Source organism: Taudactylus pleione, unplaced genomic scaffold, assembly GCF_031769625.1.
Source record: "Taudactylus pleione unplaced genomic scaffold, aTauple2 ptg000040l, whole genome shotgun sequence".
NCBI classification, from domain to species: Eukaryota; Metazoa; Chordata; class Amphibia; order Anura; family Myobatrachidae; genus Taudactylus; species Taudactylus pleione.
In genome coordinates this window covers 20,179,437-20,251,525 of record NW_028284442.1, presented here as the reverse complement: position 1 = coordinate 20,251,525, position 72,089 = coordinate 20,179,437, and the positions used below count along the sequence as shown (strand labels likewise).

Here is a 72,089-nt window from a genome sequence, read left to right as displayed (position 1 = left end):
CTGTGAACGACGTCGTTCACAGACATATCGCATTGGTTCTGCTGCACAGCCGTACACTTGCTGCAGAGGCTGCAGGGAGGGAGGTGCGTGGCGAGAAGACAGCTGATGGTTGTTCAGTATGTATGAACAACCATCATCTGCAGATATATCTGTCAAGTGTGTACCCAATTTCAGTGACAAGACAGAACAGAGCAATTATTAAAAGGATTTTGTTGGCTGAACCTTTTAATATATGAATTAGCAAAAAATCTAAACTATAATAAAGGACTAGGACCTACGTAAAATAAAATGTAATCACTATTAAGAACCACACATATTACTACCACACAGCTAGAAATGACAGCTGGCTCCTGACAGGAGTATTACCATGGTAAAATATTCTGAAACCCTAAAGCAAGTGGAAGTGTCAGGCTTTCTATAGTGGGCAAATTGTATCCTCACAGTAGGCCTGTTTTCTAATGACCATATAGTAGATCAGAGTAAGGCAATGTTTATCTCTTTTGGTACCAGACGTTCAACATTACAAGCCAAAGAAATTTCCCGACATATACAAACATTTACAAAAGTAACGGATGGGTACTAAACCTGTTATTGTCTTCCATGTTCCCCCCATTTTGATGCTAGTTTGCTCAGGTTAAGTTAATCATTCATAGACAAACTACAATTTAAATGAATGCACTCATTTTATTTTATGCTCATTTCTGCTGCCTCAATTTAATTGCTACTATTTTTTAAACTAGATAACCCACTGCAATTATTGAGGTGGCCCTTTTTTATTTGCCAAAAACTTGGGGAAGTCTTGGTTTTAGATCCCTGAACAGCTGTGAAAACTGTTATTTATTGTGTACAGAATTAGTCACTGTCTGGTGATCACCAGACAATAATTACTAATAGGGCACATTACTGAGAAGTAGGGGTGTGCACCGGCCACTTTTCGTGTTTTGTGTTTTGGTTTTGGATCTTTCTTCGTGTTTTCGATCTGGATTGGTTTAGCCAAAACCACCCTTCCGTGTTTTGGGTTCTGGGTTTTGTATCTGTATTTTTTTGAAAAAAAGCATAAAAACAGCTAAAATCACAGAATTTGTGGGTTTTTCTGCTCCTATGCTATTATTAACCTCAATAACCTTAATTTCCACTCATTTCCAGTCTATTCTGAACACCTCACAATAGTGTTTTTATGTCCAAAAGGTTGCACCGAGGTAGCTGGATGACTATGCTAAGAGATACGAGTGGGCGGCACAAACACGTGGTCCATCTAGGAGTGGCACTGCAGTGGCAGACAGGATGGCAGTTTGAAAAACTAGGCCCCAAACTATACATAATGCAAAGAAAAAAAAGAGGTGCAAGATGGAATTGTCCTTGGGCCCTCCCACCCACCCTTATGTTGTATAAACAGGACATGCACACTTTAACAAACCAAACATTTCAGCGCCAGGGTCTGCCACACGACTGTGGCTGAAATGATTGGTTCGTTTGGGCCCCCACAAAACAAGCTGGCAATTAATCTGTCCCTGCACAAACTGGCTCTACGGAGGCATGATGTCGTCCACATCCACCGTTTCCTCACCCTCTTCAGTGTTGTGTACATCCTCATCCTCACAGAGTATTAATTCGTCCCCGTTGGAATCCACAACCACAGGTCCCTCTGTACGTTCTGGAGGCTGGTCTCCCTGGAAGAGTTGATAATTCATTTTATGAACATCATCTTCTCCACATTTTGTGGAAGCAACCTCCTACGCCTTTCGCTGACAAGGTTCCCGGCTGCACTAAACACTCTATCGGAGTACACACTGGAGGGGGGGCAACTCAGGTAAAATAGAGCCAGTTTGTACAGGGACCTCCAAATTGCTTCTTTTTCCAGCCAGTACAGGTACGGACTGTCTGACATGCCTACTTGGATGCTGTCACCGATGTAATCCTTTAACAGACAGACGCACGCTTGTCGCTGCTGCTTTGAGGATGCAAGTGCGGCTACAGCCCACATAATTCACAAAGACAGAAAAAAGAAGAATATTTTTATTGTTTGTGTAGCACACTTTGAGGGTGTCACCACACTTTAACAGACAGACGCACGCTTGTCGCTGCTGCTTTGAGGATGCAAGTGCAGCTACAGCCCACACAATTCACAAAGACAGAAAAAAAAAGAAGAATATTTTTATTGTTTGTGTAGCACACTTTGAGGGTGTCACCACCCTTTAACAGACAGACGCACGCTTGTCGCTGCTGCTTTAAGGATGCAGGTGCGGCTACAGCCCACACATTTCACAAAGACAGAAAAAAAAAATATGAGATATGGTAAGAACTTACCCTTGTTATCTCTATTTCTACGAAGTCCATAGGGTTCCACAGGATACCTTGGGGTATAGGTGTGACGTCAGTCGCAGGGCACCAAAGAGTTAAGCTTTCAGCCTCCCAGGATGCACTAGGTCCCCCTCCTATACCCCGCCCCCGGGCCAAGGCACCTCAGTTAGTTACCAAGCCATAGGCCGGAGGAGGAGAAGGAAGAGAGAGAACAAAGATCTGGACACATACAAGAATCACATTCTCACCAGAGGGAGACGGAAAACCGGTGACCAGAGCAAAGCCCATCTGCAGCACAGGTGCGACAGGGCGGGAGTCCTGTGGAACCCTATGGACTTCGTAGAAATAGAGATAACTAGGGTAAGTTCTTACCATATCTCATATTTTCTACTTCAGGGTCCATAGGGTATCCACAGGATACCTTGGGGATGTCCCAAAGCAGTATCCTTTAAGGGTGGGGACGCTCCTGTGCAGAAAGGAGAATCCGCCGCCCGAAGGAAGCATCCTGAGAGGCGAAGGTGTCAAACCTGTAATACCTCACGAAGGTATGGACAGAAGACCACGTAGCAGCCTTGCAGATCTGAACTGCCGAGGCACCACGTCGAGCTGCCCACGAAGGACCCACAGACCTAGTGGAATGAGCCTTCAGAGAAGGAGGGACCGGTAGGCCTTCATGAAGATAAGCTTCAGAAATAGCCATACGGATCCAGGCTGCCAAAGTTGCTTTGAAGCAGGCCAACCCTTTTTACAGAAGCCATAGAGGACAACAAAGCGTCCGACTTCCTAAACGAAGAAGTGCGGTCAACATAAGTCCTTAAGGCCCGCACAACATCCAAAGAGGCCTCACCCACGGAAAGACCCGGTGAGTTAAAGGCCGGAACAACTATTTCCTCGTTAACATGAAACTGGGAAACAACTTTGGGAAGAAACTCGGGCCGAGTGCGGAGCACTGCCCTGTTCCCATGAAAAACCAAGAAAGGGGGTCTACAAGAAAGAGCCCCTAACTCAGAAACACGTCTGGCCGAAGCAACGGCCAGAAGGAAAACAGTCTTAGCTGTTAGCCATTTAATATCCACTGAGCCCAGTGGTTCAAACGGCGGTCCTTGGAGAGCCCTCAGGACCACAGCCAAATCCCAAGGCGCCACAGGTGGAACAAAGGGCGGCTGAATACGGAGAACACCTTGCATAAAGGTGCGCACATCCGGGATTGTAGCAATCCTACGGTGAAACCAGACAGATAGGGCCGAAACCTGTACCTTCAAAGAAGCAAGGCGAAGCCCATGATCTAGTCCCGCTTGCAGGAAGGCGAGAATCCGAGACAGACGAAACTCCCGCGGTGCATAACCTCTCGGTCGACACCACTGGAAGAACGTATGCCACACGCGATGGTATATCCTCGCGGAAGACGGTTTCCGAGCTCGTAACATGGTACGCACCACAGAGCTGGAAAACCCCCGGGACCTCAGCATGGCCGTCTCAACAGCCACGCCGCCAAAGACAGCCGAGTCAGGTCCGGGTGAAGACAAGGACCCTGAGACAGAAGGTCCGGTCGTAGTGGCAACCGCAGAGGGCTGTCCACGGACAGACCCTGAAGGTCTGAGAACCAGTGCCGTCTGGGCCACGCGGGAGCTATCAACAGGAGCGTCCCTCCTTCCTGTTTGAATTTCCGGATTACCCGTGGAAGAAGGGAGACCGGAGGGAACAGGTATGCGAACCTGAACGTCCACCGGACGGACAGAGCATCCACCAGAGACGCCCCTTCGTCTCTTGTGCGAGACCTGTACACCGGCAACTTGTTGTTGTGCCGGGACGCCATGAGGTCGATTTCTGGAAGACCCCACCTGTCTACCAGTAGTTGAAAAATGTCCGGGTACAGGGACCATTCCCCTGGATGAACGTCCTGGCGACTTAGAAAGTCCGCCTCCCAATTTAGCACTCCCGGGATGAAGACCGCTGATATGGCCGGAAGATTGCGCTCCGCCCAAATCAGGATCCGAGAGACCTCTACGAGAGCCGCCCGACTGCGAGTTCCTCCTTGCCTGTTTATGTAGGCCACGGTGGTAGCATTGTCCGACTGGACCTGCACCGGGTGACCCTGGAGAAACCGCTGTGCCTGCAGGAGAGCATTGAAGACCGCACGGAGTTCCAAGATATTTATTGGAAGCTCCGCTTCTGTCGGCGTCCACCTGCCCTGGAACAAGTGTGGATCCGAAACTGCTCCCCAGCCCCGAAGACTGGCGTCCGTTGTCAACAGGACCCAATTTGGAACCCAGAACGGACGTCCCTTGTTGAGGTGGGTCGTCTTTAACCACCACGCAAGGGACAGGCGAACCTCCGGGGTGAGCACAATCGTCTGGAACTTCAGAGACTGAGGCAGCCCGTTCCACTTGGACAGGATCAGGTGCTGCAGAGGTCTGGAGTGAAACTGGGCGTATTCCACCATGTCGAACACCGACACCATGGAGCCCAGTAACCTCATCGCCGAGTGTAAGGACACCCGGCGGCTGTGCAGACAACTGCGCACCCTTGACTGTAAAGCAGAGATCTTGTCCTCCGTCACGAAGATCCTTTGCTGTCCCGAGTCCAATAAGGCTCCAAGATGCAGAATCCTCCGAGACGGGATTAGAGTGGACTTCTGCCAGTTGATTAGCCAGCCGTGCCGTTGCAGCAGTGCAATGGTCAGGTCCAAGTGGTGTAACAGGAGCTCTGGAGACCCTGCCACCAATAACAGGTTGTCCAAGTACGGCAACATGCGGACTCCTTGCAGCCGCAGAGAAGCCGCCATGACCGCCATCACCTTGGTGAAAACACGTGGTGCTGTCGCCAGGCCAAAAGGTAACGCCCGAAACTGGAAGTGGTCGCTGCGGATTGCAAACCGAAGGAACTCTTGATGGCGCAAAATAATAGGGACATGCAGGTAAGCGTCCTGTATGTCCAATGACACCATGTAGTCCCCAGGTTCCAGCGCCAGAATGATGGACCGTAGGGTCTCCATCCGAAACTTCGGGACCCGCAAAGACTTGTTGAGTGCTTTGAGGTTGAGAATCGGACGATATGACCCATTGGGTTTCTGTACCAAAAATAGATTTGAATAGAAACCCTGGCCCCTCTGGGAGAATGGAACAGGCACTATAACTCCAGCCTGGAGCATAGTGTGCAATACCTTCCGCAGCCTTGTTCCGGTCTGATGGTAGACCCGTGGTGAAGAATCAAGCCGGGGGTCTGTGCCGGAAGGAGAGGGCGTACCCGTGGGAGACCACCTCCAGAACCCAAGTGTCTGTCGTAGTGAACGACCAACACCGGGAGAACTGCAGCAGGCGGCCTCCCACCCTGGGATCCCCCAAGGGGAGACCCGGACCGTCAGGCCGCAGGCTTGTCATCTGGCTTGGGGGCCGGACGTCTGGAACTCCATGCCTGTTTCCGGGGCTTGACCGATTTCTTAGGGCCAGCCTGTCGAGGAAACGACTGTGGTTTGGGCCTGCCCTGGGCCCTAGATGACCGAAAGGACGATGGTCCAGAACCAGAAGGAGCAGCAGCCGACGGGAGACAAGCAGATTTGGCTGCCGCCAGCGTGGCCACAATCTTATCCAGATCCGGACCGAAGAGAACTTCTCCGGTAAACGGCAACGCTTCCAGACCTTTCTTGGAATCTGCGTCCGCCTTCCAGGATCGCAGCCACAAGGTGCGACGAGCAGCTACCGCTGCTGAAGAAATTCTAGACACCAGAGTACTAATGTCTAGAGCCGCCTCGTTGATGTAGGTGGCCGAATCACGGAGATTGCCAATCAACTCCGCCTGTTCGGCCGGACAGTCGGATTCAAAAGAAGCCTCTAATGAATCCGCCCAGCGCTCCATCGCTCTGGCAACCCAGCAAATGGCCATAGCCGGCCGTGCTGTCCCCCCTGCAAGGGAATAAGCGGACTTCAGGCAGATTTCTACCTTGCAGTCCGTAGCATCCTTAAGGGAGGACATGGATGGCATCGGCAATGTGGCACTACGGACAAGACGGGTCACGTGAGAATCCACCTGTGCACAGTCACATACAATGCAGAGAAATAACAATTCCTGCACTAACAGCGCTGATCACTCAACTACACAGACACAGGGCCTGGTAGGACACAGCGCTGCATACACAGACCTGAGCCACAGCGGAGGAGAGGTATGCGGGGGGACCCAGACCACGATGCTTCCTTCCAGACTTCCAGCAGCGTTCACCATGCGTTGCAGAGAAGATGGCCGCCGAGGAGCAGAGAGAAGCTGGCCTGGGGGAGGAGCGCTGACACAGGACCAGTCAGCACAGTGCAGAGAGGGCTGTGTGCAGCGGGGGAGTCGCCGGCTGTGAGACAGGGAAGGCGCGCTCCCCTGGCATGCATTTAACCCCTGGGATGCCGCAGCGCTACCGCTCTGCTGCGGTCCGCTGTCCCAGGGGGTAGTGGAAGCGCAGGTTGGTCGCCTGGCTCCACGCTGCAGCCAGTCCCCAGGGAGCCCCCTGCCTGGGGACTTAGGACCATGTGATCAGCGGGGACCCACCGCGGGACCCCTCTGCTTACCTCTGTCCCCCTTGAATCCGGCCATGGTCCGGAGCATCTGGGGTCACCGCTAGCTGTGACCCCAGACGCCCACCAGCATCCCCGGATCAGTACCGGCGTTCTGGTACCGGCGGGGTGTAGGGAAGACAGCATGGACGTCAGGACTGACTGTCCATGCTGTTCATCCAGATGTGCAGCCACAGCTGCATGAAGAAAAAGCTTCAGGGGCTCTTCTAGCCCCCACTCCAACAGGTGCACCCGACTCCGGCCGGGCACCAAACTAAACTGAGGTGCCTTGGCCCGGGGGCGGGGTATAGGAGGGGGACCTAGTGCATCCTGGGAGGCTGAAAGCTTAACTCTTTGGTGCCCTGCGACTGACGTCACACCTATACCCCAAGGTATCCTGTGGATACCCTATGGACCCTGAAGTAGAAAGAAGAATATTTTTATTGTTTGTGTAGCACATTTTGAGGGTGTCACCACCCTTTAACAGACAGACGCACGCTTGTTGCTGCTACTTTGAGGATGCAAGTGCAGCTACAGCCCACACAATTCACAAAGACAGAAAAAAAAAGAAGATTTTTATTGTTTGTGTAGCACACTTTGAGGGTGTCACCACCCTTTAACAGAAAGACGCACGCTTGTCGCTGCTGCTTTGAGGATGCAAGTGCAGCTACAGCCCACACAATTCACAAAGACAGAAAAAAAAAGAATATTTTTATTGTTTGTGTAGCACACTTTGAGGGTGTCACCACCCTTTAACAGACAGACGCACGCTTGTCGCTGCTGCTTTGAGGATGCAAGTGCGGCTACAGCCCACACAATTCACAAAGACAGAAAAAAAAAGAACAATATTTTTATTGTTTGTGTAGCACACTTTGAGGGTGTCACCACCCTTTAAAAGACAGACACACGCTTGTCGCTGCTGCTTTAAGGATGCAGGTGCGGCTACAGCCCACACATTTCACAAAGACAGAAAAAAAAAGAACAATATTTTTATTGTTTGTGTAGCACACTTTGAGGGTGTCACCACCCTTTAACAGACAGACGCACGCTTGTCGCTGCTGCTTTGAGGATGCAAGTGCGGCTACAGCCCACACAATTCACAAAGACAGAAAAAAAAAGAACAATATTTTTATTGTTTGTGTAGCACACTTTGAGGGTGTCACCACACTTTAACAGACAGACGCACGCTTGTCGCTGCTGCTTTAAGGATGCAGGTGCGGCTACAGCCCACACATTTCACAAAGACAGAAAAAAAAAGAACAATATTTTTATTGTTTGTGTAGCACACTTTGAGGGTGTCACCACCCTTTAACAGACAGACGCACGCTTGTCGCTGCTGCTTTGAGGATGCAAGTGCGGCTACAGCCCACACATTTCACAAAGACAGAAAAAAAAGAACAATATTTTTATTGTTTGTGTAGCACACTTTGAGGGTGTCACCACCCTTTAACAGACAGACGCACGCTTGTCGCTGCTGCTTTAAGGATGCAGGTGCGGCTACAGCCCACACATTTCACAAAGACAGAAAAAAAAAGAACAATATTTTTATTGTTTGTGTAGCACACTTTGAGGGTGTCACCACCTTTAACAGACAGACGCACGCTTGTCGCTGCTGCTTTAAGGATGCAGGTGCGGCTACAGCCCACACATTTCACAAAGACAGAAAAAAAAAGAACAATATTTTTATTGTTTGTGTAGCACACTTTGAGGGTGTCACCACCCTTTAACAGACAGACGCACGCTTGTCGCTGCTGCTTTAAGGATGCAGGTGCGGCTACAGCCCACACATTTCACAAAGACAGAAAAAAAAGAACAATATTTTTATTGTTTGTGTAGCACACTTTGAGGGTGTCACCACCCTTTAACAGACAGACGCACGCTTGTCGCTGCTGCTTTAAGGATGCAGGTGCGGCTACAGCCCACACATTTCACAAAGACAGAAAAAAAAAGAACAATATTTTTATTGTTTGTGTAGCACACTTTGAGGGTGTCACCACCCTTTAACAGACAGACGCACGCTTGTCGCTGCTGCTTTAAGGATGCAGGTGCGGCTACAGCCCACACATTTCACAAAGACAGAAAAAAAAAGAACAATATTTTTATTGTTTGTGTAGTGCACTTTGAGGGTTACACCATCCTTTAACAGACAGACGCACGCTTGTCGCTGCTGCTTTGAGGATGCAGGTGGAATCTAGACAGGATTTGGAACCTGGGACACACTACCTCCATCAATTGTCTAAATCCCACTGCACTAATGGCGGATACCGGTCGCACGTCTAACACCAGCATAGCAGTCAAGGCCTCAGTTATACGTTTTGCTTCAGGATGACTGCTGTCGTACTTCATCCTCCTCGCTAAGGACTGTTGGAGGGTCAATTGTTTAGTAAAAGTAGTGGTGTTCCTACTTCCTCTCTGGGATGATGAACGACTCCCAGCAGCAGCGGCAGCAGGAGGCGTAGCAATGCAGGATCCTCCGGAGGAATCCGGGATAGGAGAGTCAGTCATGCCAGTGACATGGCCTGCAGGATTACTTCCGATCCTGACTAAGGAGGAAATTGACGAGGAGGGAGTTGACGGTGTGGTTTGCAGGCGCTTGGATACAACAGGACAACGGGATTTAGGTGTCCCTGGACTGCTTACGGTCTTAGCCAAAGTTTCTGAACTTGACAGTAACTTATTATGAACGCGCTGCAGGTGCCGTATAAGGGAGGATGTTCCTAGGTGGTTAACGTCCCTACCCCTACTTATTCCACCTTTACATAAGGTACATATGGCAAGACAGTTGCTGTCCGGATTTGGATAGAAATATTGCCAGACCAAAGAGGTGGAATGTTTGGTCTTCTGCCCAGCCATGACCGTGATGGGCTTTTTCATCCCACGGACAACAACTGTCTCCCCCGGAGCCTGATTTAAACAAACCACATCACCATCAGAATCCTCCTCACCAACTTCCTCCTCAGCGCCAGCTACACCAGTATCCTCATCCTGTTGTACTTCAACAGTGACATCTTCAATTTGCATATCAGCAAGTGGACTGTGGGTGCTCCTTTCAGCACTTGCAGGGGGCGTGCAAATGGTGGAAAGAGCCACCTCTTCCCGTCCAGTGCTGGGAAGGTCAGGCATCGCAACCACCACCACACTTGGACTCTCCTTGGGGATTTGTGATATCTTCTTAGAAAGCACAGTTCTTCGCTGTGCTTTTGCCAGCTTAACTCTTTTGATTTTTTTAGTGGGAGGAGGGCTTCCATCGTCATGTGAAGCTGAACCACTAGTCATGAACATACTAGGGATCGACCTTAGCCGTTCCTTGCCACTCCGTGTCGTAAATGGCATATTGGCAAGTTTACGTTTCTCTTCAGCTGATTTAAATGTTTTTTTCAAGGTCATTTTCCTGAACTTTGTCATTTGGGATTGTATGTGCCCTCTATTATGACATTGGGCATCGGCCTTGGCAGACGACGTTGATGGCATGTTATCGTCTATGTCATGACTAGTGGCAGCAGCTTCAGCACTAGGAGGAAGTGGTTCTTGATCTTTCTCTATTTTATTTTTATCGGAGAAAGTTTGGTCCTCCATTTATGTTATATCGATTTGATATATACGTGCGGCTAAACACAGAAAATATTTTTTTTTTGGTTTGAACTGGAGTGTACTTTGGGGGTTACAGCACCCTTTAACGGTCAAGCCAGCCGGCCCTTTACTTATGACACAGGCGCACGCTTGGCACTACTTTGTTGATGCACGTGCGGCTACTGCGCACACAATTCACAAACACAGAAAATAATTTTTTTTTTGGTTTGGACTGGAGTGTACTTTGGGGGTTACAGCACCCTTTAACGGTCAAGCCAGCCGGCCCTTTACTTATGACACAGGCGCACGCTTGGCACTACTTTGTTGATGCACGTGTGGCTACTGCGCACACAATTCACAAACACAGAAAATATATTTTTTTTGGTTTGGAGTGTACTTTGGGGTTTACAGCACCCTTTAACGGTCAAGCCAGCCGGCCCTTTACTTATGACACAGGCGCACGCTTGGCACTACTTTGTTGATGCACGTGCGGCTACTGCGCACACAATTCACAAACACAGAAAATAATTTTTTTTTTGGTTTGGACTGGAGTGTACTTTGGGGGTTACAGCACCCTTTAACGGTCAAGCCAGCTGGCCCTTTACTTATGACACAGGCGCACGCTTGGCACTACTTTGTTGATGCACGTGCGGCTACTGCGCACACAATTCACAAATACAGAAAATATATATTTTTTTGGTTTAGGACTGGAGTGTACTTTGGGGGTTACAGCACCCTTTAACGGTCAAGCCAGCCGGCCCTTTACTTATGACACAGGCGCACGCTTGGCACTACTTTGTTGATGCACGTGCGGCTACTGCGCACACAATTCACAAACACAGAAAATAATTTTTTTTTTGGTTTGGACTGGAGTGTACTTTGGGGGTTACAGCACCCTTTAACGGTCAAGCCAGCCGGCCCTTTACTTATGACACAGGCGCACGCTTGGCACTACTTTGTTGATGCACGTGCGGCTACTGCGCACACAATTCACAAACACAGAAAATATTTTTTTTTTGGTTTGGAGTGTACTTTGGGGGTTACAGCACCCTTTAACGGTCGAGCCAGCCGGCCTTTTACTTATGACGCAGGCGCACGCTTGGCACTACTTTGTTGATGCACGTGCGGCTACTGCGCACACAATTCACAAACACAGAAAATAATTTTTTTTTGGGTTTGGACTGGAGTGTACTTTGGGGGTTACAGCACCCTTTAACGGTCAAGCCAGCCGGCCCTTTACTTATGACACAGGCGCACGCTTGGCACTACTTTGTTGATGCACGTGCGGCTACTGCGCACACAATTCACAAACACACAAAAAATATTATATTTTTAGCACTTGGGGGGAGTACCCCTGATGGACAGAACACCCCCTGGACAACACTACAGCACCCCTTTAGGACTGGGACACTGCACAGGACTTTGGAGTGGACACAGCCCCTATGGAGAACTGACTGCACAACACAGTCCAGCCAGCCCCTATGGACTTTGAAGTAGTGGACACAGCCCCTATTAACAACAGCAGCACAGCACAACACAGCCAGCCCCTATGGACTTTGAAGTAGTGGACAACAGCAGCACAGCGCAGCACTACTCTGCACTACACTACACTACACAGCCCAGCCAGCCCTAACTCCCACCCTCCCTCTTCACTGTCCACAGCCGAGTGAGAAAATGGCGCCGACGCGGGTACCTTATATAGGTTCCAAAACCCGCGAGACTCGGAAGGTGGGATGATGACGTTTTGCCTCGATTTCAGATCCGAGTCAGGCGGGAAAAGTCGAGCCTGACTCGGATCGGCCTCGGATCGGGGGGGCTCGGGGGGGGTTCGGATTTCAGAAATCCGAACCCGCTCACCCCTACTGAGAAGGGACTCTCGTGTAATCAGGCCAGTATGGGGGAGATATGGGACCAATACGCACTCCCCCATCTATGGGAAATTACAGGGAGATATTGGGCCTGATTCAGAGATGAACACAATGCTGATGTGCACACAAAGATGGTCCTTTTCATGGGCGTATTATGGGAGTGTCACAGGCAGCTACGTACACAGATGCACAGTGATAGACATAGGAGGCTGTGGTCAGACGGTACATCTGCATCTACCATTGGCATGGTGTAAGTTTTGATGGTGCGACCAATGGAATTGCAGCATGCAGAGATGCTCGCAGTCCTTGCACATTGAAATGCAGGCTTTCACGCCAGTGGGAGAGCTAACATTAGCATTTGCATAAAGTTGCAGACGCAACTACAACAACAGAAGTAAAAGCGGTTGCAGTAGTGTCTACCTCAGAATCAGGCACACTGTCTGATAGGTAGGTTTCAGTTGATTACCGTGGTATGTACTTAGAAATGCGGGTGTATCGCAAAGCACTGCTGATAAGAGGTGTGCTTTGCAATACACCCGGATATAGGGACTTCCGGGTTTAACACACAGAAGTCTCTCTGGTGTCCTTCAGTACATGCGCAGAAGGACACAAGTGCCGCGGGGAGAGATAGAAGGGATCCAATCGGAATCCTCTCAGGAGCCCATAAGCTTCTATTGGGTAACGCCACCTGAAGATGGTGTTACCCCCCAAGACAAAGCACCGGAATGCATCGCATTACCAGTGCTTAGTACATATAGAAAATGCGGTAAAACCTCCGAAAACGTAATTTTTTCACTTTAGTACATCCCGCTAAGTGTAAGGTAACCTTATTTTAACCTTAATCTTAGATAGATTAATAGATAAAATCTGTATGAAATGCAGGCAGGGTGTAATATATCACCCCGGTAAGATGATCATATGACTTACATCATAAATAGGCTTACTAGAATATTCCTTTAATCTGGGACACCTATGAATTACATAGATTCTGTGTGTGGACAAATTCAAGCCTGGATTTCAGCTGGTTTTAATCAGCCACTGAAGCGGTGTAAATCATAGGTGTCCCGGATTAAAGGGATATAATGGCAAGCCTAATCATAAACAGCCTAAAGCCGCATACACACTAGACGATTCTTATGAATGATATGGATAACAATATCGTTCAACAATATATCGTACATATCCTTCAGTGTGTATGCAGTGAACGACCAACAATGCGCGCTCCCGCGGGTCAAACGATGTCTATTGTCGTCCGTATATGCAAGCCAATCTGATGATATCGTCAAGAATTGCCTATTCAGAGATGTGGCAGGATGACTTCACTGAAAGATATCTTTAAATATATACTTCAGTGTGTACATTCAATATCATTTATCTTGCACTACAGAAAGTTCAAGGGAAATCATTCACCAATATCGTTCATACAGCCCATCGTCCCGTGTGCATGAGCCTATAGAGATTGATTAACAATGTGCCTGATTCTGAGTCACATACAATGACGATATTCCTGTAAATGGACAATGTTTTTCAACTGCGCATACGTCTAAATCATGGAAAAGTCACACAGCGCATGCATCACATGGTGTGTACACACAGAGGCGCAGCAGCTATTAAAAAGCACACTCTCAGTAATGTATTGGGTGGTGACTATTCAGACGCATGGTGATGTACTGTCTTATGGGCATGTTATGGAAGTGTCGCGGGCATGTCACATAACTGGTTGCAAATACAGACGCTTAATCATTTACATTGGAGGCCATAATACTCTGATACAAGTGCAAGTTTCCATGGTGTGACTGATGGTTGAGTCCAAAGATGCACAAAGTGGGCGTCTCCCCTCCTTGCATATTCAGACATACATGAGACATACATGTGTACACCAGGGGAAGGGCTGATACTAGTATTAGCATAAAGTCTCAGGCACAACTATGGCAAAAGACATTAAAGCAGTCACAGCAGCATGTGATTCTGAATCAGACTCGATGTATGTATATCATACATGCCTACTCTCCCGATTTGGTCGGGAGCCTCCCGAAAATTGGGTGCTGCTCCCGGCCCCCCGGAAAAGTAGGCATGTCTCCCGGCCCCTCCAGCCGCCCCCGCAATACTTACCCAAACACCCGCAGCGGGGGGGGGGGCTGATGACGCGATTCTCACTGAATCGCGTCATGACCGTGCCCCACAATACCGGAAATCTCGGCATTTTGTAGCGGGGGACGGGGCCAAAATGATGTAAGTGACTCCGCCCCTAGCCCTGCCCCCAAATGGTACGTCTTGTCCCAGCCCCGCCCCCCTGCTAAGTTGACCTGGCTGCTCCCTCCCAGAAGGGGCAGCCAGGATATCGGCAGGTATGATGTATATACAAGCCCAATGTATGTATATACCCGTCAGCATTAAAATATCAATGATCATTTGTAATTACTAGTAGAACACGTTTTGTTTTTCTACTGAAAAGACATGTTCCACTTTAAGGCTATTGCGCCCAACAAAAAAGAAAATATATACGTTGGATGTGTTCCAGGCCAGGGTTTTGGATCTCCACAAACAAAACCCTTAGTTAAAAGCGTAAAGGTGCGTACACACACGATTTTTTGAACGATTTAACTATGACGACGTCGTTATCGTTCAAAAAAAATCGTATTTTTTTGCCTAAACGATGAAAGATTATCGTTCATGCACGTTCACGTTTGTAGTTTGTTGTTCATCGTCCATTCTGACTGAACAACTTAACGATTTTCATTAAGGGAAAGTTACAGAAATCGTTTGTAGTTCAAAAAAATCGTTCATTACATTTAGTAAATGAATGATTTTAGTAAACGATTTTCGTTCATTTTTCCTTTGAAAAAATGAACGAAAATCGTTTACTAAAATCGTTCATTTACTAAATCATTGTGTGTGTATGCAGTTTAAGAGTTCTGTTTTTATCAATATTAGCGTTGCTACAGCGATAATCATCATCCCTTATCTCTGCATATATATGAATTGAAATGTTTATTACTCCGGCCGGGACTTCTATTGTAGCCCCGACATAAACCCCGCTCCCTTAGTGCTGGTTTTCTCTGTCTCACCGGTTGCTTAACACTGCTGGAAAATGTGTATGTGCGACCACCGGGCAACGCATATCAATCATAGAATACTGGAAAGAGATTCTAAGGATCCCTCTCTGAATATAGATGCAAAAATGTAGTGTATAGGCCAGGAACATGCAGACTCCCTCTCCTATCATACTTTGTCATGCTCCCGTGTTTTGATATAAAAAATGTGTTTTTATACATGTGTGCTTCCCTAGCCTTTGACCTCTCCGCACGTCACAGGTATAGTTTAGGCACCAAAAAGCTAAGTTCTTCACAGCATGGTAAACTGCTTCAGCAAGTAATAGTGACTGCAGTATCCTTTGCTAGTCTGCCAAATGCAGAATTGTGGTGATACTTAAATCATATGGAAACTGAAGGAAATACTTTAAGAAATAGACCCCTCAATTCCTTTACAGTATAAGCTGATAGGGCTTCCAGTGTTTTTGTACAGGTCACATTGGATAAGCAAAAGGAAAGACATAAGAGCGCTCACTCAGTGGTTTAGGATGTGTTAGGAGCAGCTGCTAACTCAGGGGTCCACCAACACACCTAAAGCATAAAGCCCTAAACCAACAATGAAAACATGAAGTGTCTATTGCAGATGGGGCACAACTACAGGGGGCATTGCATAAGGGGCACAACTACAGGGGGCATTGCATAATGGGCATAACAACAGGGAGCATTGCATAAGGGGCACAACCACAGGGGGCATTGCAGAGGGGGCTCTACTACAGGGGAACTGAATAATGGGCACACCTACTGGGGGCATTGCATAAGGGGCACTACTGTATATCAACACTATGTACTAACAGCCTAATCGCAGTGCCGATCATTATCAATGGGGACTTTGATCTGGCCCTTATGTACAAAACTCCAAAAAGCTAGGCTTTTTGGAGTTTGGCCCTGCTGTTTGCCCCCATATAGCTCTCACTGGCAGTCCATTCCTTATCACACCCCCTCACTGACCCATCCCCCCTCAGCACACTGACCTCCATCCCAGCTCACTCATTGCCCCCCATATCATACTGACCCCCTCACAGCAATCAGTTACTCAACACACTGACCTCCATCCCAGCTTTCATTGCTCCTCCATAACACACAAGCCCCTCATAGCAGACACACTGACCCAGTTACTTCCCACCTCACAGAACTCACTGACTCTCTTTGCAGAACCACATACTGCCCCGACTCACAGCACCCCTCTCTGAACAGCACCCCCTCCCCTCACAGTACCCTCTTTCCCCTCCCCGCCAGCTTCAGCAAACATACTTGCCGGAGACATTGGTGTATTTGCGCTGCGAACTTGCATGGCTCCTCGGGTGTCTCCACCTCCCAGTCAGCATGATTCACATAGCCCTTACAAGCCCCTGGGTGGCGGAGCAGTGCCAAGCCTCCTGAACACCAGGTGACGTAGTGACAGTGAATCACTGTCATCAACTACGGGTGTGGTGGCACCCTCCTCACTGTGGCATTCTACTCAGCCGCGTACCCTGCCTAATAGTAGGACTGACCTTGTGTATAATCTACAGTAGCAATAAGTTGGGGTGAGAATGTGTCTCATTGCAAGTCAATCAGGGAATGGTGACATAGGCTGCATGGACTTTACTAGACATAGAATCATAGTAAGCTTTTTAGCTGACTTACACCCCTCATCTGATCTATCTTTGGTCTCCTGATGACAAAGGCTAACTACATTCTACTTAGTTTGTCTTGTCCTCCAAACTTTTTTTTTATTAATAGGGCTGACCAATTTGTTTATTATCATGGGCCAAGGAAAGCTAGTGCAAACACTGAAATAATGTTACCTCATACAACTACAGGGGGCATTGCAGCCCCTTCGGTGGCTGTTATTTTATTTTAATCAACTCTTCCAATCCACTACCATTCTACTTTATTTTGACTATAAGCTTACCTCATTACATATGGCCAACCCAATACTTGGAAGCCACATGAGATACCCTCCTTGACCTTTATCCACTTTCCAGGCACTTTACTTTCCTCCTATTTGGCGGGGGCCGGCATCGGGCCTTCTGTCCCATTCTGGTATCTGTGCACCGAGATGTCACAATTGATTACATTTATTTACTCGACGGTGTCTGCGTCCTACTTTCACTAAGGGTCCTCCTTCTTTCTTCCACCTCAGGACTGGATCAGAAGTATTGCCACTCCTACTTCCTCTTGCTAAGGTTATAGGGCCTCATTCAGACCCGGTCGCAAGCACTGAGCGCTCGCAACCGGGTCGTTGTTTCCCCAATGGGCATGTGCACGTCGGAGCCGGCTCCGACGTGCGCATGCGCGAGGCCTGGCTAGCGACGGCCGCTCCATCGCTCCGGGTCTCGCACCAAAGGGGGCGAGCGGTCGATGTTGATTGACAGCTCGCCCTGTTTGGAAGGCGGGCCGTGGGGGTGGCCGGCCATACTGAGGCGTTCCCGAAGGAACGCTTGCCGTTTGGGGGCGGCCCCACTGACATCAGCAATGATGTCAGTGGGGAGCTTCCTGCTCGATCAGAGCAGGAAGCTCCCTGGGGCTTGCGAGTGCCGAGACCCAACCTTAGGGTCTCGTCGCAAGCCCCGATGGTCGTAATGGTCCTGACCATCGCGACCATCACCCTGGTCAGTCGCTAAGCTGTGGGTGGTAACCCACAGCTTAGCTAGCGACCAGGAGGCCGCACTTCAAGATGCAAGCGGCCGTCCTCAATCATAGCGACCGCTTGCATCTAACGACCGGGTCTGAATGCTGCTCACCTTTTCATCTTCCTCATTCCTCACATACTTGTTATGGTCACCAGATGTCAATATATTTATTGTTTACCATTCCATACAATTCCCACTATTCCTCACCTACCTGAAATATTCAGCAGTGTGGCAGGCTCCCTGCTTATGTGGTCATCACTCACTGGCTGATTTCTTGCTGGGGATTTGTGTGGTACAGTGGCAATGAAGATGTACGGTAATATTACAGATGACATACCCCAGATCATCATCAGGCACAGTGGTAATTTGCACTAACATGATGAAAACAGACATCTGCTATTAGTCTAGGTGTGCAATGCAATCATGTTCTGGGAAGCAAGCTTCTCTGTCCTCAGTCATGTCTGGGAAAATTAATATATTAACGTGACATGAAGTCATACCCTTTATAATTTTTATTTGGGAGCCAAAGACAGTAAAACAACAACAAGTTCTTACAACTTTATTCTGCAGCTTAGGCTCTTACCAATACTAGCCCTAAAATGTTCTTACTAGCTGACTGCCAGATGGGCAAAGTGGAAATACTCACCAGCCTTTCTCTCTTACATTCTCCCACACTTGTTTGCAGTATTTTGTAACCAAATACAAAATATTAAGGTCCAGATGTTCAGCCTCATCATGAGTATTTGGGTTGCCTGATCTGGGATCATGCTAAATTCCTTTGGGGCTCATTGGTGCTATAGATATAAGAAAAGCCCAATTATCGACCAAATGCATTTTCAGCAAGGAATGATAAAATCCAATTTTCAGTTGTTCTCCTACTTGGTCATTAAGTGATAAAATTGCCCCATGTGGCCAGTGTTAGAGGCAAGGGCCTCTTAGGTCTCTCAAAAACCATATGCTACTTTCTATGAACAAACAAGGCTACTAGCAAGACGGAACAGCTTATGATTGAAACCTACCTGGTAGCAGAGAAGTGCCAAAAGTTTTGGAAGTTAAGCGATCCCTACATAAAATGTGGTGCTTTATGGGATGTAGTTAATAGACCGGCGCATGAGATGCTGCCGATCCATATTCTGACAATGGACTTAAGATAGGCGTCGAAATACCAAGGGTCTTTAACTATAGGAACATTAATCACTTTACTTAGCAAATCCTATAGGAACATTAATCACTTTACTTAGCAAATCCGCAATCATGTTCCAATAGAGCACTGTTTTGGAACCTGTCCACCATATATGAATAAAAGAACCTAGGGCACCACAACCTCTCCAGCACTGAGGGAAAACATAAGGAAACATCTTATGCAACCTAGTAGGGACCAGGTACCATCTGTAAAAGATCTTATAGATGTTCTCCTTCACCAAAGTCGAAATAGATGACCTTGAACAGATATATAAATATCAGACCATATCTGCTCATCAGGCGATGGACCCAGGTCCCTTTCCCACTGAAGTTCAATCCATGGGGAAGTTGACTGCCCACACGATAGAAGGGGAGAATAAACAGCAGATATAATGCACTGAGCTAGGGGACTGCGATAACATAGAGATTCTAAATTTGACAGAGAGCAAAGTGGCATAGGGCTAGCTAGAGAGGACACAAAATGATTGAAAGCATAGAAAAGGGTTCACCTCAGGGAAATTGAATTTAGTTATATTATCCGGTAACAACATACATATATCATTATCCATGATACCTATAGCAAAGTGGATATTTCTGTTGACCCAGAGACATGCACATAGCCTGGATTGGCCTGGAGGGAACGCAGGATTATCTCATAAAGGGGTAAGGAAAGAGAGAGACGAGAGGAGTTTGAAGCATTGGGTACAGTAGCCCATTGAAGTAAAATTAAGAACAAGATGTAAACTAATGTAAGGAAATCTGGACTTGGGGGGTAATAGTAGTTGGGCGGCCAGTGAAGTAGCATGACTTTGATCTGTCTCTAATTGGAGCCATCTAAGAGTGGGGGCAAACCAGGCACTAGCTTGTCTCTAGTGAGAGGCGTAATAGTATAAATGGATGTCCGGGAAACCCCTCCCCCACCACGGGTCTCCGTAAAGTCGAAAATCCCGTTCTGGGCACTTTATTCCTCCACACAAAACGGAGGAACCATGTACGTAGTTAAGCTAAAGCCGATTCTGGATATTTAACCGGCAAAATTTGAAATCGGTATAACAGGCGTGTAAGTATATTCAATTTAAGGACCACTATACGACCCAACCAAGAGATGATTAGAGATTGCCACCTGTGCAGGTCCACTTTGATGGACGATATCAAATGTAGGAAGTTCTCTTGATAAAGAGTAATATAATGGTTTGTAATAAATATGCCTAGGTAATGGATCTTAGTAGGCTGCCAAGGAATTTATAGTTGGTTTGTAAAAGTGACAAGCAGGATGGAGTAATGTGGAGAGGCAAGACTTCGGTTTTGGACAAATTAATTTTATAGCCCGACAGACGACCATAGTCAGTGAGAAGTTGGAACAAATTTGGCAGAGAAGTGTGGGGAGAAGAGAGGGAAAGCAAAACATCATCAGCAAATAACAAAATCTTGCATTCGGATCCACCAACATGAAATCCCCGTTATATGTCTTGAGGAGCGGATATAGGCCGCCAGGGGTTCTATGGTCAAGACAAAATCCAGGGGGGACAAAGGGCATCTCTTTCTAGTGCCATTCGTAATCTCCAGTGGACCTGAAGCTAGTCCATTTACAGACACCCTGGTCGATGGACCAGAGTACAAGGCCTGAATCCCAGTGAGGAAGTCGCTACCAAGCCCGAAATTTCGAAGAGTCTCAAACATAAAGGGCCAACTAATCCTATCAAACGCTTTACCTGCGTCCAGAGAAAGCATAAAGACAGGAGTATGCAGAGAGTCTATCGAATGCATAAGGCTAATAACGCATCTTATGTTATCCTGTCTGCCTGGGATAAACCCCACCTGGTCATTATGAATAAGTTGAGGCAAAACAGTGTTTAATCGTAAGGCCAGAATTTTAGCATATATCTTAATATCGATATTACGTAAAGATATGGGTCGGTAGTTAGCACAGTTCAATGTCTTTACCCTCTTTAAGTATAACAATAATCTTGGCCTCAAGAGCTGAGCTAGAGAGGGGGCGCTTTGTAGGATATAATTAAATCAAACCGACAAGTGGGGAATGAGATGAGGCTAGAAGGTCTTGTAGTGGCTGGCCGTAAAGCCATAAGGGCCCGGAGCTTTGTTACTCTTCAAAGTTTTAAAAGCGGCGGTGACCTCCTCCTCAGATATCTCGGCACTGAGTTCAGATGCCACCTCAGACAATAGGTGGGGTAGGTGGCATTATGAGAGGAAATCCAGAATCTCTGACTCGAATGTAGGCGAAACCGAGAGGACCCAAAAACATTATAGAGTTTGTCATAACAGTGAAAAAAAGCTTGGGTGATAAGTTTAGGATCTCATGAAATTTGGCCTGTGGGGGATCGGATGGAAAGAACATTACTTTGAACGATTTTAGAACGCAGCCTAGAGACCAGAAGCCTGTCGGCTTTGTCCACTTTCTCGTAGAAAGATTGATTGAGCCATTTTAAACTATTCTCGCCCTTAGCTGTTAAAAGTAAGTTCAGTTCACCCTTAGTGGATGACAAAGCAGATAAATCCGCATTAGAGGAGATGACCCAGGAAGGACAAGAAAGGGCACAGTGACACAGCTAGGATACTAGTAAAATGGAACATGTCAATATAAACAGAGCAACATCAAAGCGATATTTAAACAAGAGATCTAAAGGTACAGGTCGGATAAAGGTACAACGTTTCTCATCTTGTATATCGCGAGGCACATAATAGGTTAGGCACGTAACTGTAGTTAAACACTTTGTAGATATAGATAGTAGTAGAAAAAAAAACGCACCCCGTCTTCTGGGAAGTCGTACAAAGAGGCCACAGAGCCCAACACTGTAACTTAAAATGCAAACAGTAATATTTATACAACACAGAGAATAGGAAGGACCTATGTGTGAGCACAAGGAGACCATGAGTCCAGAGCCCTCAACAAGGCCCACGTCGAAAAGAAAGCATGGAGCCTTCACAGCATCAACGGGAGTCTACAGAGGGTAGTATTCATATAGATTAAACACTAAAGAGAGGGAGTAGATTCAGGTATCTGGGTATCTGGGAGGGTGTCTGAGACTGACTCGACTGTATGCGAATCCTGGGATGGGGCTTCATGGGTTGGGGCGGTGTTGACAGGGGGGGGAACAACGCTGTGGAGGAGTTGAAGATCTCGAGAGATTCAAACATCGAAGCAGGTGCAGGGCTTCATCTGGTGTCTTAGCAGCCAAAACTTTGCCTTCAGATTGGACTTGAAGGGCAAAGGAGAAGCCCCAACGATATTTAATATTATTATATCTCAGCGTATTGGTAATATCTTGCATTTCCCGACGTCTTGCCAAAGTGATGGGGGAGAGAACTTGAAAATTAAGAAGCATTGATCCCTCAAAAGAGATGTAGGGAGGACAGCTTGGCTTTGGTATAAATCTGATCTTTTAATGTAGCCTCAGAATTACATCTCTAGGAGTGTTGGCATCTAGGGATCTAGGGCAAAGTGCTCGATGTGCCCTGTCCAGGGCAACATATCATCCGGAATGGTGGGAGCAAGGACCCAAAAGAGGCGGAGAAGATAGTCCATTAAATGGGCCGATTCCACAGATTCAGGGATGTTGCGAATCCGGAGATTATTCCGACGGCCTCTATTATCTAAATCTTCTTGTTTGTCAGCCAAGAGCATCACACCCGTACAAATTTGTGCCACCTCTTGTTCGGACTCTTGTTGAAAGGCAATAACTTCCTCTTGTTTTCTCTCAATAGCATCTACTCTGGAACCCAACGTGCCCACCTCTGTTTTAATAACCAAGAGGGCATCCTGGACATCCTCACGAATTGTCTTCTTAATGGTTTTAATTTCAGTGAGGAGCATGGCAATATCAGTTTAGTGGCTGGTGTTGAGGAGAATTCCTCATCGGAATCTTTTTCGGACAGTAGTCGAGGTATTAGTAGATTTCTGTGAAGATGATAGTGTAGAGTTCTTAAAGTAACCAACAAGGTTGTGGGATCCTGATTTCCCCCCCTTTTAGGCATGGTGATGGGGATAGAGGAGAATGCTTGACTGTCAACAACAGTTGGGGAACAGGGGAACTCCTAAGACATCATTAGTATGCAAAGGACTAGGCTCCTAGTATAGTGATATTACATATCCAGCGGTGGTTAAGCTGTAAATATAGGAACTTGCACTTGGCCGCAATGCTATGCTAGGAATGACGAAGATATGGAAGAGCAACGATATCAGCAGCGCAACAAAAGCACGGTTGGTCAATGCAATTGTTTTTCTGATCTTTATGTATGCATGCGAAACCTGGACACTCAAGAAGGCAGATCGCAAGAGAATTGACGCTTTTGAATTGTGGTGCTGGAGGCGAATGCTGCGCATACCATGGACAGCAATGAATACGAACAAGACAATCCTAGAGCGGGTCAAACCAAAAGTATCATTAGAAGGCAAGATCACCAAACAACAACTCTCGTATTTTGGACATGTCATGTGGGCTAATTCCCTAGAAACAGCGCTAATGCTTGGATTCGTCAGCGGGTCCAGAAGAAGAGGACGCCAAAGAACTCGTTGGCTGGACACAATAAAGGCTGACACGAACATGCCCATAAATGACCTGAAGGAAGCGGTCAGAGAAAGAGAAACGTGGCGTTCACTGATCCATAAAGTGTCCGAAAGTCGATATCGACTAAACGGATAATCATCATCATAGGAACTTGTATCACATAAAAAAAATGTAGTTACAGAAAAATACCAGTAGATGGTGCTGTGGCTCCAGGATTGGCAACAGCTGAAAGGCGAGGTATAGCAAAACGGACAAAACTTGATATATATGGGAAGGCAAAAAATATTCACCGGCCTCTGGGGACCAACCAAACAGTCACCCTTGAGCCACAAAGACGATGAAAGGTTCTGTTATAGAGGTGATGCCTGGAGCATTATATGAGCCAGTATGGATTTGCCACTTTTATGGGTGTTGACACTGCCCATATAGATCTTCTGGACGGGCAGAGTGGAGGGCAATGCAGAACTTTGACCTGTAGGATCTCCAGGGGGCAAAAAAAGAGGATAGTATAGACCCCCTAGGAGGTGTGTAGTAGGGGAGTCACACAGCGCCGTAAGCAACCCAAGCTGCGGCAGCAGCAACCACCGCCTCCACACCAGTGAAAAGGAGAACCGGCTAGTGCAGGAAGGTCCAGCAGTGCCGACCAGGGTATCTAAGATCCGTAACTTATTTAGGATATAGAGCAAACAGGCAGCCGTCATACTGGGCAGCGCCCCATGAATTCTGGAAACCTGAATGGCGCCCTCTGTCCATTGTGAAGCCCGGAGCTCATGCTCCACTGGAACCACCCTCGCTACTCCCCTGGTTGTGATCTTCAGCCGCTGCAGGGAGTTATGCGAGTCTTCCCATATTTTAAAAGTGGCAATCATTTAAGTATATGCCTAAATTAGATCCTATTTTATCTCCTCTCCTCCCTGAATATCCAAATATAGTGTATAAAAGGGCAAGAAATATCAAATCCTATGTATCTAGAAGTTTACTTGAATCAGTAAAATCAAAAGAAGAACCTAAAAAATCAGTTTGTGAGATCAAGGGCTTTTACACGTGTGGGGGTTGTAAAATGTGTAGTTATGGAGAAAGGCAGGTAAAAAAATTCCATGGAATTTCAGGGAAAGAATATACAATAAATAATTATATTAATTGTAACTCCACATATATTGTATATATGATTACCTGTCCTTGTAAGTTAATATACATTGGTAAGACAAAAAGACCATTGAAGATACGTATAATGGAACATGTTCGTAATATAAAAAACGGGGTCTTGAATCATAGTCTACCTCGTCATTTTAAATCCTGTCATAATGGTAATATACCGGGATTCACTTTTAAGGGGATTGAAATGGTGGGGAAATTGAAAAGTGGGGGAGATAGGGAAAAAGAGCTGACAAAGAGAGAAACATTCTGGATTATTACCCTTAATACCCAAGTTCCTAGTGGTCTAAATGAAGGGTATGAAATCACCCCCTTTATAGATTAGACCCTGGCCTCTACTTATACTCCCTAATTATCCTTCAATGTCCATTTAATGCAAAATATGGCATATGAGTAATAGCTGCCAAGTTCATCAAATTCTGTTATGTGTATTGTGTAGAGTGGATATGGACACTTAACTGCTAATTATTGTTTATAATCTATACAGTATTTTTTAATTATAAAATGGTAGTATATATGTAATTTTGCTGTATTAAGTCTAAAGGAAAAATTTGTCACATAAGTGGAAGCTGCTATGTCCACCAATAAATGTTTAGAATGTATGTTGTTTAGGGTTGGATATGTTTAACAGATATGAAACCACTCAATCTATATTTGTAAAAAGTTTTTTAAAGAACTCTGGCCTAGACTATTGAACATAAACCGTTGGAAGTAAATGTATATATCTGTATTTGATGACATATATTATGATGTGTTTAACAAAAATATCTTTTACAAAAAATATTTTTTAAAAATCGCATTGGTTGCAAAGTATACTGATGTCATGTAAAATTTGTATCTTGCTGTGTCGAATTGTAATTTTATAGTATGAGAGGTTAATTGTGAATATGGGATCACTGAAGGTACACGCTGACAAGAATGTGTGTTTACTTATGGAAATGAGCTGATTGGGCTCCTCAGCGATTGGCTCAGTGTGACCTTATAGTGAGGTTAGAGCGTCAGCCAGGCCAGCCCTCTGACGAAGTTGATTACGAAATGCATTAGGGTGTGGCCTGACTGACGCAGTGTGTTCACCCTCTGGCGTCCTCCTCGTGGTGAGAAGCTCCGGAGGTCACCGATCGCGATACTGAGCGGGCTCATTGAGCGGTGTGGAGACTGAGGAGATCAGCAGCCGGGACGGAGTTCTGCCTATGGGTGCAGTATATATCATGTGGTATCCAGCCCACAGTGTATATTAAATTGGTACGAGTCCATCCTCATAGTTTTGGAGAAGTAGATATTTATGCCTGTAATAAACTTATTCATGCACGATGTAGCGCTCCCTTCTTTCTTCTCTTTTTACACTATATATATATATATATATATATATATGTATGTATGTCACTAGTGTTAGTGTCCACACTCACTCCATCATATTCAGTTAGCTAGGGTGCCACATCAATGCCCTATCGCCCAGGGATTAATATAGTGTCCAGAAAGAAGTGCACTCACCAGTCTTGAAGTAAATAATGTCTTCTTTTAATGCAATAAGATCAAACACAGTCGGCCATCAACGTTTCGATCCTCACATGGACGGTGCCTCCCTTATATGGATATGTATATATTGTGCATTGGACGTTTCAGGGCCCAAACCCTTTTTTCAGGGTTTGTGCCCTGAAAAATCTCAGTGTCCTGGAGATTTTTTTTCCTTGAAGTTATTAGACCCAGAGTGCCGTTCAGTGCACTATATATATATATATATATATATATATATATATATATATTGTAATCATGCAGTCGTTTGTCTGTCTATGATGTGCCTACACTGAACGAGCAGTCAGTCAGTGTAGGCACATCAATCATCTGCAAACATGCTGAACCTGACGTTATCGTCAGTTTGTACACCATATATGACTGATGACAGATGTCTAAACGACCAGCGGGAGCGCTCATCGCTGGTCGTTTTAGAAAATTTTTAAACGTTGTACAAACGATTTTCAAATAATTATTGAACGAATGAATGGTAATGATATCGTTATCATTCAATCGCTCAATTTAATCGTCTAGTGGATATGTGCCTTGAGGGGGCATTACTGTGTGGCATACTGTAATTTGAATTGGGGGTACTATCGTGTGGTCACACCCTTTTCCAGCGAGACTAAACCCCCCTTTTTTTTCCGAAGCACGCCTCCGGCGCGCTCTTTTACTCCTTGAGCTGTGGGGGTGGGCACCCAATGCTCTTTATGTACACAGAGCAGCAAAATATGTACTTTCGGCTCTACTTTGGTGGCACAGATGTGTCCTCCTCTGTGTTCAGCTCCCCAGCCTTAAAAAATCCTACAATGATCTCTATCTAATCCTCTGCAACTGCTAAGCTAGGGCTTGGTCAATTGAGAAAATGTCGTTCCTTATCCTTGTGTGTGTGACCTACACCAATGAAGTGCCAGCTTTCTCTAACAGAACCAACCAAATACCAAGGGGTCTATGTACTAAGCAGTGATAAGAGACAAAGTGAAAAGTGATAAGTCTGTGATAAGGTGCCAGCCAATCAGCTCCCAACTGTCATCTCACAGGCTGTGTTTGAAAAATTACAGTTTGGAGCTGATTGGCTAGCACTTATCACAGACTTATCACTTTTCACTCTGTCTCTTATAACTGCTTAGTACATAGACCCCCAAATGTCTGACTATGGCAAATGTATGAATCCCCTGCAGGATGAGCTCTGCTGTATGTATTTTAATTCAGAGAATGATATATACTTGTATTTTGTTATTTATTAATAGTTATTAATTATATTTATTTATTAAAGTATAGACTAAGAAGTAGAGTAGTCAGAAATAGTGAGGGGAGGAGTCTACGCCTGGGGCCAGATGCTGATGCCAAGGTGGGCCTGTGTGTTTTTTAAATGCCAGGGCCTATTTTTAGTCCCAGTCCGGCCCTGCCTAAGAGCCTAGGTCCAGCTACCAGGGCGCAATTTTTAGTCTGCCTGTAGGAGGGTATAGAGGGGGAGGAGCTATCTTCCATTCAAGTTTTTTTTTTAAAGGTGCCAGCTCCCGGTTAACCCACTACTATACCCCACTCTACTAAGGCTCCAGTGTCCCCTAGTGGATGAAGGAGAAATGGAGTTTACAGTGAGTAGAACTGAATCATGCCATCCTCCTCAGTTGGGACAATGAGGATCTGACACAGAGTACACGTACACATAGGGCATGATTCAGAGGTGGGCGTGATGCTGATGCTCACATACTTGAGCAATTGTTTTGCAAGTGAGCATGCGCGAAAGTCCCTAAAAGCTGGTACAGTGTGAGTGTATGCACAAGACACTGTTGCAATCAGGATGCATTGAATCAGAAATGCCTTTGAAAAGTGATGGGATTTCCTGGACAGTGACTGGGAGGGGGCTATTAATGCACACAAAAATTGTCTGTTTAATGGGCGTGTAATGGGAATGCAGCGGAAGTGGGAATGCAGCGGAAGTGTCAGTGAAAACGGCCGCGTAAAGAGACGCACAGCCGCAGGCATCGGAGGCCATAGTCATATGGAGAAACTACACTTGCCAAAGGGTTGGTGCAAACAATGGTGGCATCCAAAGACGCAAGACGCACCATTCAGTATTACTGTGTATCCGAGCGCTGAAAACGTGCGTCTCAGTATTGGTACATTCGGATGCACGGATGTACACAAGGCATGGACTTTGTAGCAGCATTTGCATAAGGTCACAGATGGGCGAACACCAATAGATGCTGCTGCTGCGGTCACTTCTGTGTCCACCTCTCAATCAGGCCATAGACACTAAAATCAGACAAAACATGTTTTCAAATCACCCTTGCAGCATATTGCACTTTGAATGCCCCTCTGGAAATGTATATTGCATAGAGTTGGATTGTATTCTGAACCACTGAAGTTTGCTGTCAGCCCTGACCTTTGATCATCGACTACTGAAACCTGCAACCTGCCCTGACCCTGGTTTGTTTCTCGGGCTACAGTTTTCTGCCACCAGCTGTATTAATTGGCCTGGATATGACCTGTACTTGCTCCACATCCTAGCTTAGCTACACTGTAGACCACTTCTTCCAGTGTGTGCCCAAGGTGCAAAACAAGTTGCACCTTGTTTTGTCTCCTATCCCTTCAGCCCGTGATCCCTGTGCCCCATGTAATTCGCTATTCTTGGCCTTTTTCCCATGTCCATCATATGACTTATATAGAACCTGTAGATCAGTGGTCAGGGAACAGGGGTAAATTACCACACATGGGGTAAAAATGAAATTCCTGGGGGTAATGAATGGACAGCCAGGCATGCATATGAATCATTCTATAATATAGAATGATTCATATGCATGCCCGGCTGTGCCGCAGGGAGGTTCTAAGCCGGACGCCCGCTGAGATGTTATTACCAGCGGGCAACCGCCTCCTTCCCTGCAGCGCCGCATTAGCTGGAGGCTGGAGTTCTCTTCTGAACTCCAGATTCCGCCTCTCTCCATGGGAGAGACGTCATGACGCGCATAGACGGCGAAGTTTACGTTTCATATTGAATACCCCTGATAAAGTCAGAACCATTCAACTCCTAACTGTCATTTTTCAAACACAGCCTGTGACATGGCAGTTAGGAGCTAGATGGTTGTGACTTTATCTCCATCTAAGGCCCATATTCAATTTGAGGCGATAAGCCGGGAATCCGCGGAAAAGTTTCGCCGATGACGTAATTTCGCTAGGCGGAAAAGTATCGCCGTATTCAATTTGATAAGACTTTCCTCTCAGCGGAAAGTCAATGCAATGTAATAGGCAGAAAAGTTTCGCCTATGAATAGCAGGCAGAAAAAAGTGCAGAATTGGGGTTTTGGGGTGCAACGTTGCGGGAACCCCCGTGCAGCCTTCAGACAGTCCCCCAAAGGTAAACTGTGTCAAAAAATAAAAAAAAAACACTTAAGAACACCCCAAAAAATCATTTTGAATTTGGGGGCGAAGAAAAAAAATGTTGGGGGGACAAAGTTAAAAACTAGCGAACTAGACTCTGGGGGTGTCCCCAAGTATGCCCCAGGTGTTTTTTTTCATTGCAGGAGCTTGCGGCAGGTGGATTTTTCACGATTTTTTAAACTTAACTTTAGCAACTTTAAAATATGCTGTCCCCCATTTTCATGTATCCCAAATTTGCTGGGATAAGTTATATTCTGCAAAAAAACCTACAGAATACTATTCTGCATCACGTATACAAAAACGCTATTTAGCAGCTATTGAGCCGGTTTAAAAACACCAAATACCTTCAGCAAGCCAAATCGGGGGGTACCATAGGGAACCCCCATGTCAGAGCATCTTTTGGGGGGTGTCAGGTTGATTTCCCCAAATCTGACAGTACTTTAAGCTTGTTTAAGTTTCGCCGGGTCCCGTTTTCGCCTACTTTCAAATTGAATACGGGGATAAGTGGGCACGCGCACGATACTTTTCTGCCTGCAGAACAAGCGATGTAGGCGTAAAGTCCGGGAGGCGGAAAAGTAACGCGGGTCAGCTCAAATTGAATACGGCTCTAAGGCTTAGTACATAGACCCATAAGTGCCATTTATATAAAACCCCAGCATGATGGTGAAAATAGATGCGGCCCCATCCTCTGGGTAGGAAGGGGTCGATGGGCAGAGATAGCAAGTGCACAGTATACATATAAAGTAACTGTAATGCAGAGCGTTTTGAACATCTGACTAGCAATCGTACTGACAGAGTTATATGAGGAGAGGGTCTCTGTAGCATTAACTTGCAAAGATGTGTAAAAGACGATTTATATTTTATAGTGAGTGTAAAGGGACCAAGAGCTTACATGGTAAGAAGCTGTGTAACGTGCGTTGTACCCACGGCAGCGGCACAGAGCCTGTCGTCTGTACTTTCCACAGCAGCACATTCTCCTACTGCACCGCATGGGCTCTATGTGCCCGGACATGACATGGCGCTCAGCCGTCGAACATGCCCCGCCCTCTCACTTCCCAGCGCACCAATAGACGGGCTGGGCTCCTGCTGCTCCCTCCCTGGACACGCCCACCCCCGGTGGCAGCGCTACTCTGTGCCCGGATTCCCCATGACTCCTCCCCCTCTCCCCGGCCGTCCCCAGACGTCATCCTCCTCGTCACCGTCGAGAGAGAGCGAGAGAGCGGCGGGCTGAGCGAAAACCCCACTTTGTTGTTATTGTTGTCCGTGCTCCGCTTCTCCCTTCCCGGGGAGCAGCCACACGTCTGCGCGGTGAGTGCCTGCCTGTGATCGGAGCTATCCGCCGGCTGCTGCCTCTCCGGACAATGGGACAGATGTCCTCCCGGGATGAGTGCGGCCGCGCCGGGCTGCGTGCCCGCTCTATGCACATGTCACCCGTCTATCAGCTCTGGGCTGCTCGGCGTCCACACAAAGCATAGCCCGCAGATCCCGGCAACGCTGGGGTTAATTATTTACGGACAAAGACCCTCGCTTACATGTCAGCCGGGGCAGGGGGCTTACGTCCGGGGTCTCCCCTCTCCTCTCACACAGGGAGCCATGAGCCCATCCAGGGTGCACTGGTATGGACGGGGAATAGTAGTGCTGCTGTGCCCTCTGCCCCATGCCCTGTTCTCATAGGGGTAGCACACACCACTCTCACAATAAAGTTGATTACTGAGCTGTAGTCATTAGGAGACTGCTGCTGTTACCTCTACATTGTGCAACCCATATAACATGTAGAATATATATATATATATATATATATATATATATATATATATATATATATCCTTGAACATAAGGCTACCTGCCCTCTCATCTCCAGCAATTTCTTATGTACTAAATCACGCATCTTGTCTACATGTGAGAGCACCAGAGGGAACACAGCAGCCGATAAGTGTTATGTAGATAATGTGATTTTATGTGACAGCCCTGTGTCACTTGCAGGAGGTATAGTCTATCAACATAATCCTTATGTCCCTTCATTTCATTTATGGTTTGTACATGTTTACTGTATGAGCTACTATCATTTATATAGTTCGAACATGATCATCATTATGTGCTATACACAAACATACATTTAATACTTTTACTGTAGCTATATTACCAATATTGAAGTTACAGTCCAATATCGTGCAGTTCAGGCGGCCTTTTGAGTGTAATAAACAGTAGTTGGTTTAGTTGTGTCTTTCTGGGTCTGATTCAGATGTGGATGGGATTAAACCATTTGGGGCAAGTGCTCGATGTTTTAACCCTGCGCATGTGTCCAAGACCAATACGCATGTTTCCTGATAGTTACCGCTGAGGGAAGCAGATTGGAATTGCACGCAGTTCCGATGGGGGTTCCTGGAGGTTGACTATTGGTGGTGGGCCTGTCTGGCTGTGTTGGTGTCTGGCACCAGTCACCATGTACCATCAGATGTTCTGAGCAACCATAAGGCTGATCTAATGTTCATTGGTACGGCGATCGATGGTGCAACTATTGTGCACAGCGGCGGATTGGAGCGGAACCTTTGTGGCGTTGCCCAGCCAGTGCGCCTCTCAGTAGAAGCCCATTGCCATTGCGGCATTAGCATAAATTCGCTGTAGTGGCTGTGACTTTGCAACTCCGTCCACCTCTAAATCAGACCCTCTGTTGGGCTGGTTTTCTTGTGTAATGTGGCTCCACAATTTCCCAATCGCCTGACGCTGATCTGATCGGTGGTGATCGGCGATCCATCAGAGAAATTCTGCATGTTAAAATTCCCTGACTCGCCGATCCCGATAATTTTTTGGTTGGGATTGGCACATCACGAATTTCCAACATGTTGGATTTCCCCGTTGCCTTGACCCAGGCTTCAGGGGATCAGGGAATTGCGGCAGTCAGTCGTAGATGAATGGGCCCCTTAAGGCTGTGCTGGCTATCAAGCTGTGGTACTTATTTGTGTGAATACCATTGATAGACTGCTACTCTCAGAATTACTGATATTTTGGAGGTTTACTTTGCTTTAAATGTTATGTAATTCATACCTTAAAGGAGCATGGAATCATGTCCATCAGTAATTTAATAGTTAACCTCTTGATTATATTAGTGTAATTGAAGTAGTGGCCTTGGTTGAAAGGGGCCAGTGTTCCGACCATTTCTATGGCACCTCTTGACCGTTTCTTATGACTGGTTTCTCCTAGCACCCAATAGCGGTGAATCTGTGATGCTGAGGTACCATAATTTATTATTATGCTTTTTATATGGCGCCACAAAGGTTCTGCAGCGCCTTGCACAGTACATAAATGAGCGCACAAGAAAAACAGTTATAGTAATACAAAACCAATGCAGGACAAGGACATGGTTTATACACATAGCTTAGCTGCATAACACAAGCAGCAGGGCCTCAGCAACCAAATGTTATGTGCCAATTGGGGAGTTAGAAGTAAATGATACTATAAGTAGGGATAGGAGAAGCATGTGAGGGACGAGGACCCTGCTCGTGAGAGCTTACATTCTAAAGGGGAGGGGCAGACTGTGACTTAAGGCCCCCATACAACAGAGATTGATTGCAGCAATTGTGCAATTTGCAATCGATTGTGTATGAAAAGCTTTCTCTTTTTCAATCGATTGTGGCAATTCTGCAATCGATTAAAAAGGGAAAGATTTTTATACACAATCGATTGCAAATTGCACGATTGCTGCAATCAATCTCTGATGTATGGGGGCCTTTACACGTCCACACATTGCCTCTAATTGACTTGCTCTAGATGTGTGCATATTATTATGTACTTATAGTTCACAATATTTATTATATATTGTGTTCACAAATTGTAACTCACTAACCTTTGCAACGATTGTCCATTTTGTACAGCTCACTGTTTTGTCACACTATTATATTTGCTGTTGTCTTAATAGCTAAATAGTTTGGTTACTGCTACATTTAAACTATAAAACATGAATCCTTTTTAAAGGGTACACTTAGTAGTTTTTTTTTTCTGTCCCTTTAACACAAACATGTTGAATATGCACATTTTAAGCTGCCTGAGGAGTGCATGTATCAGTAGTTGGAAAGATTAGTATAGAGTCATACTACTCATACCTTTTTGTAGTCTGAGGAGTCTTGACTTGTAGTATGTCTTATTAACACCTGTATTAAAACATTTTGAAGTTTTCTAAAAATACTACAGACTTATACAGGCAATACATCGGTCGGCAGATTACGATGATCACTGATTTCTCAGTTTCCCTGTTCTGACTTTGCCCGGGTTGGGCGATCGGCAAAACTGTGATCTAATGGTGACTTAATTAGTACCTCAGTCAATTTGATTTAACCATCTGGACTTAAGCATGGATATCCTTAAAACCTGGACTGTAATGGTGGAGTTTGGAGACTCTGATCTAACTTAAAATATTGTCTTTAACTTAAATTCTGCTGTACCTTCCATGGTCCTTGATTTATCTCTTAGTCTTTGTATGACAATTATATTCCAAAGACCAACTAATGTATAATAAGCTGCTACATTTTGATTTTTATATAACACATAGACCAGCAAAGTTGTTGGAAAGCCGGCACCTTGCAGCCTTCGCCAATAGTTGAATTGAAAATATATATATATATGTGTGGAAAGAAGCAGGCGGCACTCCTCCGGTCTTATAAAAACTATGTTAGTACATCTTTATTGAGGCCTCAATAAAGATGCACTAACATATATATAGTATATCATGCACTAACTTATATGTAGTATATTATTTATAGTATGTGAAATGTAATTCTACATTTATAATTTCGTATTAATAATTGTATTTCTTTGCAGGTAAAAATGTGCATCCTAGAAGCTGCAGAGCCGGTGCCACAAAGCTGACCACAAAATCTGAACATAGAAGATGGATAAATGTAGGCACGTGGGCCGATTGCGGCTTTCTCAGGACCATTCAATACTGAACCCTCAAAAGTGGCACTGTGTGGACTGTAACACGACAGAATCTGTGTGGGCCTGCCTGAGCTGTGCACATGTGGCTTGTGGCCGATACATTGAAGAACATGCACTTCGACACTTTCAGGAAAGTAAGCATCCTATGGCACTGGAGGTGAATGAACTGTACGTTTTCTGTTACCTCTGTGATGATTATGTTCTCAATGACAATGCCACAGGTGACCTTAAACTTTTACGCAGCACATTGAGTGCAATCAAAAGTCAAAACTATGACTGCACAACGCGTAGTGGTCGGACATTGCGATCAATGGTAGCTGTTGATGATGCATATTCTTCTCCTCAAGGTGCGAAGGCACTTCTACAAACTGAAGACCTCACGTTTACTGCTCTTTGGCATCGGAGACATGCTCTGTTAGGGAAAGTATTTAGATCATGGTTTTCTCTGACTCCCAAACGGAAACAAAGGTTAGAAGAAGAACGCCTGAAGGAGGAGTCAAAACAAAAGCGGGAGGAAGCCAGAAAGAGACGCCAGATGCTAAAGCACAAATTAAAAGAAGAGATGGAATGCAATCCCCCAAGAAAAAGTTCCCGCTTGCAACAGCAAATGCAAAAACCGCCCAAGAAGGCATTGCCATTGTTGCAGAAAATGCACCAAAAATCTGCTCCCACCACAAAACAAAAACAATCAGGACCTACCTCGGAGAAGGCATGTAAAGCAAAACTGGGTGATTCTCCAATAAAAAGGAAACCCACTGTGATCCCTGGGGTGACGGGACTAAGGAACTTGGGGAACACTTGTTATATGAACTCTATTCTTCAAATTTTGAGTCATTTGCATGTTTTCCGGGAGTGCTTCTTACAGCTTGATCTCTATGAATCTCAGGAGTTATTGGCAGCTGCAGCCAATGGAAAACCGAGGTCACTTAGCCAGATACCTCCTGCTGCAGACTGCTCAAACACGAGAATAAAGCACACTAAAGTGGAAAGGTCTTTGGTAAAGCGCCAGAGCTCCTCATCTGGTCTAAGTGGTGGGGCGTCAAACAGTAGAAACATGGAACTCATTCAGCCTAAACCTAGCTCAGCACATATCTCCTTATGTCATGAGTTGCATACACTCTTCCAAGTTATGTGGTCGGGTAAGTGGGCGCTCGTCTCCCCCTTTGCCATGCTTCACTCAGTCTGGAGGCTGATCCCAGCCTTTCGTGGGTATGCACAGCAAGATGCTCAGGAATTTCTATGTGAACTCTTGGATAAAGTACAACAAGAACTTGAGACAACTGGGACCAGGTTACCAACCCTGATTCCCAGCTCTCAGAGGAAACTCATCAAACAAGTCCTGAATGTGGTCAATAATATTTTTCATGGGCAGCTTCTCAGTCAGGTATGTTGATTAATTGTAACATGTAATTAACAGATTCAGGTATCTACAACCTGAGACAATTGCATTGTTTTAAGTTGGCTTTATGCAAGTTACGTTTTGTTGTGTTTTCAGATAATTTCACAGAAATTGTTTTAACATATGTATCTCTTACAGATTGGTCAGTCAGTGATTTTCTTTTGTCAAATCTCACTTAATAGACTCTGTTAGTTGTGACTTTGTGCTCCTATGTCACAGAGCGGAGGCTTAAATGTATGTATCACAGTATGGATAAATGGGTATAAAAAGCTTTTGTTTACAGGTAATCTGTTATTCTAGGTCACCAGGTCCTTGTCTGTCACCATTATCGGTTATGTGAGCTCATATTGTTCCTTCCCCCTCAGTGATCTCTTACAAATGTGTTGAGACACGTCATTTACAGTAGTGTGAATCATGCAGAGAGGTGGACAGCATTTAATGCAGTTGTACGATACATAAACGTTATACATGTGTGTTTGGGTAATCCCTAGCAGGATAAATGTCTTCATTGTATAAGCATAGAATTAAGCATCGCATTACTTAGGAATCTCACGATTACTAGGGATAATAGTCACTTCAGGTTTCCAGACTGTAAAAGCTATACCGTGTATGTAAATGTTTGGCTCCTGCTTTTATACAGTTGTTGGCCTTAAACATGCAGAACTCTGCGTCCAGGCATGGATTTTAATTTCTTAACCTTTCTAATTCATAAAAAGCTCAGAGGAGCGTTTTCTTTTGGCACACAGTGGTCACTAGAAAGAAACCTTTTCATATGCAGTGAAGCATAAAATCGAATCCTACCACGCTGAATTTACTGCAAGTGTTGTGAACAGAGCACTAGCGATCGCCTCTCCTGCGTGTCACTGTGGCATGTCATTGAAGCCATTCTGGAGGGATGTTTCATCTTTGCTTTGTGTGTCTCATTTCAATTTCTAATATTGAAACCAGGCCATAGTCTCCCAGGCTAGTTTGATGTTCAAAAGCACTTAACTAAGTATATGCATGTAAAACTTGAATAGAACATTTATACCACTTTGTGTATTTATGTTGAACACTAGCAATTTGTGTGTACAAGAGTAATATAGTCATTTACAGTGTTCTCCCCAGGCTGTTTTTTTCAGGTGCACCACCAGGCACTTTGGGAGCCTGCAAGTGGGGACAGTACCTGGGTGCTGGATAAAAAGGACCAGATCCTACAGACTTTGCAGCTTTTTCATAATCAGATGACTGGGCCTCTAATAAGAAGAGGAGAATTAATATATAAAATTTTATTTCAAGTTTAAATCATTATAAGGTCAGGGTGTAAAACATTTTATTATTACGAAGGCTCCCACCCGGCTTCTTCTTGATGCCACCCGGCTGGAAACATTTTCTGGGGAGAACACTGCATTTATGACCTGATTTGTGATCAATTCTTGGTATAGGCAGAACGTATTGCAATTATTGTAAACCAGTTATTTTCTTTGTCTCTACTGCATTGCATTTTGCTGTATATCTGTGGGGATGCAATCGGGAAACCGGCTGTCTTAAACCCGACAGCCGGCTTCCCGACTGCTTTATCCCGGCGAGGGTTAAATGACAGGCGTCTATATGTAGATGCCTGTCATTTTCCTGATGCCGGGAGACAGGCGCCCGGCATCCCGATCGAAGGGATGCGGGGCGCTGCGAGTGGACAGCCGCGGGGGAGGGTTAGGTTTAGGGCACCCGGGGGGGACTTAGGGTTAGGCCCCCCCCCCCGGGAGGTTAGGGTTAGGCTAGGGGAGGCAGGGTTAGAGTTAGGCACCCCCCCGGGGGACTTAAGTTTAGGCAGTGAGGAAGGGGGGGTTAGGGTTAGGCACTTACAGAGGGGATTAGGTTTAGGCACTTGGGGGGGGAGGTTAGGGTTAGGCACTCCTAAGGAGGGTTAGGGGGTAGAATAGGTTAGTTAGTACTTACCTGCTGACGATCGGAATTTCCAGCGCTGTCGGGCTTCCGCTGCCGGGATCTCTGCTTCTGTCGGCCTGCCGCGCCCGGGATTCGAACTGCCGGCCAGAGGGACGGCGGTATTTCATACCGATTCCATTTCTATGTCATTGAGGAGAAACACTTGCACTTCTGGTTTTCTTTAGCACGTCTCTCTTTACTCTTCATTACATGATGATGATGGAAAGCGAGTGATGTATTCAAAAATCAAAGGAAACTGTTACATATGGCTAGAGCTATGTTGTGCAATGTGCACCTTTTCCTGTGGTTCCCAGATGTGGGCCCTGCTCTGACTTATTGGGCCCATACATAAGCAATCAATTGGGGCAATTCCCTGTTTTGCAGGTTGATTGTGTTAAAATATCTGCAATGTTTGGGGTTCACTGATTGCCGATTCCGACCAAAAATTAATCGGAATTCGTAAATCAGACCCCCATAGGTCAATTTGGCAGTTTGCAGATGATTGTCCCTAAAAAAAAAAATCAGCAATGTATGGGGTTCACCAATTGCCGATTCCGATCAAAAAGAGATGGGAATCGGTAAATCAGGCTGTCCAGCATGTTGAATTTCAGCGATCAGTCGGGGCTATAGATTGGTAATGTATGGAGACGATCAGTTGATTTGCCAACTGTTACTAGTAAGGGGCCCTTACATCAGCATTCCCAAAATAACTCTGTGATTTTCTTTTTATTTCACCAGATTTAAAGATTCCCCAGTCCACCACTCTGCGCCCATACATTACAGATATTTTTCGGTGATTTACAGATCATATTCAGCAAGTCACAAATCTGCCAATTTTGAGAGGCTCATCATTTTACTAGTAACGGATGACAAATCTGTTGATCGTCTCCATACACTAGAAATCTTGGGCCTGATTGATTGCAGAGATCCAACATGTTGTACAACCTGATTTAGCGATTCCGATCACTTTTTGATCAGAATTGGCAATCAGTGAATCCCATACAATGCTGATTTTTTGGGGGGGGACAATCGCCTGCAAAAACCAAATTGTCTGAATTAATCCCACATTTATGGGGGCCTTAAAATGATGAGCATTCCATGATTGGCAGATCTGTTATTTGCTGAAAATGATATGCAAATCACTGAAAACTATCTGTAATGTATGGGCGCATATTGGTGGATTTGAGAATTATGAAATCAGGGAAGAAAAAAACAGATCATTGAATAGTTATTTTTTTACTGATTGCTGATGTATGGGCTTTATTACTCCGTGATATAAAGAAAAGAATAAGACTGAACGGAAACCGCGGATATAGGGCCTGATTCAGAGCCGCTCGTAAGCGGCCGCTCGTTCGTTCCGAGCGATGTTCGCACAACTGCGCATGCGTACGGATCGTTATACGCATGCGCTAACCAGTCAGTGCGGCCGAAATTCATGTGCTCGCAAAACAGCGAATGCCTGCTATTTTGAGTGACAGAAAGAGGCGTATGTGGGTGGTAACAGGGGAAGGTGCTTGAAAATGGGGAGTGGAAATCAGAACGCAGGCGTGCTTAAAGGTCAAAACGGGCGTTTTATGGGTGTGCATATTTAAAACAGCAGCGTCATTGACCACGTCAGTGGGTTATTTTATAGTCAGAACTGCTCGCAAAATTGTGGTAGCAAACACCAACCCCAAGAATAGCGAGCAGTTCATACCCTTGTCGATGTACTCGATTAATCTAATAAATAGCGGACATGACGTAGGATGCGAGCGGCCAGGGGGCGTATTTTTTCCAAAAAACGAACGCAAGTTTTGTTCTCTCGTTCAGACATAGAGGCGTGAACAGACCGCAAACAGCGAACGGTTCATTTGAATAGCCACCCCTTGTTTTAGAACGAATGACCGCAAATAGCGAGTGGCTCTGAATCAGGCCCATAGTTTGAGACCATCTCTGCACAATGCAGGGAGGTCACACAGGACAAGAAGTCAGTGGAGGAGAAATTGCTTTCTGCAACACCTGCTCTCCCTCCTTCCTCTGTGAGCTCTGGTGGTGCAAATGAGTGGTTTTAGACCATGTGGGTAGTTGTGTGCCTGGGAGTTTTCCAGTACATGTGGGATCTGAGGGAATATAAGAGCATTTTTTGGCAAAGGGGGGTTTGAGTGTATGCTGGGGGGAGGGGGGGGTGACGACACATTTTTGAATGAGTGATGTGAGCATGCCAAGATTGTATTAGGCTGTTTTTTTCTTTCTTCAATATATATTTCCGGTTGTCCTTCGATGGTCTAGAGCAGGGGTTCCCAACCACGGTCCTCAAGGCACACTAACAGTCCAGGTTTTAAGGATAGCCATATGTGAGCACAGGTGTGTTAATTAGTACCACAGTTATTTTGAGTTAAACATCTGTGCTGAAGCATGAATATAACTAAAACCTGTAGTGTTAGTGTGCCTTGCGGACCGAGGTTGGGAAACACTGGTGTAGAGCTAGGTCAGTCATGAAAACAACAAAAAATAAAATAGTTGATGATTAAATTTAGGTTTTGAATATTTTTGTCACTTGTTCGCAAACTTGGCTGTTACAGTGGGCCTTGTTGACTGCCCAATTTGAAGTTATTCATGTGATTTGAAAACCTGTAGAACTTAGGAACTTGTTTTATGCAGTACTATCAGCTCAACTTGTAGTGACATTTACAGACTTATTAGAATTTTTTTTTTCTTTCAATTAATAATTTTCCCATATTTTATGGATAATGGGTTTTAAAATGTCCTCTGTTATGTTCTTATGTCATGGTTACCAAAGGCTAGTGGTTAGTATACTCCAAGGGTAGGCAACCTGTATGCGCTAGCTACAAATCCCAGCATGCCCTGACAGTTCTGCTGTTAGATCATGCAATAACTGTGGTAGAGTATGCTGGGATTTGTAGTTCCACAGCAGCTGGAGTGCCGCAGATTGCCTACCCCTGGTATAGTCCAGGGTGCAGAACAGAATTGCTCAAAATAATACCCCTATCAGACTTATGCCAAATACCTGGGTTTTTGCGCGTGAATGCGCATCAACCCGGGTCTGGCGCAAGTCTGAAAGGTGCAACCCGGATTGACAGTGCTGGGTCCGCTACCCTGCTAGCTAGCAGGGTTTTTCCCGGGACTTGCAACATGGGTAGATCGCCCGTCTTTTAGACCCGGTTGGCGCCTTAAACAAACTGATTGGCCGGGGACAGTCGCTCTTGGAGATGAGATCATCTCTAAGCACCCACTGAATGCCGAAAGACCCGGGTCACTGCAAGACCCGGGTCCGGTTTAAAGTGTGACGACCCGGGAATAACCTGGGTCGTCCCCCTTGTGTGAAAGGGGTAGCCCGGCTTCAACACGTGCTCGGTGTCCCGGGTTACGAGCCGTGTTGAAATTATGTCTGAAAGGGGTATTAGTGATCATTTCATGAAATGGCTTGCCCTGTCTTCTCCCTGTCTCCTGTGCACTTGCACTCTTGTCACCTCTCCTTAGTTTATCACCGTCTTCCAAGTTGTGTACATTGTCTGATTTATCACCCACTGAGCCCTTTTCTGTATCTGTATTCTCCATTCATCCCTTCTTGCTTTAAGGAAAAGTATCGGAAAAGTTTGCCTTGGTTATATTGTGTTTAGTCTACCTGCTATGTACTATCCCACCTTCTGCACTGGAGACTAGCTACAAATGGCCATGCCATCTGAAGTGCCCTTGATTGGTTCCTAGCATTTAGCTCTTACAGAAATCGGGCCTGATTCTGAGTAGGACTGTGCACAGATGCTAACGGGGAGTGTTTACTTACAGCGCATGCACAGATGCAGATATACACACTTTTGCATATGTCCGTCTTATTCTGTCTTTCCATAGAAGTGGGCATTTAGGGGCAGCAACAGCGAGTGCACGGAACTGCCCTGTCTTGTGGGCGTGTATTTGAAGCGCCGTGCGTATGGGGAAGGGAAGCCTGTTCCTGACAGATATCCTGCACCTACTATGGGCTGGTGCAAGTGCACATACTAATGATGATGGTAGCTGCGGCTGTTGTGCAATCAGTGGGTGGCACGGCTTTCAGCTCGCTGCGGCTGTTGTGCAATCAGTGGGTGGCACGGCTTTCAGTTTTGCTGCGGCTGTTGTGCAATCAGTGGGTGGCACGGTTTTCAGCTTGCTGCGGCTGGCGTACAATCAGTGGGCGGCACGGCTTTCAGCTTGCTGCGGCTGTTGTGCAATCAGTGGGTGGCACGGCTTTCAGCTTGCTGCGGCTGGTGTACACACAGTGGGCGGCACGGCTTTCAGTTTGCTGCGGCTGTTGTGCAATCAGTGGGTGGCACGGCTTTCAGCTTGCTGCGGCTGGTGTACAATCAGTGGGCGGCACGGCTTTCAGCTTGCTGCGGCTGTTGTGCAATTAGTGGGTGGCACGGCTTTCAGCTTGCTGCGGCTGTTATGCAATCAGTGGGTGGCACGGCTTTCAGCTTGCTGCGGCTGTTGTGCAATCAGTGGGTGGCACGGCTTTCAGCTTGCTGCGGCTGTTGTGCAATCAGTGGGTGGCACGGCTTTCAGCTTGCTGCGGCTGGTGTGCAATCAGTGGGCGGCACGGCTTTCAGCTTGCAGGTGCGTGAAACCCCTGTAAGTGATATGGATTAGAATTGGCCCCATTGCGTTCCCCTGCACCACTATTACTACATCCTCAGCTGGAGACTGAGGTCCTCTGGTTGCTGTAGTGGTATTATAAGTGCACAACACTGAATATTAGTCTGTAAGTGTCAGATCTATCTCCTTTCATGAGGAGGGTGGAATCATATTCACATTAAGCTGATATAACTATTGTGAAGTATAGTGTGTTTGGATAATGGCTGTATATAATAATCTCTTTGGCATGTTTAAGATATAATTATTTTTTGTAGCAATCATTTGCTGCTAACTGTAAGGGTAGTGGGTAAGTGGAATAGCCTTCCATGAGAGGTGACAGTAGACCAATATAAATATGCTTGGGAGAGGCATAAGGATATCCTCACAAAGAACTAGGGATCAAATAGGGTTGATGTTACCAAAAGGTTAAAAAAATGTGCAGACTAGATGGGCCAAGTGGTTCTTATCTGCCGTCAAAATTCTATGTTTCTATGATGCTGTTAGTCATAACCCCACTCAGGATTTCTCAGTGGCTTGCACATTTTAAGTATACAATTGCTGGCACTTCATGTTTGTCCCTGGCTCCTGTTTGGCTGAGTGTGTGCAGGCCTGTAATATAGACCAGTTAGCACTTCCCTGAATCCCATTTGCAAACCCTCTGTCATACTTTGCACCTTTTCACACATGCTTATGTGATTCACCTGAAACATACCACACCTACAAAGAGGAGTGAATGCTTCAATTTACCCATCATAAGGAGATTTCAAGGCGTATAATGCAGAAGTAAAGACAGTGAAACTGTTTACCTGCTTATCTCCATGGAAGTGTTTCTAATTTCATGAGACTAGGCGAGGAAAATTGCCTTATTTGCATAAACATTAACTCTGCATTCTAGTCCTTGGTTCTGTGAATATATAATTAGGTCATTTTGTTCTAATTTGCATATTGTTACTGTTGTATAAGACGGTAAAATTTTATGCAGGATTTCTTTTGTTAACCCTTTCATATGCAGGAATTAACAGAAAAATAATTGTGATGGGTCAGGCTCTCCAGGAATGGCTTTTATATCCACATATAATGCATACTATTTCATCACAAGGAATGGCATTTATATCCACATATAACGTACAGTGCAGCCGGAAAGTATTCACAGCGCTTCACTTTTTCCACATTTTGTTATGTTACAGCCTTATTCCAAAATGGAATAAATTCATTTTTGTCCTCAAAGTTCTACACACAATACCCCATAATGACAACGTGCAAAAAGTTTTTTTGAGATTTTTGCAAAAAATAAAAAAAACATCTAAGAAATCACATGTACATAAGTATTCACAGCCTTTGCCATGAAGCTCAAAATTGAGCTCAGGTGCATCCTGTTTCCACTGATCATCCTTGAGATGTTCCTACACCTTAATTGGAGTCCATCTGTGGTAAATTCAGTTGATTGGACATGATTTTGAAAGGCATACACCTGTCTATATAAGGTCCCACACTTGACAGTGCATGTCAGAGCATAAACCAAGCATGAAGTCCAAGGAATTGTCTGTAGACCTCCGAGACAGGATTGTCTCGAGGCACAAATCTGGGGAAAGGTACAGAAAAATATCCCGCTGCTTTGAAGGTCCCAACGACCACAGTGGCCTCCATCATCTGTAAATGGAAGAAGTTCGGAACCACCAGGACTCTTCCTAGAGTTGGCCGACCGTCTAAACTGAGCGATCGGGGGAGAAGGGCCCTAGTCAGGTAGGTGACTAAGAACCCGATTGTCACTCTGTCAGAGCTACAGCATTCCTCTGTGGAGAGAGGAGAACCTTCCAGAAGGACAACCATCTCTGCAGCAATCCACCAATCAGGCCTGTATGGTAGAGTGGCTAGACAAAAACAACTCCTTAGTAAAAAGCACATGGCAGCCCGCCTGGAGTTTGCCAAAAAGCACCTGAAGGACTGTCAGACCATGAGAAACAAAATTCTCCGGTCTGATGAGACAAAGATTATGTTTGGAGGAAACTTCTTACTGAAGTCTTGGTCACCTTAAAAAATACTTCAGTAAGAAGTTGAAACGCGTAGGTGCCTGCCTCCAGTTTGCTCATTTCAACAAGGAGCCCATCTACACACCTTTATCACGCCCCAGGTGCATCTAACCTTACAAGTCCGGCTACTCCACATTACACGGGACATTGAGTGGCTTTACATCAGCTCCCCAGTCAGCGGTTAGAGCTCGACTTGCCAGACCACCGTGACCGCGGCTCTCATTATATCACCGCGACTTTGGAGGACACAAGCCGAGGTGAGAACGGGATTACCTTTAATGAACAGATGCACGGGAGTCACCACAGTACACGTAAGCTCCCTCCGGCTGTCTCACCTGTTCAAAACTCCCCGCTGGTCGGGTTGAATTTCATTTCAGCTCAAGGAGCGACTATTACATCAATTAAGGGGCTGTGATTCTGTTGTGGAATTTACAAGAGAACTCCTTATTTTTTCACTGCAAAAGACCACTGACTGTGTGTCAAATCAATTTGATACAAGTAACATCACGTTTCTCTTGTTCAATATACATCACAGTGACATTTGGGCTTCCTTCTTTTCTTTTATATTTTATTTGTGCATAATATGCTTGTTATGTGGAAATGTTTATTTTATGATTCAGAATAAATTGACCTTTTTTTTATATACATACCTCATTGATTTCAATTAATTTTTATAAACACTTGCTTTCTCCATGGTAGCTTTTTTATCATTATTCATGTTTTGTTGTTAATGAGGTTGACTCCCTAATTCAACCATTTAGAGACTGATAAGTAACTACAACTCTGCAGCGCCTGGGTCTATTTGTTTTGTGTTTTTCCTGTTTGCAGGTGTTTGCTGAAGGTGAGTTTTTTTCTGTTTTTTAAAACATCACTTTAGCAAATTTTTGCCATGCTTGCACCCATTTTCATGTACCCCAAATTTGCTGAGACTGCTTATTTTTGCCAAAAAAAACCTGCTAAATGCTATTCTTCACCACTTGTGTAAAGACGCTAAATAGCATTGAGACCATTTCAGCACCCCAAATACCTTCAGAAGGGCTATTTGGGGGTATCTATAGTGATCCCCCATGTCAGTGCATCTTTAGGGGGGTGTCAGGCTGATTTACCCAAGTCTGACAGCACTTTTCGCCTGCTTGAGTTTTGCCGGGCGCGTTTTCGCGTCCTTTGCAATTGAATAGGGCGAAAATCGGGGACGAGCGTGATACTTTTCCGGAGGCAAAACCAGCGATGACGGCGGAAAGTCCGGCAGGCGAAAAGTCCGGGACATTTCGCCAGCAATTGAATATGGGCCCAAAGCCGGGAGATGCAGTTTACCGCGACTAAGCCCCAGGCATTAGTTGCGGTAGAGTGCGTCGCCCGCCTTAAGTGTCAGGCTCTATGCAGATTGAATAGCTCTGGGCACTTAACCCTGGAGGTACATCCCTGCGAAGAGAATTCATTCACCCCCTTTGTATCTAGCAGGGATAACAATGCTTTTTGATTCATTTGTTTGCAATATTATGTTGAATTAAATGTTATTTTAACACAGAGTAGAGGAGGAGCACTGAAATGATGTTCTCTCTATCCATACTATGCAGGTCCCCTGCTTCTGCATCCTTACAATCAATGTAGAACGCTGAGTGAAGTAGCTATGAAGTGAAAGTGTTAACATGTAAATAACAATTAAGTAATATGTGTGCTTGTCGTTTAATACTGCAATAACACTGACGGCCAGCAAAATCTGAATTCTCCAATGGAAAGACACCCAGGTCTTGACGGAGCAAATAACTATACCCGCCCTAAGAAAGGCGGTTTCCAGAGGTGCAGTTTTCTGAACATGGGCACCTCTCCCTCTTCTACCATGAGCTGCTGGTGTCTAAATTATCCAGGACCCCCCTCCCCCATGCTGGTATGTGCAACACTTTGCATTCTGTCATCAGAGGTGTCCTTTTCCCTTCAAGTCACTTCTGTAATCTACTTGGAAAGCAGCAGCCTGTGTTACATAAATCAAATACAAGAGCTGAGCTTCACTATGAAAATGCTCTACATCATCCGGTTTGAGCTTGGTGTGCCCAGTGTTTTTCCTTTTAGCTAATATCCTTACTGGACCTGACATTCATATACTTCTATGCTTTGTAAGACTATAAAGACCAAGTGCTGTATATTTGCAGTCCTATTTTTAAATGATGTTGTAGAACAGGGAAATCTCTCTGCATGTGTTATACACACTGACTGTGTAACGCGAGTTGATGTCCTAGATGTATGGGAATGGCTATCTCTCACTCCCTCGTGTTTACAGCAAGTTCATGCACCTATTGATTATGTGCCTTTCTACATTAGATCAGGTGGCTTTCTTTGCAAACGATCCTCACATCTTAGGGCCTGATTCAGCAAGGAACGCACGGTAGCAGACTCACGCACCCGTCCGCTGCGAGAATATGCTAATCAATGCATACGCACAGAGACTGAAGCACAAGATGTAGATACCCAGCTCCATATTAAGCTGCCCATCTCCCTTTACTCACAGCCTGAGCAGCACGCAAGATAGCGTAAATAACATCGAGAACCATCGGACCCATACGCACAATAGTGCTTGACCTGACCTACCGCAGGATTTTGTCCGCTTCCTGTGTACAGCTTATGGTGTGGCTGCGTATGCCGCCGCACTGCCTTAATTATGCACGCCTATAACGGCGTTATAACGCCTGCGTTCGCCTGACCGCCCCCCCTTACCAGCTACAAACGGCATTAACTGTCAATATCGGAAGGGTCTGCATACACACTGTGTAGTCTGCGTACCATAATCTGATCGCACTGGTTGGTTCGCGCATGCGCAGTGCAAAAACATTTGCCGAGTGCATGCGTTCTCTCCTTTGCGTTCCTTGCTCTCTTGCCGGAGAGAGAGACCACGCTGTGCCTTCATCGCTTCAGCCAGCACAGGAATTACACTGCATTTACTGCACGCTGTGCTACTATCCTCCTGGTCAACATAAGAGGCATATTGTATCCATAGTAATACTCATATATTATATGAGCACTCCAGGATATCTGGATTACCACTGTCTGACAAATGGGGGAGCGGTCAGTGCTTTGTGCCTATAAGACATTCTCTGCTGGCTTTCCCTCTTGGGAATTAGGAAGTGAGACTATCACGGTATATATACCAATTCTTTAACAGGAGTTCTCACAGTCATCTATTTTCATTAGGAAGGAATTTAATCATTTGTCTACTCACTTTACCTGCAAACCCTTTTTTGAATCGGGACTATGAATATATTCCTTTTCTTTTATTCATTGGTGCACTGATGTAATATTTTATATGTTGATTGTACATTTACAAATACAGGAACTGCAGTTCTATTTTCATATGTATTTTATTATGAATAATTGGTATTAACAAATTTTTGAATAATGAATTGTGTTTTTAGTGAACATTAACGCAGGCATACTTTTTTACTTGCTGAATCAGGCCCTTAGTCCAGAGGCAGAAAATCCAATGCCTGAAGTGTGTATGGATGCTTGGGTTGTGTGCAGAAACAGCACTCCATAATCTTCCTTGCCTTTCTGTCCAAATGCTTAGGGCGGGTATACACTTTTACAATATGGGCCCGATTTGTCGTATTGGAACTGCAAGTCAGGCACATTGTGAAGTTTGTATACCCGAATGCGTGCTCCTGCTGGTCACAGGCGTGCTGCGCGGCCAAACACACAATATTGCATGCGGTGCAGTGCATATTAATGAAGGATGGAACGATATGTAGTTCCGTCGTTCATTAAACCTTCTAATGTGTACCAGCAATCTTGCATGGTCCGGGGCGAAGGGAAATCGCCATGACCATCGGCATGATTGCCGGTTGTACAAGTGTGTACCCAGCCAGGACTACTGCCACTAAGCCTAAATCATTTTCTTAATATTTTCTACACATACAAGTACATAGTTTAGCTACAGTATATAGATTCCTAGGAAATGGTGTCCTTTTAGCACCCTGCACATCTCACAACCCGTGCAGTTTCTCTTTCCTGCCTGGGGTGTCGCTTTCTGCTCTGGTGCTTCTAGCACGCAGCTGATTCATCAAATTATTGAGATAGACCAGAGTGTGCTAGAAGCACCAGAGCAGAGAGCGACACCCCAGGTAGGGAAGAGGAACTGCATGGGTTGTGCGAGGTGCAGGGTGCTAGAATGAACACTGTGAAAGATAGTGTACATTGTGTGTGGGTATGTAGACCTATATGTGAGAGTCTATATTTGATTGTAGATATATGTACAAGATTTAGCACTTCATATTACATAGGTTACAAATGTTACCCACAAGGAAGGGAATCGGTATGATTTACCGCCGGACCCCTGGCCGGCGGTTGAAATCCTGACAGCGGCAGCCCGACAAGGATGAAAATCCTGATCGTCCCCAGGTAAGTATTCACTAACCTATTCCCCCACCCTAACCCTCCTTTAGGGTGCCTAACTCTAACCTTCCCCCCCAGTGCCTAAACCTAACCCCCCTTCCCCGCCGCCATCTGGGGGTGCCTAACCCCAACCCTCCCGCCCCCTAGCCTAACCCTAACTTCCCGGGGGTGTGCCTAACCCTAAGTCCCCCCCTGGAGCCCTAAACCTCACCCTATCCCCCCCCACACCCCCACGGCTGTCCGCAGCGTTGCCCGGCATCACTTCGATCAGGATGCCGGGTGCCAGTCTCCCAGGTCGGTAAAATGACAGGCGTCTAGATGTAGATGCTGGTCATTTAACCCTTGCCGGGATTAAGCTGTCGGGAAGCCGGCTGTCGGGATTAGGTCCGCTGGCTTCCCGACTGCATACCCAAGGAATACACCCTGAACTTGGTTTGCTACCAAACTTGGACCTGTAAAACAATCTTCCTGCATCTGACAAAATGGAATAAAACTGACCAACATAATAACAGGAGACAATAAATAGACATTTTGTGGTTAGACACTGTACAGCTGGACAAGAAGAGGACATTGGGGAAACACTGACATTCTACTTTTTATAACTGTCCTGATCAGACTATAATCACGATTGTGCATTATAACCCAGCTCAGTAACTAACACATGATGGGCTTGTAGTGTTCAGTGATCCATCAAGATAGTAGCGCTAGTCACAAGATTAGATGGCGCAGCTTGGCAGCAAAGTGTCCCTGGAAACTATTTTAAAATGCCCTCAACTAGGCATGTACGGTAGGGTTTGGTTTTTGTTCACATCCCTGCCCTCTTCTTCATTTTGTTTTATTTTTAAAACATCTATTTCAGAAGTTTATTTATATAGCATAAGAATTCTCCACAGTGCATTACAAATGGGGCAAACACTGCAATTAAACAAATTAAAGTTAGAAATTGAAATGGTAAAGGGAAGTCTGCAATATATAATATTATTTATATCACAAAGCGGCACTCAGAGATTGAAGAACGGAACGGACAACAGCCTTAAAGTGTCAATGGCCTAATAAAACATGTTCGTCAGGATTTTTTAGACATTGAAACGTTGACACTTTAAGGCTGTTGTCTGTTTCGTTCTTCAATCCCTTTTGCTTATTTGGTCCAGACAAATTGCATTGTAGAGAGAAGGTAATTGGTTAGAATAGCCTACGGAGCTTAAGTAGGTGGTTCGGAAATTTGATGTTTACCACAGAAGGTGAGGTTTCAGGAAAAACTTGGTAGTCTGCTGGTTAGAGTAAAGTGTTAAGATAGGTACACACAATTATTGGATTGGATTGGAACAATATATTGTGTGGATCATATAGTGTGTATGCTCTGTCCAATCATGAGGAATAGCTGCTGTTAACAACAATAGAGCTTACAGACTCAAGCCTAGCGCATAGGCTGATCTCTATGTCTGCAGATAGAATGCATTCAATCTTTAGCCACGTACACACTTGGCGATTTGTCAGCCGATATGAACGATAACGTTATAGTTCATCTCGGCCGATATCGTCCAGTGTGTATGCGGTGAACGACCAACGATGCGATGCTTCCCCGGGTCATTATAGTGAAACTCCGCGGTGGAGCAGTCATTCGGGTAGTACTGTCCTTAGAGGACAGTACTTAGTTCGTGGATCCAGGTATTTAAATTTTTTGTTTTGCCAAGACCGGGGATGCCTACTTGGAACGAAGAGGACCTAATCTACGCATAGGAGGAGGTGAGTGTGTTTTTTTTGTTTTTGTTTTTTTAACAGGTACCCTATGGATTCTACATGGAGAAGAGGAATGTGATGGCTTCAGGGATACATAGATGAGTGTGTGTGTGTGTGTACATTTGTGTGTATGAATGTTTTAATACACTTTTACTTTCAACAGTGTGTGTGTGTCTTGTATTTATTTTAATATTTATTTTGCTGTGGAACTACAGGCACCAGCGGGCCCTTAATGCCCTGCATGCTGATACTTTTGGTTCTCTTAAGTACCAGCATGCGGGGGAGGTTTGCTGGGACCTGTAGTTCCACAGCAAAAGACAATATTATTAACTCTTTACTTGCACCACACTTTTACACTATCAACCCGGCACCCACCGCTCCAGGGGTGCCGGGGATAGCCCCAGGGAGGATATCGTCTAGAGTGTAGGAGCCTTTAGATCAGTAATTCCCAACCACGGTCCTCAAGTCACACTAACAGTCCTGGTTTTAGTTATATCCATGATTGTGCACAGATTGTTAAATCAAAGTAACTGAGGTACTAATTAAGTCACTTGTGCTCAAGTATGGCTATCCCTAAAACCTGGACTGTTAGTGTGCCTTCAGGACCGTGGTTGGGAACCCCTGCTTTAGATGATTAAATCTTCACATAGCCACTTTTTTCTACTTTTGCATTAGCTGCTTGTGTGCACAATTTCACCATTTGGTACTTGCCATTTTTATTTTCCACTCCAAACATTCATCCTGTCAGGGAACTGTATGACCTTTATAAGAAAACTGCTGCATAGTAAAAGGCACTGTAACCAATAACAGCCAATCAAATGCTTTCATTTTGCAAACTGTATGATAAAAAATTTCAGAATCTATCTGGATTGCAATGTAAAAGGTGGCCTGGAAAGCTCTCCTAATATAGGCCGTTCCTGGGGAGCAGTTTCATTCATTTGACAGCTGTAGGCGATATTACATAGACTATTATATAACAAAAATAAACCACTGCAATTCCCTGCAGGACAAAAAAAGGTAATAAAATAGCTTGTGGTAACACCACGCTGGTTTCTTGATTTAACTTAATAGACAGTATATGCTTATGAAGTACAGTTGCAAGTTCCTCCTCTGTGATGCTAAAGGGAATTATCTTACTAATTTCTTTATTTGGCTCTTATAACAAGAGCTGTATAATGTAAAATATTGATTCTATTGTCTGAAGTTATTTGGCCTGGAGGAAGTCCAGGAGGCCAGTGAAACATGTTTTCTATTACGGATCTCCTATCACGGTTGCTGGTGCTCTTCTTTTATTTTTTTCCCCAACTTTTTTATTTTTATCCATCTATAAATGTACATTTTTGCCAGCATGAAAGATAAAATAAGCTTTACTTACACAGTGTGGTGTAGCAGGAATAAACAGTGACTGTATACAGTACACACTTCCTCACGGGTTGGGTACGGGATGCCAGCGCTCGGGATCTCGGCGTTCAGAATCCTGATGCCGACAAGGTCAGTAAATGAACACCTACGCCTCCCTCCCCGTTCCCTAAAACCAAACCCCCCACCCGACAGGGTTTCGATACAGACACCTGTCAGTAGGTATCCTAACCCTTCTCCTACCCCTAATCCTCCCTCCCAGGTGCCTAAACCTAGCCCTCCCCACCCTAATGCCTAACCATAACCCCGCTATTTATTTTCGGGATGCCAGCGCAGAGGTTCTCACAGGTCTCAGGAATCCCCTTTGCCGGGATATTGACCGTATCCTCATAATTCTAATAAAACAGATATATTTCCCTTCATTTCATCTCTTCCCTCATGCCTGCACATTTTATTTCTATTCTTCCTTTCTATCAGCCCCGTCTCACTGGAGATTCTTTATGGTAACTAGACCTGTCACTGCCCCTGGATTCTATATTCCATTGAACCTGGCCTGGGCACAATGGCCGGTAACCCGGCCCACATGGCCAAGATGGCTGCTGTGGCACTGAAGGGGTTAACCTCGTGCTTAGGCACCAATATTTAAATTAACTGACAGCACTAGGCGCTAATTTCAAACAACATACCGACGTCAGAACCAGTGTATGTAGAAGATATTGGATAACAGTCCTGTGCCCCAGTATAAACATGCATAACTACTGTATATCGCATTTAAAAGTATATAAAAAGTATTTTACTGGAAAGCCCTGTAGCAGTGCTGCAATGCCTTGACGTGTAAAGCCTGGTGCTGAGCCCCAGGCGGAGAATGCAAATGTGTATATATTTTACAATGTGATGAAATGTATAGGTTTACAAAATAAGTAAGGAATGTATTTCTCAGGTATTTTGTTTTATAAGGCTTTTGCTATTTGGGGCAGTTTGTTCTTGGGACATTCTCACATAGAAAGTATTAATGTAATAACTGTATCCTGAGATCAGCAATAGCCATATGTTAATGTAAAGCACTGTCTTTGAAATGCACACTGAGGGGTCTCGTGTATCTGTGTAACATGTACAGCAGGTATCTTTGGGGAAGTCATATAGTATTTCTATACTAATTCTATTATTGTTGAAACCACATAGATACTTGTATTCTGGGTGGTCGATGGTATAAAAGGAAGAAGGCAATATTGATAAATTCCCATGAAATGTAAGCTGTGTTCATAGTTTGGGAGATAGTTGCCTGATTTGTGTACTAGTCTTATGCCGGCCATACACGGTGCGATATGCACCATGCGACACGATGGGGGATCCAACATCCAACATATCGGCATAGCACCACCAGCATAGCACTGCATGGGATCACACATCACATCCCCAGACCGACTGAACCTGCGTTAAAATCTGGGGGTGTGATGTACGACCCCACGGGTACACGCACTATCCGATATCATGCCCATACGCGGTGCGATATAGCAGCCAAATCATACCAATCCGTTGGATCGGCTGATTTATCGGACCGTGTATGGGCCGCTTTAGAGGTATATGGGCAGGATTACACCTGACGTGGCTCTGTAGAAGGTGTAATACTCTAAAGGTTAGGAAGGATTGTACTTCTGAAGAATATATGTATGCTGTGATTGTCCCAAGCACCTTTAGCGAGGGACTTGTCTTTTTAAAGACATTGAGCAATAAACATCTTGCCTTAAGACGCCTGCATCTGCTTGTATTCTGTGACTACCAGAGTAGCGCCAGACGCTACTCCTTTCTCAGGGTGGTTATTTCCCCTGGCTATTGGCACCTGTCACTTTGGATATCAGCACCTTATTATCTATTTGGGCACTGTTTGGATTTGGGACTTTGGGCCTGATTCAGACCCGCTCACAAGCTCTATGCAGTCACGAGCGGGTCGATGTTTGGCCATTGCGCATGCGAACGCCGGAGCCTGCTCCGACGTGCGCATGCACGAGACCCGGCTGGCGACAGGCGCTTCGTCGTTACGGGTCTCGCACCAAAGAGGGGCAGCTGTCGATTTTGCTTGACAGCTTGCCCCGTTTTGGAGGCGGGCAGGGAGGGTTGCTGGCCAAACAGAGGCGTTCCCGAAGGAACGCCTGCCATTTGGGGGCGGCCCCACTGACATCACGAGTGATGTCAGTGGGTGAGTTTCCGGCTCTAATAGAGCCGAAAGCTCACTGGGGCTTGCGGGAACGAGACCCTACCACAAGGGTCTCGTCGCAAGCCCCGATGGTCGCTTTGGTCGAGACCATCAACCTGGCCACTCGCAATAGCTGTGGGTGGTCACCCACAGCTAAGCGAGCGGCCAGGAGGCCGCACAAAAAAAAAAAAAAAACGCCCTGATTCAGAGCATCCGGCTCTGAATCAAGCCCTTTGTGCAATATTTCCAACTATTGATCATATCAGTTTTTTTTATATAATCTACACACACTATATAGAGGTCCTAGGTAGTGGCGAATAGTTTTAAATGTATCTGGAACACAATACCTTTTTTAAGGCACATTATATTGTTTCTCCTAGTGCATACAGAACTTTTTAATTAGAATTCCGATACTTTTCCATTCAGCTTCCTCTAGTGGTTCTCTGAAGCCTTTAAATGAATGTAAATGATTTGCGGAGGGTAATATAATTTGAATACCTAATGTTTGCCTTCATCTGAGCCAGAAAAGCTGAGGGGCAAAGGCAAGAGAGTTAAAAAAAAATAATAATGTTTCCACAGTAGTGATATTGCCTTTCATAGTAGATCCACAATATTAAGCAACTTAGAGGAAGAAATAATTCCTATAAAGATTTGCATCTATGTTTATTATAACTTCAAGAATTTTTCATTTTTGTTGTTTAGGTCACTTGTCTTGCCTGTGACAACAAGTCTAACACAATAGAGCCATTCTGGGACTTATCTTTGGAGTTTCCGGAAAGGTATCACTGCAATGGTAAAGAGAACGCCTCACATCGACCTTGTCTGCTGACGGAAATGCTGGCTAAATTCACAGAGACAGAGGCTTTAGAGGGGAAGATCTACGCCTGTGATCAGTGCAACAGTGAGTAGATGCAGTATGTATTAGCAAGGATATTCTGTTCTAAATACATTTGTCTAATGCACTTCCATGCAGACACACTGTGGCACTTTCATTTTCTTTGTACAATACTTTTACATAATGATTACAATGCAAATATTAGTTGGCATGAATCGATTAGTTGTTTTGTTGTGTGCTTGTTTAACTATGTGGACAAAGATTTTGGTAGTTATTGTATAGAGCCACAGGCTGGTATATTTGATAGGTTTGCTCTCAGTGTTTCTCACATTATTTTTGATGTATTGGGTTCACATTGGACCCAGTTAGAGAATGACAAATGTGGCACATTTGAGGACACTCATTGCGAAATTGTCCACAAAAAAGGTTGTTCTTCCGCTTGAGTGGAGCCACTGGATCTAACATTGATGCATGGAAGTTGTTTGATGCAGTTGTTTAATGACTGACATCCTCTGGGAATCGGTATGAAATATAGATGGACAGGATGCCGGCTGTCAGTACACTGACAGCGGCATCCCAATGGTTAAAATCGGTAAGTGATGTTCCCCTGTCCTATTTACCACCTAACCCTCCTTTCCTGCTCCCTTATACTAACCCTCCTGGTAAGTGCCTAAACCTAACCCTGCCCCCTTAGTGCCTAACAACTCCCCCAGTGGTGCCTGGACCTAAACCCCCTGCCTGGAGCCTAACCCTGACCGCCCCTCTTCCGCAGCCTAACGCTAACTCCCCCCGGGTGCCTAACCCTAAGTGTCCGCCCCGGTGGCTGATACTTTCCTTTCCCCGGTGTCCTTACTTCCGGAATCCCGACGTCGGCATCCCGAGTCATGTCGGGATTTCTTTGCCGTTGTTGGAGCAAACGAATATGAACAAAAATCAATTTCAAAATAGTGAAAAAAATATTAGTACAAAGAGGGAGAACCAAGATACAGAGATCTAGGACTGTGCAAATATGGGAGTTCAATATATGTATTAAGGAAAGGAAATGTATTTGAAAGTAAAAACTATACACGTGTATATTTGACATATATGATTAATAAAAATAAAATATAAGTTACTATATCAATGCAATCTACAATATCAATATAATCTTATAAAACACTAAATTGTGTACACGGTAAACAGAAAAACAACGATATAGTGTGATCTTGGATATTTTTCACGATCGATGCAATGTTCATAAATTTCATAGTACTAGCACTATAATAAACTCTCATTTGGAAAAACAGTGACACCTAGTTGTCAGTTTCCACTTTGCAAAGTTCCTACTGTAAAAAAAGGATAAAAATTACCGGTGATGTTCCAGATGGCTGAAAATTCCTTTGCACTAATTCTTATAACATAAACTCTAAACCCCCCTAACTATAACGTATTGCAGTATCAGGCATTGGGCACACACAGCTGCATGTTTTTGTGTGTGTTGTCCTCTTGTGCCAATCTTTTAACATTTTGTTCTTTATTCTTGCCAGTTCATGCTGACCTGTCAACAAGCATATCTGGAAATTGTTTTGTACAGTAATCTTGTCTAGATCTGTTATTTGTTAGTGCCTACTGTACATATTACATGTTTCAAAATCTTATTGCATTTCTTGGATGTATTTTACCTGTCTGTAGGTACTGAACGTTTTATAGATGCTGTTTGGTGCTTGTTCATTGGTATGTAAGTGTGTGTTTTTTATTCTATCACTTCTGGATAAGTAGTTTGCATGAATGTATGTGTCTTTTCATGTTAACCAGTGACATATCTATAATGGGTGCAGCATTGACCACACTGTGTGCAGAGCAGTGCGTCTCCCCCTGGTGCTGTACACAGGCCCCCTCCAGACTTTAATAGGGCTCTGGTGGTAAAGTGCAATTCTGGCTGGTTTTACTAAAGACCTATGTGTATATACAGTATAGTGTTTGTCTCCTGTCTCCAGCTAGGAGTATATCCATTTTCCACTGACTTGAAAATCCCGGGTTATTGCACATGAACGCACAGCGTTTGTCAGTGAAACTGGCTCCACCCGGGTCCAATTAACCGGGAATCCTTCCCAGGATTTACATGGGAAGGACCCAGGTGAGCTGCTGTGTAAACGGGTAACCCTGGTTGTCTGACTCGGGTCCTGTTTACAGCATGGGGAGCAACGCATTTTGTCATCCAAGTGCTGGCACTGCACCTATGATTGGCGCCACGATGGAAAAGGGTCTGACCCGGTTTAAAACTGTATTTTAAATCCCAGGTCAGACCTGTGACCTTTGGTGGAAAAGTGGTATTTTGGATTATTTCTTATGCTAACTTTGCTTAATGCATATGTTGCACTGATTGAATGGGACAAAGATAAGTAAAACAAATGTAATTTCCATACCTACTGTACATGTAAATTACACACTCACCTTCGGACGTCTTTATAGTGTTTATTTCTGCATCTTATGGCAGAGAAATCTTTTAATACTGACACAGAAGCTTGTCCTCCTGCCATCCTGATAAAATAATACAAAAAAGTGTATTCGAGTGGAAATATTTTCATCATTAACTTCTGACAACTGCTACGTTCTAGCTTGGCTGAAGTGCTTTATTGTTACCCCTGTCTGATAGGTGTTGTGCTGTCTCATGGCTGTTACTTTGTAGTATTGAAATACCTTCTAGCTGGATATGTAAATGTGTTTTTTTTTTTAAAGTGTATCAAATATGTATAATGGCGTGTTTATTGCATTCCCAGCATCTATTCATGTATTTTACTATTCTATGAAGAATATTAGAACTGATATGCCATCTAGACTAAAGCTGGGTACACACTGAGACGATGTTGGCTCTATATGCCGTTTCCGGCGAATCAGAATAACATATTGGCCACATCGCTCAGGGTGTATGGCCAATGTGCACACTCCCTTGGCCGCATGGGACATCATTCTTCAACCGGACGATATCGCATGCAGCCCCGTTGCATGTAATGAAGGACGGAACGAGGGATCAGACCGTCGTTCATTACTTTGTTCTGATGTGTACCCAGGATCTGATATGTCGGCCCGACATTTGGGCAAGGGTACACATTGCTCAGTGTGTACCCAGCTTAACTTTTTTTTTTCTTACATGTAATTTAAATGGTGTGTGCTTATTACCTACCATATGATAACCAGTCTATACACTTACAGTTAGTCATCAATTTCAGTAAAGAGCCATCATTTTATACATGTGTATGTAACGTCACCGAGAAGGTGTCTGCTCCTCCCCAGTAACTCTCTGCAGATCAGCATCTCTAGTGCAGGAGCTGTCACTTTTGGAGTATATTTTACACATTATTCAAACTAGTGCACTTTTGTGTTTGATCCTTTACATTCTACATTGTGAATACACAGCTTGGGCATATAAGCTTCAGGAGTATATTGATTATCAAGTATACAATATGTAAGGAGATAGAACAGAAAAAAAAGTGCAAGTGCAATTTCCTGTGAGCGTCTGATTCAGAGATGGTTGCAGTAGCGGTTCCGAGAATATGCAAATGCTAATCTCCTTTTGTGCGGGACAGTGCAATGGAGTGCACGAGTTGTGAGGTGCCCACTTTCAGGCTGCATGGTATGTGCATTTGCGATGGAGATTGTAAACGTAGAAACAGAGAATTTGATGGCGGATAAGAACCACTTGGTCCATTTAGTCTGCCCCCTTTTTCACCTTATGTAACCTCAAACCCTATGTGATCCTTGGTTCTTTGTAAGGATATCCTTATGTCTATCCCAAGTATGTATACATTGCTCTACTGTCTTAGCCTCTACCACCTCTGCTGGGAGGCTATTCCACTTATCCACCACCCTTTCTGTGAAGTAATTTTTCTTCAGATTTCCCCTGTACCTACTTCCCTCCAGTTTCAGTCCATGTCCTTGTGTTCTAATACTTGTCTTCCTATGAAGAATGTTTCCCTCCAGTACATTGAGAAAACCCTGGATTAGAGATGAGTGGTTCAGCTTGACTCGGTTATGTTTGGATCTATTGGCTATACGACTCTCGTGTTTTGGATAGCTAAAAGAGAAATCCGAACTAATCCGAGCTTGCGCTAATTTGGCGAAAAGAACCAAATCAAACCCCGCTCATCTCTACCATGGCTATATTTAGACGTTTCTATCATGTCCCCTCTTTCCCTTCCCTGCCCCAAACTATACATATTAAGATATTTTTAATCTTTCCTGGTAAGTTTTGTGATATAGCCATGCACCATTTTAGTTGCCCTTCTTTGTACAGTCTCTAATCGTCTAATTTATTTATATCATTCTGGAGATATGGCCTCCAGAACTGAACACAGTATTCTACATGATGCCATACAAATGACTTTTACAGGGGCATTATTACTTCTTTCTTTCCCATGACATTTCCATAACACGCCCATGGCTCCTTTTTGCAATCACTTTAGGTCTTCACCCTGATATACACAGGGATCGCAATCTCCTTCCCAAGTGCAAATGGTGTCTGACACATTGGGTCACGCATGCACAGTAAGGGTTTTTAAGACTCTTAGCGCAGTAGCAAAACAGTGCTCACCTGTGTAAATATCAGCACTGCGTCCTTCTTTGGATCAAGCCCTAAGCTCAGTCATTTGCTTCCCTATATGCATAAGGATTTGCGCACACTTTTTTTTTTTGTTGTGCCATGTTTGGAAGAAATATGAACTCGTGAACAAGGGATTGTAGTTGACATCCCGGCTGTTGGGATGCCGGCGCTCAAAATACCGGCGCCAGCATCCCAACGGTAAGTGTAAGGGAGAGGGTTAAGGGGGAAGGGGAGGGATTAGGCAGTGGGGGGGAGGGTTGGGCTGCAGGAAAGGAGGGTAAGGTGGAGGGTTAAGAATGTATAGAAATTATAGGGCACTCTCCTAATGAGGACTGAATAAAGGCAGGCAGCTCTCCCAGGGGTCCGCCAACACCCAGAACCAAAGGCAATACACAGTAAACAATGAAAACGCCTGTAATGGACCCGTGAGACACACAAATGTTGAAAAAAATAGGTGTATTTATTATATCACAAAAATTGTTCTAATATTACAATCAATGTTAATCATAAAAGTACCATATAAGACATATTCTGCACGCAGAGAAAAATATTTATCACATCTATAAAGTATGAAGTATAAACAAAAAAAGGGAAAACCATCAGCTGTCCCTACTAATATAAAAATAGTAATCGCTTTGGATCAGCTTAATAATGCAATCCAACCTCTAAAATCCCAAAGTAGCATATGCATGAGACATTGTATCATGGAGATAAGTAAACACAGTAACCATTCACAATGTTTTTTAGTGTTTAACTAGGACTCCATGGTCTAAGTGACTCGATGTTATTGGCAGCTCATATTAAAATTCCACACAGTCGGCTGTTATAGTTGTTTTTGTTAAACATATCAGTGGCTGGTATTATAGTTCCACGGGGTCACTACACCAATACTTGCAGCCTTATTAGATTTCCCTTCTCCCAGTGTCTCTGGCAAAAGGTTTTGATGGTGGAAATATTAATGGCGGCTCCTTTGATCATATACACCTAGATGAGTTCCACTAGTGTTCCTGCCGCAATGGATCTCCTACTCCAATGTCAATGAGAGAGGGACCCACTAATATTGGACCCCTGGGACCCACCATGCCTGATCCCAAACAGAAAAGGAGCCGCTCTGCTGGCTAAGTAAGCTCACTTGGTCCATAAGGGGCAACTTCGGGATGCTGCTGTGTTCTGACTACCGGCATCCCGACCGATGGATCCCGTACCCAATCCGGTCTTAAAATGCTTTATCCATGGTGTTCAGCGATAACACAGCATGTGCTACTGCTTTATATGCATGCAGCGTTTTTACAGCTTCAGCGATCACACAGGAATTCTGCAGTTTTTATTGTACCATGTGCCAGTAAACAAGCTTTCGAACAGCTGCATTTCCCGGGCTTGATACACAATACACCCGTGTTACCACTGCTGAGACATACTGCTATTTACCATATGTCCGTGAAGGAATGACTGATTTCATTTCACGTCACTGATTCTGACTGCTATTAGCAGCTGGATGCATTGGATTTATAGCCACAGGCCTTAAAAGCACGAGTCGGCATCAATGCTTTTTATTGAATATTTTTTATTCCATTACGGGCCTACGCAGTTGCACTCTGCAGGATTTGGGGTAAAAGAAAGCTTTATAATTCTCAAGTACAACTGCACAGTCCCACGGGACAAGTAAACAGCACTTTAGGCCAAATCCAGCTAAAGGGTCTTCATTTTCACTTGGATAAACAATATTGAAGTGCAGGTAAAATATAGCACAAATACTGTGGAGCTTTATATTTACACTGAAATTTAGAGTTGACCTAGGATGCACCCCCTCCCAAATCTGTACACACATTTTATATTTGTCTTCACTGCAGCACAACATGGTTTAGCTGGTTCCTTTTCTGTAATTCAGGCCTTGCGTGTTTATCTACTCCACGGAAACCAGTGTGAAAACACAAGCTCCATGTTGTACAAAATGAAAATCAGGTCATATTCACAGTACTAAGGCACAAACTGGTGCACTTTCTGGGGTACTGTGCATATAAATCTATTGGTACTACCTTTTTAAAGGGGCTTATTCCTTAAGGTAACTTTTTATTTATTAGCTTGTACATGTCATTCTGCAACGTTTATTACATTTATTACTTTATATTTGTGGCTTTATTATTTGCTTTTTAGCCAAGCTAATGTTCATTGACATGTTTTACTTAAAATAGCCGTGCATACACCTTGGTACTCAATAAGAAGAATAATCTAACTGTGTCTTTCTTGTTATGTATACAGCAAAGCGCAGGAAATTCTCATCCAAACCAGTTGCCCTAACAGAAGCCCAGAAACAGCTGATGGTGTGTGGACTACCTCAGGTTCTGAGACTGCATCTCAAGAGGTTCAGGTAATGGGATATGCATGTCCTGGGCTATATCACTTTACAGTCAAAGCATATGACCTCAGACCCATGGCACTATGAGGGATTTTATAGATTGTGCACATTTTAGAACAGGTGGAGTTTTGCTGTGTGCTTGTACGGTCAGACGGGCTCCTGAACCAGAAATGTGGCAAGTGTTTGCCTTTTTTTTTTGAGTGTGTGTACAAGATTGATATCGTCATCAGTACTCTGTAATTGGATGTGCTTTCTAATCCTAGATTAAAGTACAACTCAATGCCAAGAACCAGATTGCTTCAAATAGTGCTAGGTTTCCATACAGCAACACTGCAGGCAGTTCGAGCAGACTGTGAAGTCATCCGCAGCTCTCAGTAGAGCTCTGTTGTAGAGATATGGATTGATTTTGCTCCCCATCGCCACTAATGTGCTATATGTGGGGGACATATTTCATTGGTGACCGCTCTACTAAAGAAAGACTTTTTCTTTAGTTTCCAACTAACATTTTAATCAAACCACCATCCTCAATTGTTTTCTTTATACCTATGCTCCTTACTCAAACGTCAACATTTATTGGTAGCATTTTAGCATGGTTTTATATTATTGTAGTCCCCAGCAGTTTACCTTGGTGTTACAGGGTTACTTGTAGGCCATCCGGTTGCAACATTTTTTTAATTTATTGTTTAAGCTGTTTGAATTATTGTTCCCATTATGCATTGTTCATATTGCTGTAACTCTTATATTTTAGGTGGTCTGGTCGCAATCATCGTGAGAAAATTGGGGTACATGTTCGGTTTGATCAAATACTAAACATGGAGCCGTACTGTTGTAGAGAATCTACCGCAACCCTAAAGTCTGATTCCTTTCATTATGACTTGTCGGCTGTAGTGATGCATCATGGGAAAGGATTTGGCTCTGGCCATTATACAGCCTTCTGCTACAACCCTGAAGGAGGTAACTAGTGAATGTACAAGGAATGTTTCATATAAAAGTGCCTTTAGTAGTTTTGATTGCATTTGAAAGGGTTGTTCAATCTTCAGACAACTTGACATTATTGGTTTGTACATGCCCCCTTCATGTTATACTAATTACATAGTCTTTGGAAATACATGTAGCTGACCAGAAAGATACCGTTTACATATATATTTAAATTATATAGTTTTGATGTTAGTGTCCCTTTAAAGTCTGAGTATCGGAAACCCCTTCTCATATATAATGCTTGTAGCTGCCAAGTGAGCGAGCTCCCAGCTGTTCATGTATTCAATAGTCAATGCATTGGATTCTGCAGCTGCTCGATTAGTGTGATATGTCTAACCAATTATTGTTAGTGCTGCAAATAGCTTTGACTTCAACTCCGTATTTAAATAATAGTTAAATGTATCCATGCTCATTCAGTCATCCTAATGCTTTTCTAGTAAAGATAGAGATTCATAATTTACTGTAATAGAGCATGTGGTGTCAGTGGGCTTTATAGATATGACATATAGGGCCATATTCAAGTAGGCTGCGAAAACCTGTTATCGGCGATATTTTATTGCCGATGACGTCATTTTCGCCGTTTCCACTTTACCCCATATTCAATTTCAAAGACTTTTTGCAGGTGCGAAAAGTCTTTGTCAAAAACCAAGGATAACTTTTCACCATAGTGAAAAAAGTGTAGAATTGGGGTTTTGGGGTACAAACTTAAAAAAAAAAATTGACCTGCACTCCTTGGAATGTCCCCTAAAGGTATTCTATGTAAAAAAAAATGTAAAAAAGTTCCATAGAACACCCCAAAAAAGTGCTTTCGTTTTGGGGGCGAAAAAAAAAAAATTGCGGGACAAACTTATAAACTAGCAAAATAGACTCAGGGGGGAAGGTAGGGGTCTCCAAGTATGCGGCAGGTGTTTTTTTTGGTTGCGGTTGGTGGCTTTTTCACGATTTTTTAAAGTTCACTCTAGGGACTTAAAAATATGCTTGCACCCATTTTCATGTACCCCAGATTTGATGGGACTAGTTTTTTTTAAAAGTTGCTAAATACTATTCTTTATCACTTTGTTAAAGATGCATTAAAGCACCTGTAGAGACTGTTTAAAAACCCCAAATACCTTTAGCAGGGCTTTTCGGGGGTACCCATAGTGATCCCCCATGTTAGTGCATCTTTTGGGGGGGGGGGGCAGGCTGATCTCCCCAAAAGTGACAGGACTTTTCGCTACTTACCTTTTCGCCGGGTCCCGTTTTTGCAGATTGCAAAATGAATATGCAGGCAGATACTTTATCCTAAAAAAAACCCTCTGATGATGGCGAAAAGTCTGGAAACTGACTTTTCGCCTCTAATTGAATATGGCCCATAGTGCGAAATGTATCAATGATCATATTTAATGTTATTTGCGATCATGGACCTACTGGCATTTAAGTCCACCAGCATGCATTATTAAAATCTTACCGGGCAGCTCTGTGATATCCAGCTGTCCTATGGATGAAGTAGCTTCCGAGTATCCCGGCCATCAGACTGCACACGCGCAAATGGTAACTAACGAAGTGGGCTGTTGGCTATTGGGGCACAGCTCCTGGATGCATTCTAACAAATCACAACTCCATAGAAACCTGTGGGGACTGCTGTGACGAGGGACCGATATTTGCTGTGGTCCCAGATCATACATACATATGCAGAAAACCTCAGAAAAATGCATTTGGAAGATTTTACTGCAGATGACTTATAAATGTTAGTCATATTGTGACCATAGCCAGTTAGAGAAGAGATTGTGCCGAGCATGAAGTTGTTGTGTAAAAATTACGTTTTATATTTTGTGCAGTGCAGTAGATGCGTGCAATTTTATAGATTGGTAAAATGGATGGTATGAAACACTCCCTACAGCATGGATATTAGAAGTGCTCAAAACATTTACGTGTGTGATAATATAAGTCTAATGCTTTTATACAGGTCACATTATAAACAAAGTGACTTCTAATATCCGTAGAAATTTATAGTAAGGTGTGCATTATTCCTTCTAAGAAGTTTTTGTTGTAAACACTAAAGCAGGAAATCTGAACTCTTTATACAGATATTATTTCGAAGAGTGAATGGAGCTATAAAGGAAGGTACTCCCAATCTGATATCCTCTTTTCTCACAGACTCCATAACCTCTGTGGCTAAGCCTCCTAGATACATACCGTCCAGTACTTCATCTCTACCCACTATTACTTCCAGGTTAGACACAGCCTAGTACACATAAACACATTTCCAACCCTGTTTTTTTTTTTTTTTTATCTCAGACCTACAATTTTATAATGTGATACTTTATACTTCTAATGTGAACTGGAAACTGAAACTACTTCACCTCAACCTAATGATTCCTGTTTTAAGGCATCTATAGCTTTAAACACTCAACTTTGACACTTCTTTGATTCATTTTAAGTGGCTCTGGTATCAGCTGCATGCTCACATCTTGTTATTGCGTGTTAAATGATGGCCTTACTCTTTTTCAATAGGATTCTGGGTACACTGCAATGACTCCAAGTTGTACACTTGCACAGTGGACGAGGTCTGCAAGGCCCAAGCCTACATCCTATTTTACACCCAGCGTGGCACTCAGGAGAATGGACACTCATCTAACAGGACTTCAGGTCCTGGCACTCTGTCTACCAGCCTGCCGTCCACACCATGCTAATGAACACCCATGAGAAAGTATAAGGGCAGCTTCTGATTTCAGTGTTTCACAGGATAAACCTCCTTGTGTAGGTACATACTTTATTACCCAGTCACATGGAAGGAATAAAGTTAAGCAAATGAACAATAATGGCCTATATAATGAGGCCGAAAAACTTCATTATGATGAGTTTTTTTTTTTTTACTTTTAATTTTTGTCTTTCTGCCCTAAGCAGACAGCAGGCTGTAGTTCAAGTGTATATAACTGTCATCCAAATTATGTAGCAGACAAATAGGTGCTTGTATGAGCATCGAGAGTCTAAGAATGTGATAATATTCTCAGTTTTAATGTACAGTATGTTTATACATTTTTGTATGGAATTAAACAGTCAAAAATGGAATAAAATGATTTTAACATTTTGTATATTGGTAGTGTATAACTTTAAGCATTTCCATCAAACTATATTTTTACTGTCCCCCATGTCAATTTTGTAGTTCTGACCTCAGACTGATTTTTGGCTTTGTGATTTCTGGATGTCATTTTATGATTTAGAAATTTTATTTTTCATTTTAGTACATCCTGCATTGTATTTTTATAACTACTGTGCTTTACCATGTGGAATTCAAGCTGGTTATTGAGATGCCATTTTTATTTCATTACTGCCATGCTGGCCTTCTAATACAATTGTATGTTTTTACAATGACATCCATTCTTTAAAACTGCATTTTAACTAAAACAGCTTTGCTTGATTTCTTACATTGTAGTTGGATGGTGCGCTGCATCAGGGGTTGTGTAGCATCAAGGATGTGGCGATTTGCAATAGATATTAAGTAGATCCTCAGGATTTTGCAGCACCTCTATTTCTGCCTGCTGTGCCCACATGTTGGTAGCACAGGCACACACACTAAATTTTCGTTAATTTGCTTTTCTATCTGAAAGGGGTATTATCGGGTAAAGCACTTTTACCCGGTAATTTTACACGGGTCCTTTTTCTGTCTGAAAGGGTCAACCCAGATCAAAATTCCTAGTACTTCGACCCTGTTTTTTCCCTTCCAGTTTCTTAGCTTATGGTATTAACATTATATATTATAGTAGCTATGGACCCCAAGGAAATAAACATGAAGACACCCAATTAGGTGAAGGCCGTGGATACGGCCTTTTGTAGGTTCAGTATCTCCAAGTCATTTTGAAGACTAATTTAAAAAAAACTTTTTCTTCCATTTTATTGATTTTAGCAACTTATTTGGGATTAAAATTACTTCTTCTAGCATACCCAGTAGTTCCAAATTAGTGGCATCAGGGACCTATGGGTAAGGTTGGGTAGATTAGGGCATGTTTACACAGATTTTATGACTTGTGCGGTGATGAAAAACCCTATTTATACCTTTTGTATTGTGGGTAGGGAAGGACTACAAATGGGGTGATCGTGCTTGTGGGGCGAAGTGGCAAATTATATTTTTTAGTTAGTCATAAAGCTGCACACACACACGATTTTGTAAATGAACGATTTTAGTAAAAACTATTTTCATTCATTTTTTTCAAGGGAAAAATTAACGAAAATAGTTTACTAAAATCATTCATTTGCTAAATGTAATGAACGATTTTTTTTAACTACAAACGATTTTTGCATATTTCCTTAATGAAAATCGGTGAACTGGTCAGTCTGACTGAATTACAAACGTAAACACGCATGAACGATTATCGTTTTAACTTCGAAAGTGAACGATTTTTTTCAACGATTAAACGATATCGTTAACGATGATCGTTCAAAAAAATCGTGTGTGTATGCACCTTAAGTGCTAAACAACACAGGGCAAGCAGCATGCAACAGCTCAGCTGCTGTGGAACTACACAACCCACCATGCCCTAATGGCAAGGTATGTGGCAAACTGTGGCAGGGCATGTTTGGATACATTGGGGTAGATGTATTATAGCGGCACTTACCGTGCCGCTATAACGCTTCCCGCTTCGCCTCTTTACCGAGGCGAAGCAGGAAGCACTACCGATGAGATGTATAAACATCTCATCGGCCGGAGAGGGGGAGCGTTAACTCCCCCCTCCGGCGCTACCCGCTAGAGACAGCAGCGCATCAGCCTAGTGCTGATGCGCTGTGTCTCTGTCCCGGCCGGCTCCACTGAGCATGCGCGGGATCTCGCAAGTATCGCGAGATCCCCGCGTGGAGCCGGCAGCCGCCGCAGCAGGGACAGCGCTGTCCCTGCTGTGGGAATAGGCTAGCGCCAGGCTGTAGCTGTCGATAACGACAGCTACAGCCGGCCGAACGGTCAGACGATCTGACCGTTCGTACATAGCCCAGGCTATAGGCGCTGCTATCTTGTAGATGGCAGCGCCGATAATGACAGGGGCGCATAGCGCCCCTGTCATTTACCGCCCAGGCCCCCGTTCATACATCGGGGAGAAGCGGTATCAGCGCACATAACGTGCGCTGATACCGCTTCTGGGCTTCGTACATCTACCCCATAGTTCCATAGGAGCTAGAGTTCCAGATATTACCCACCCCTGCTGTAGAATATTGCGCCATGGTATTCCCTTCATAACACACCTTGGGAAGAAGGAACAGGAGACCATTCTGGTGGCCTGGTTATTACATTTTCATTAATAGATACACCCATTACTTCCAATATAAGAATGGTAATCACATATCCTACTAAAGTACAATTGCAAACCCTGTATATCATACCACCCAACATGACCCATTCCAGGAGGGAATTTATGATTGCCATCACCTGGGTTGAAACACCTTTCTTATCAATTAACTAGTTTAACACAGGTGACGGCAATCATACATTAAGAGAGAAGTCCAAGAACAGAGCATTTTGTTCCTCCTGGAATGGGTCATGTTGGCAGGTATGCGCATATTGTTTAAATAGTAGGTTGTTTTCAAGATTGTTCTTTCATTTTCTCTGCCAAATTAAAATAAATTATTGATAATAAGTTAAAATATAATCTACCTCATGAAGCTAATTTAATACCGACATCATTAAGGAGGTTTGCAGGAAGGAAACAAAATTCCCGTTGCCCACAGAGTAAAGGTCAAAGTCCTAAAGCGGATAGGCAAACTACACACAACCAGCCATGTTTTGAGGGTTCCTGACTGGAAACAGGTAAGATCATTACTGACCCAGCAAAATAGATTACCCCACCTGTGCATGATTAAAGAATTCCACAAATCATGATCTGTTGGTGGTACTTGAGGATTGGATTTGAGAACCCCCTTCTATAGAAAGATCAGTGATGTGCGGTGAAGTCAATGGCTGGGGAGGCACACCATGGGGATGGGTCTGAGTGCTGGGAACCTGTCTCACCCCATACTCGCTGTAACGCTCCCCTCACTAAACTAAGCTTCAGTGTCCATTGATTCTCCTACCTGCATCACTGTCTTCTCTTGCTGCTGCAGACTTTAGCTCCGATCTCTAAACACTTCCATGCACTTCCCAGACACTTCCGAGGTATCCATCAGTGCTCAAGGCATGCCCTCCATATTCAGAGGCATGCCTCTATTAGCTCTTTCTGTCCCCCGCCCCCAGCTCTGCAAGCAGTGTCTGACTACACTATACTGTACAGAAACGAAGTTGAGCTGTTGCTGCCTCATATCTCCTCTCCCTGCAGTCCACAAAGCTGGTGAGAGTTAACTATAAAAATGATTACAAACAACATTGTTTGAAGGTGCGTATCCACTAGCAGATAGTGTAACGACAGTACGATTACAGTCGTTCCTCTTCCCCTGCAGTGCCTACACTGACATGTCGTTCAGTGTAGGCACCCTCCCTCATCCCTGAACATGGTCAATCTGTCGTTATCGGCATATTGACCAGCATGTTCAGGCGATGATTGATGTTGAAAACGACCAGTGGGAGTGCACATCGCTGGTCGTTTGACATTTTCATGCACGATTACTGAAAGATAACTATATAGTTATCGTTTAATCGGCAAGTGGATACGTGACTTTAGTTATAAATATCTTCTTTGTATTATTCTAATGATTTTATATCAAATCTCAAAAGTATGAAAGCCTCCCCTGACTGCATGTCCTTGAGACAGATAAGCATGAGTCTTAGAATTTTGGAAGTTAGGACAGAATTAAAGGAAGAGGAAAATATACCTTGCATGATAAAAAAATGCAGGCAAATAAACCCATCCTACTGTTACAGGTGTTCTTTCTGCTGGCCGTCTCCAGTAGCAGAGATTTTTTTATTTTGAGAAATTTTATCCAGACATCAACCTGAAATTGTAACTTAATAAAAAATGTGATAGCATATCATTACTTACTACTTCTCTGCCGAGGATGAGTGGAGGACATCCTCCTGATATCTACAGTGCGAAAGACAAGCCCCACTCATCCTCCACAGCAACGGATGTAGTCCCTTCCCCCCTCCCACCTCAAATAAATAACTTTGACTCCCTGCAGCAGCCCGCGGTAATTATCGGCAGCAGTGTTTCAAAAATAAAATAAATGAAAATGGTGGGGGTAGAGACCAAATAACGATGGGGGTTCCCTCGCTTGAAATGATGTGCCCACATAAATGTTAAGGTCTATTGTTCACCAGACATTAACCCCTGCACTACATAAGTATTATGTAGTTCGACGGGTGCAGGAGGGGGGGTGGGGTCCGCTAGTCATTGGCCATTGATACTAATGACGTCACGTCACGACGTCACAGCTGCCCCAAAATATTCCAGTTTTTGGAATATTTTGGTTTTTAGATTTACAGATATGGGAGTCTTAGCCTGTATTACCCTGCACTATGGAAAATAGACATTTTCGGTATATGGGTGGGAGGGCACTACATGCCCTATCCCGCCATTAATAAAACCTGTAAATGTGTCACCCACATATGAAAGAGGACAGTCGCCTCTTTAAAATTGAGTGGCCCCCTTAGCAGCTATTATCTAGTGATCACCAGACCATATCGCCCAGCGCTACAAAAAAAGTTTTCCATAGATGGGGGAAGGGTACATTGTTGAGCACAATAAGGGCAGTCTTGAAAGAGTGGTGCCTTCTTTCTATCCCTCATTGAATGTATTAGTAGTCCTTGTTAGGCTACCATATACTTCCTACACATAGAAAGCATTTAAACAGACACAGCAAAAATCGGGAGCAAAATAAGAATTTTCAATTAAAGTGCAGATTTTTTTTTTTGTCAAAACCTACACATATAATCATATTTTTTCCTATTTTGGAAAGGTGGATTATTGGCAAAATAAGAACCACAAGGTATTTCTTTGTGGTGCTTAGAAGAAGAAAAAAAAAGTTTGCTATTGGTTAATTTCCAGATTTGCAAATCATGATCATATTTTGATCGTGATTGGCAAATCTGTGAAATCCAACATGTTGGTCCCGGCGTCGCAGGAATGCAGCGATCCATCGCAGATGTATGGGGGCTTTAAGACATGGGCCCAATTATGGTAGGCTGATTTCTGATCACACCTTCAAAGGCTGCAAGCAAAAACCAGCTCTAAAGGCGTTTGGATCTGAAACGCCGACCAGTGGCCATCGATGTTCACCGATCATTGAATGAAAACCTCCATGTTAAAGTCACCGATTTGCAAATCGCAATCATAGTTTGATCGTGATCACCAAATCAGTTAAATCAACATGTTGGATTTCACAGATCCTCCAACGTTGCGTATCGCAGGATCATGACAAGCCGCCGCTAGTGTATGGGAGCCTTGAGAAATCTTGTGAAGCCATTCTTAAATTGAATATACAGCTTACAGAAGATCAAATGAAGATGGTCTGTAGTATAGGAGGGAAGTAGAAGAAAAAAAAAGTGTCACCACCTAGTGGCATCACAAGCTGGGTGCAGGCTGCCCCTGGGTGTCACCCGCTGAATGGTGACACCAAGGTGCCAACTCCCCCTCAGTGGCAGGAGCTGGGCGCTGCACTGTAGTATTAAGTGCAGCACTCTGTTCCTGACACAGTGAGGGAGCCGACACTGCACACAGGGCAGTCCGCACAACCCCCCGCCCTCAAGTGATAAGAACGGGGGTCGGCACAAGAGGCCACGCCCCCTTTTGTCAGCACGTGGGAGGTAGAATTCAGGGCCCGATTCATACCCGGACGCTAAGCCGCGGACGCACGCTATGGGCGATTATCGCATGTTTGCGCATGCGTCAAAATACGCATGCACGAACTAGTCACTGCGTCCGGGAATTGTGCGCTCGTATACAGACTGGATGCTACTATTGAGTCCCTATTGAGTGACAGAATGTGCCGTTTGTGGGTGGTAACGGGCAGGTGCTTGTGAACAGGGGAGTGGTGCTGCGAACGCAAGCGTATCTGGGCGTCAAAACTGAGTTTTATGGGTGTGCATAATTAGCAAAGATGCATCATTGTACACGTCACTTGGTTGTATTTCAGACTGCAGTGA

The 72,089-nt window shown here is 44.5% G+C and overlaps 1 protein-coding gene across 2 annotated transcripts; it reads left to right on the top strand.

Moving 5' to 3' along the window:
- Positions 1-30,908: 30,908 nt before the first annotated feature.
- USP44 (ubiquitin specific peptidase 44) lies at positions 30,909-66,119 on the top strand. 2 transcript variants are annotated; one of them, XM_088454582.1, is made up of 6 exons: positions 30,909-31,044; positions 34,552-36,052; positions 55,004-55,202; positions 61,975-62,083; positions 62,820-63,025; positions 65,543-66,119. In XM_088454582.1, exons 2-6 carry the CDS (start codon positions 34,622-34,624, stop codon positions 65,719-65,721), a joined length of 2,124 nt encoding a protein of 707 aa, XP_088310708.1. In that variant the 5' UTR covers positions 30,909-31,044; positions 34,552-34,621; the 3' UTR covers positions 65,722-66,119. The 2 variants fall into 2 exon arrangements, with proteins under 2 accessions (XP_088310708.1, XP_088310709.1); XM_088454583.1 differs by lacking the exon at positions 65,543-66,119 and adding an exon at positions 65,186-65,516.
- Positions 66,120-72,089: the final 5,970 nt, after the last annotated feature.

Bases quoted from the DNA above. Each gene is read 5' to 3' on its own strand.
- USP44 (XM_088454582.1), top strand. From the start codon at position 34,622: ATGGATAAATGTAGGCACGTGGGCCGATTGCGGCTTTCTCAGGACCAT. The intron at 55,203-61,974 runs GTGAGTAGATGC...TTATGTATACAG, and splicing joins CGCCTGTGATCAGTGCAACA to CAAAGCGCAGGAAATTCTCA. The intron at 63,026-65,542 runs GTAACTAGTGAA...CTTTTTCAATAG, and splicing joins CTGCTACAACCCTGAAGGAG to GATTCTGGGTACACTGCAAT.